The sequence below is a fragment of the Lycium barbarum genome, chromosome 3, assembly GCF_019175385.1.
Source record: "Lycium barbarum isolate Lr01 chromosome 3, ASM1917538v2, whole genome shotgun sequence".
In the NCBI taxonomy this organism is placed as follows: Eukaryota; Viridiplantae; Streptophyta; class Magnoliopsida; order Solanales; family Solanaceae; genus Lycium; species Lycium barbarum.
Window position 1 is genome coordinate 147,923,343 of NC_083339.1, and position 71,895 is coordinate 147,995,237.

At 34.0% G+C, this 71,895-nt stretch overlaps 6 protein-coding genes across 7 annotated transcripts in view; 3 read left to right on the top strand and 3 right to left on the bottom strand.

Moving 5' to 3' along the window:
- The first annotated feature begins 8,198 nt into the window (after positions 1-8,198).
- On the top strand, positions 8,199-14,838 carry LOC132633522 (uncharacterized). The gene is made up of 8 exons (XM_060350004.1): positions 8,199-8,600; positions 9,273-9,588; positions 10,501-10,698; positions 10,779-11,051; positions 11,479-11,581; positions 11,818-11,936; positions 12,917-13,093; positions 13,739-14,838. Exons 2-8 carry the CDS (start codon positions 9,286-9,288, stop codon positions 14,558-14,560), a joined length of 1,995 nt encoding a protein of 664 aa, XP_060205987.1. The 5' UTR covers positions 8,199-8,600; positions 9,273-9,285; the 3' UTR covers positions 14,561-14,838.
- A 7,870-nt stretch (positions 14,839-22,708) lies between these two features.
- On the top strand, positions 22,709-25,027 carry LOC132633523 (uncharacterized). The gene is made up of 3 exons (XM_060350005.1): positions 22,709-23,182; positions 23,651-23,837; positions 24,363-25,027. The coding sequence occupies exons 2-3, from the start codon at positions 23,665-23,667 to the stop codon at positions 24,724-24,726; spliced, it is 537 nt and encodes a 178-aa protein (XP_060205988.1). The 5' UTR covers positions 22,709-23,182; positions 23,651-23,664; the 3' UTR covers positions 24,727-25,027.
- A 6,022-nt stretch (positions 25,028-31,049) lies between these two features.
- LOC132633524 (aldehyde dehydrogenase family 7 member B4) lies at positions 31,050-38,163 on the bottom strand. Of its 2 annotated transcripts, none has more exons than XM_060350006.1 (15): positions 37,836-38,163; positions 37,064-37,150; positions 36,506-36,637; positions 35,624-35,696; positions 35,325-35,347; positions 35,171-35,234; positions 34,682-34,727; positions 33,873-34,053; positions 32,722-32,898; positions 32,457-32,621; positions 32,045-32,185; positions 31,836-31,933; positions 31,593-31,742; positions 31,321-31,383; positions 31,050-31,236 (listed from the first exon to the last, which is right to left on the bottom strand). In XM_060350006.1, the coding sequence occupies exons 1-14, from the start codon at positions 37,968-37,970 to the stop codon at positions 31,329-31,331; spliced, it is 1,527 nt and encodes a 508-aa protein (XP_060205989.1). In that variant the 5' UTR covers positions 37,971-38,163; the 3' UTR covers positions 31,050-31,236; positions 31,321-31,328. The 2 variants fall into 2 exon arrangements, with proteins under 2 accessions (XP_060205989.1, XP_060205991.1); XM_060350008.1 differs by lacking the exon at positions 37,836-38,163 and adding an exon at positions 37,472-37,528.
- A 5,796-nt stretch (positions 38,164-43,959) lies between these two features.
- LOC132633525 (subtilisin-like protease SBT1.4) lies at positions 43,960-46,912 on the top strand. Its single transcript, XM_060350009.1, has 2 exons — positions 43,960-44,446; positions 44,751-46,912. The coding sequence occupies exons 1-2, from the start codon at positions 44,020-44,022 to the stop codon at positions 46,643-46,645; spliced, it is 2,322 nt and encodes a 773-aa protein (XP_060205992.1). The 5' UTR covers positions 43,960-44,019; the 3' UTR covers positions 46,646-46,912.
- Positions 46,913-49,395: 2,483 nt separating this feature from the next.
- LOC132633526 (RING-box protein 1a-like) lies at positions 49,396-54,608 on the bottom strand. Its single transcript, XM_060350010.1, has 5 exons — positions 54,322-54,608; positions 53,099-53,149; positions 52,934-52,993; positions 49,838-49,909; positions 49,396-49,754 (listed from the first exon to the last, which is right to left on the bottom strand). The coding sequence occupies exons 1-5, from the start codon at positions 54,455-54,457 to the stop codon at positions 49,717-49,719; spliced, it is 357 nt and encodes a 118-aa protein (XP_060205993.1). The 5' UTR covers positions 54,458-54,608; the 3' UTR covers positions 49,396-49,716.
- A 12,329-nt stretch (positions 54,609-66,937) lies between these two features.
- LOC132633527 (uncharacterized) overlaps positions 66,938-71,895 on the bottom strand; it is a 16,498-nt gene continuing 11,540 nt past the window's right edge. The window contains exons 5-14 of the mRNA XM_060350011.1: positions 70,505-71,330; positions 69,929-70,375; positions 69,734-69,847; positions 69,486-69,611; positions 68,961-69,158; positions 68,381-68,869; positions 68,156-68,292; positions 67,768-68,062; positions 67,452-67,683; positions 66,938-67,289 (exon numbers count right to left, since the gene is read on the bottom strand). Coding sequence (XP_060205994.1) covers positions 68,612-68,869; positions 68,961-69,158; positions 69,486-69,611; positions 69,734-69,847; positions 69,929-70,159 — 927 coding nt within the window. The 5' untranslated portion in view covers positions 70,160-70,375; positions 70,505-71,330 and the 3' untranslated portion in view covers positions 66,938-67,289; positions 67,452-67,683; positions 67,768-68,062; positions 68,156-68,292; positions 68,381-68,611. The remainder of the gene's footprint in view (positions 67,290-67,451; positions 67,684-67,767; positions 68,063-68,155; positions 68,293-68,380; positions 68,870-68,960; positions 69,159-69,485; positions 69,612-69,733; positions 69,848-69,928; positions 70,376-70,504; positions 71,331-71,895) is intronic.

A 71,895-nucleotide genomic window follows, 5' to 3' on the forward strand; every position in this document is an offset into this window, starting at 1 on the left:
CCAAATGAACAAGTCATAGTTCATAACAAAATTAGTACACTACTAGAAGACCTTTCTAAAAAATATAGCTTCAATTAATCAAACTTTAGTTTAATAAAAATGAAAACTTAGCATAAATAGTAATGTAACTATTCTTTAATATAATTCTCTCATATAAATTAAAGGTTGGTAGACATAAATAAAGATTGATGGAAGTTAATGAGATTGGTAAATGATTGATGAGGGTAATTGTTAAAAATATCTATCAACTTATGGATTTTTTTTATAAATATAAACTTATAAGTTAAATCTTATATTTAAAAAAGTTAAAACTATGATTTCAAATTCTAAATTATGTCTTTTTGAATGGTTTGAAATTTAAAATCATGAATAAAAATACAAATTCAAATATTAATTTGGGGTCATAATTTTAAATCATGGTTTGAAAACGCACCGCAACGCCTGCTAAAAGTCATGTTGACGGAAAGCAAAAAATAAATGTGTGAAATGTGGAATAGGGAAAGTGGACCATGCAGAAAATTAAAATAAAATAAAAAGGGAGGTGACGTGGGGACCGCATGTGGTATCATTTAGGTGATTAAATAATTAATAGGAGTGGTAGTAGTTGAAATCATGTGGTCTCAGCGTGGCTAATGTGAATTGATAATCAACATTATTGAGGGACCGGCAGTATCTATTTGTCCCCATTATATTGAAGTTTAAACTAAGCATAACGTATGACGAGGGAGAACCACTAATCTCAAGAAGGTTATATTTGACCCAGCAAAAATGTTTGCCCTGTTCATGTGTTGATCAATCATATAAATCCTTGGATGAGTTTAAGGACCGTTTGGCCATAAGAATTATTCACTTTTTTTCAAAAAAAAATTTCATTTTTTTTGAAATCAGTCTTTGCTCATGAAAATTCCAAATACAACCTGAAGTTTTATTTGGAATTTGAAAAACAAGAAAAACTTATTTTTCAAGTTTTTTATTTTTTTTCACAAACAATACAAGTACACTTTAACAAAAAAATATAATTTCAAAAACTATGGTCAAACACAACTCCAACTCCAACTCCAAAATTCCAAAAAAAAAAATCATTTTTTTTTATTTCTATCTCCAAACGCCTACTAAATCTTAATCAAGCGTCCACACTACTCTCCACACTAACATTTAAATCAGTATCTAAAAGACTTATTTTGAAATATATTCGGGCCTTCCTCCTGAGCTGAACCGTATTAAATGGGCAATTTGCGAGATTTCCCTTCGCTGGGGGCAGTCTTTAATTTACCCTCTGCCTTTGCAAATTCTGCTATTCGCAATTCAGAATTCTATCCTTTCAAAGTCTGCTTTAAGGCCCAAATTCTGCAGAATTTGCAAAGACCAAAGACAAAAGTTAAAGACCACCAATTTAAGGGGCAAAACTTAAAGACCGCCAATTTAAAGGACAAAAAGTAAAGACCACCCCAAATGAAGGGCAATCCGCGCAAAAAAGGTATTAAATTATCATGAAACTCACGTTTGTGATGTGAAAATTACTACGTCTAACTGTGCCATCTAAACATGTCTTACGGTCCAATGCTCAAAGCTCATCCAAAAGTTCCTCCATAAATTGTCATAGGGCATTGTTTATGTGAATTTTATAGCATTACAGATGCAAATTTTTGCATTGGAATCTCTGTTTGTTTGTTTTTGGCTTTTCCTTTTTCTGGTGGAACCATGTGCAAACAAAAACAATGCATTTGAGTAACCCTGTCAATCGGGACGGTTGAACCGATTGTAACCGACGACCGAAACCAGTTAAATTGGTCTCGGATTCGGACCTAGATTCCCGGTTCTTGGTTGACGGGTACCTGTTTGAGACGGGTTGGTTACAGATTGACAAAATTGAAATCGGTTGACCAACCGGCCGAATAATAATTTTTTTTAATTCAGCCAAAACTAGCCATTATTGGGCCGTTGCCCAACGGACCAATTTGTAGAAATGGCCGTTGGAAAGAGCCAAAATCTGATTTTTTGGCCCCCCACCACCCTCAAACTTTTATTTTTAACACTTTAACCTCTCCCCACTCCTATATAAACCCCTCTCTATTTCTATTCACACCAATTCTCTCTACACTTTCTCTCAATTTATAGCTATTTTGCAATAACTAGCCACTTTAAAATTACAATTTCTCTCAATTTTACACTATAAAGTTTCCTTCAAGTTTCAATTTTATATTTTGCAATTATACAAACAAAGTATTGGTGGAGTTGGATATTTTGCAACAATCCGAAGTAACTTCAAGTTAATATTACTTATACCTAGAATATACTTATAATATACATCTACTTAAATTATAAAATAGAATGTTGTAACTATATATATTTATAAATATACAATCATGAATTTTATAATACTCATGAGTTATTAGTAAATATAAAATTTAAGTTATAATACATATAACTTAAACATATATACCTACAATATACTTATAATATACATATATTTAAGTTATAAAATAGAAAGTTATATACTTAGAACCCAACCGGCTAACCGATTTTTTGAAATCAAACCGAGCCGGTTACGAATTGTAAAAACTCAACCGGCTAACTGGCCCCGGTTAACTGGTAATCGTTGGCCATAGACCCTTTTTTCCACCCCAACCGGCTGGTTGGGCAAACCGGTGCCAATTCCGGGCTAGTTCAACCCGTTTGACAGATTTACATTTGAGCAATGAGGAAAGCTAACGCCGATAATGGAAAACCTCAAAATAAGACCTGTCTATCTCCTTCAATGGATCCCACGTTACTGCAAATTTCTAACTCAAAAAAAATAAATTAAAACCAAACATCCTTCATATATATATATATATATATATATATATATATATATATATATTGTGAAAAAGTTCCCAGTCACTTAAATTGATTTTGAGATAAGGTTTCAAGAAATTTATGTTTACACATTTTTTTTAGTTTAATTTATAATGAATATTTACTTTCTAGATTTAAAAATACTTTAATTTAAACTTTTAATGTTATTATTAAAGAGAAGCTTTTAGAACCACATAAACGTTACAGTATCTTTCAGACTACAAATTTCAAAAGTTTTATGACCACACAAATGATATGACATGTTTAAATCCGACTACAAATGATATGACATGTTTAAATTCGACAATAACTACAACAACAGACTCAATGTGATTCCACAAATATGGTTTGGGGCATAACATGTTTTAAACCAACATTTTTAAAGTCTTATTTTATTTTTTAAACTTCATCCCAATCAGATAAGTTCACGTAAATTAAAACAAATGAAATATCCTTTGCTTTGTTGTAAAAAAAAAAAAAATTAAATTAAAGTAGAATATCGTAGCATTCAATTGTCAACTAACGTTGTACCCAAAAAAAAATGGGAAAATTTCATAAATGACTACTATTTGGGGGGTTTTTTTTTCCGCATAGCTACAGTTTAGCTATTTACTTTTCGTGGCAAACATATAGCTAAGCGCTTGTTTCATGTTGTATTCGCTATTAAGTGTCACTGTATTCATGAATACAGTCATTAAAATTTGCTAAATTTTGTATTCAATTTAAATGTATTCAAATCAACCGTATTCATTATAGTTGCTTTTACAGTGTATTCACTTTATTATATTTAATCGATTGTATACAAAATACAGAATTTTGCACTAAAAAAGTTAACAAATACACTCAAAAAATTGAATACAAAGAAATAAAATTCACTCTGTTCATTTGTATACACTTCAAAAATTAATGTATTCATTTGTATACAAGAAATAAAATTAACGAATACACTAAAAAACAGAATACAAGAAAATAAAAATACACAAAACACTGAATTGTACGCCAAAAAATTAATGAATACACTGAATTGTATGCTAAAAATTTAATGAATACACTAAAAAAAATGATTTTCCAGATTCGGCACCGGAATCTGACCGGAAAAGTCATCGCCGGCCAGATTCCGACAAAGCAAAATCTGACCAGAACTAAGTAGATCCGGCCAGATTCGACCAAGATCTAACCATGAAAACTCAAAAGCCACCGCGTCAACAACCTTCATCCACTTCCACCTATCTTGTCGGGCAGATCTGAGCCACCACTTTTGTTCTTGTTTTTGATTAATCTCTTAATGGGTTCTCAAGAGCATTGCGTTGAGCAGGTATGCCTAAGCCTTCTTGGACAAGCAAAAGAGCACTGTGTTCAGGTGAGTAAAGGTTGAGTCTTGCATGAACAAGAAGGATCAGAGTGAAAAAAGACAAAATAGAACCAAACGTTAGAGAGAGGAGGAGAGAGTAAATCGGAAGAGATTGAGAGACAATGAGAGAGAAAATGAGTTGATCAGGGGAAAAATATGAATACAAGCCTTATGTTGCGGTTGGTTTTTAATTTTAACTGTGTTTAAATGTTTTAGTTATGTACAGTAATTGATATACACCTTTTAGTCATGAAATGTAATTAATTTAAAGTATAGCTACTAGATATAAATAAGCCTAATGTTATCTACACCATGTAGATTTCCCAAAAAAAATTATCAACTAATTATAACACAAAGGAAACCGTTGGGGCCTGAAACGAATATATCAAGGGCTTAAGTCCAGCTAGCTGGTTATCTTATGGTTAATTGCTGCATGTGTGACATTTGGGACACTGGACCACGAATGACTTGAAAGTCTCTCCAAATTAGCCCAACTGTAGATATTAGCCTGAAAAATATCACACCACCTGATGGAAAGAGCCACATGGCGCTAACAACAATTCTGAGTTTGTTTAGGAAAGTAGCCTTTTTCCAAGCTATGATCAAGGAAAAAAAGTTTGTGAAGAAAATGATAATAAAGCCTTCTATCTCTGAAATTCACACAAGTTAAGCATCAACGGAACTATTTCTCAATCAGAAGAGTTAAAATAATGTATTGGAGTTTCACTTGTAGGGGATTTTTATACCAAAACACAACGTGATGGAGTTTCACTAGTAAAATTTTCGAACCACAGCACATTTTGTTTTTTGATAAATATTTGTTTGTCCAAATATCTTTTTTTGCATTAAAAAGTGGATAAATGTTGGTTAGTTTTGAAATGGTGACGAAAATTTTACTAACCGTGCAGAAAGTGGCTATTTGACCATTTCTTCCTAGATGGTTGGTCTCTCCAACCCACTTAGGCCCAGTTGATGATCCACTTATGTTGGCCCCTATTCCGTCTTAGAAGAAGGGGCAATTCGCAAAAATGTCCTTATTTTGGAGTGATCTTTAATTTTTGTCGCTCAAATTTGAAATAACTTTTATCCTTGCTAAAAATCTCTTGGTTTTGGTTTCGAACCCCTGCTCAGTCAAAAATAAATAAAAAAATTTACAAGGTAGAGTTTGGATTTGCAAGGCAGAATTTTGAAGGCGAAATTCTGCCCTAAGGCAGAGTCATGCAAAACTCTGTCTTACGAAATTCTTTCTTTTTTTTACTGAGCTGGGGTTCGAACTCAGAACCTTGGGGTATTAGGCGAAGGACAAAAATTAAAAACCACCAATTTGAGGGCCAAAAATTAAAGACCAGTGCTTGCTTTTGAAAGGAAATCTTGTAAGAAAAAATAGAAGAGGTAGGTTCGGCCCACTTTAAGTGTAGACCAGACCCGTTGATCGGGGTTTGCTCGACATTTCAAACTTGAAAAAATGACACAAATAGCCATCTGGATGAAACTGTTGACACCGCGACCCAAGAATCTTAAAAGTCATTTTTTAGCCGAGCTGGGGTTCGAACCCAGAAGCTTGGGGTATTAAGCGAAGGAAAAAAACCAATTTGAGGGCCAAAAATTAAAGACCAGTGCTTTTGAAGGGAAATCTGTGTAAGAAAAAGTAGACGAAGTAGGTTCGACCCACTTTAAGTTTAGACCAAATAGCCATCCGGTTGAAACTGTTGACACCCGTGGCCCAAGAATCTAAAAAGTCATTTTTTAGCCTTTTCAAAATAATTCTATTTTCTAGCCATTTTTTCAACTAATTCCAGCATATGTATATAAATTGTATCATTGTTGTATATGTATAGAAAATGTATCATACGTATAAAACTGTCTCATTATTGTATAGAATGCATATCACTACTGTGTATGTACAGAAAAAAATGTATCATACGTATAGAACCTGTATCATTATCGTATAAGCATATATATATATATATATATATATATATATATATATATATATATATATATATATCCCTACCGTATAGAAAATAAATCATTGTTGTAAAATAAATGTATAATCAACGTATAATTAATGTAATAATGTATACACATATTATACACTATTTACACATATTTAAGCCGACAAGAATTATTGAAGAAAAAATGGAGACCGCCAGAAAAGTTTTTTCGGCCTAATCTGTATCCAACGACCGTAGATCGACATGAATCAGTAAAAACAAGGTTGTCGGTGGGAGAATAAGGACCATGGCGTTGCTTCTACAACAAAAAGGCTGGAGCAACACCGAAAAACATAAACACGGTCAGATCTGTGTGATTTGAATGGATACGACGTTGTCTTATTTGTCAATGGCATTAGCGAAAAACAGAGATGCTCCGGTGAGCACGGCGGAGTTGTCCGCCACCTCGGAACTTGTGAAGGAGGCTGCGTTACGTCGCAACTCCGTCATCAGTCAAAGAAACATAGAGGAGAAAGTGAGAGGCAGATGAAACAGGGGAGAAAGTTGGCTAGCGCCTGTCTTTATTTTGGACTTAGGGGTTATTTCGGGTCATTTACTTAAAATGGGGCCTTTTGTTTTTGTTGGTAGCCCTCTCAATGTCCTTTTCCTTTCAAACTTCCACTAATGTCCGTACTGGCTTATTTAGAGCCTATTTGTATGGGCTTATGACTTATAAGCCAAAAGTCATAAGTTAGGGATTCTAACTTATGGCTTTTACTTATTTTTGTTATTTTGGCTTAAAAATAAGTGCTTAAAAACACTTTTGTATTTTACCCAAACACTTCAGAAGTGCTTAAAGTTATTTCGGCTTAAAAACACTTAAAATAAGTAAACAGGCTCTTAGTATTGTTGTCTCATTTTTAGAATTTATGTGGTTGATTCTCGTATTAAAAAAAATTATGAATATTTCTGTTTACTAGTCTAGCGCAGTTACAGCTTAGTGAGGACATGACCTTAGATATGAGGGTTTGGAGGACCCGCATTAGGGTAGAAGGCTAGTAGATAGTCTCGTTATCCTTCATTATTAATAGGCACATTATCGCAGTAGAATTTCCTGTGCTCTGATTTCTGGTATTATCTGTTATTTCCTGTACTTTGATTATTCTATTCTATCTTATCTGTGTCGCTTTCGTTAGTTGCATTTCCATATCGCTTTGAATTTCTTAGCCTATCTGACCTCTTTTTATGATTTTCATTGAGCCGAGGGTCTTTCGGAAACAGCCGTCCTACCTTGGTAGGAGTAAAGTCTACGTACACTCTACTCTCCCCAAACCCCACGTTGTGGAATTTCACTGGGTGGTTGTTGTATGTTTACTAGTCTCATGTGCCTCACATGTAACCCCCATCTAATTTATTAAGATTTCAGTTTTAGAATTGTCTAAGTTAGAGGCTGTTTGGATTGACTTATTTTAGGTGCTTTTAAGCATTTTTATAGTGTTTGGATAAGATAAAAAAATGTTTTTAAACACTTATTTTTAAGCCAAAATAAGCCAAAAGTAATAAGTTAGAATTCCTAACTGCTTTTGACTTGCCATAAGCCCATCCAAACGTGCTCTTAGTTTATAAATTTTTTACTTGAAACAAATTATTCTTCGATGGTATAAGGCCAATTAAATCGACAACCCTAAGATTTCTCATTAAATTTCATTTAAACACTCGAACTATGACATGCCTATATCATAAAGTATTCATATTAGATACTTCCGACCCAAAAAATTGAAATTGCTTTTTGCACACGCTCTCAAGCGCCAATTACGTATATAAGTTAGCCACTTTCCTTAACAATAAGCTGAAATCGATATAAGCAATTATGTTTGTTGAGTGTTTTTTGTTCAATATAGCGGGTATATTTTTATCGATCAATATTTATACATAATTAAATTTATAAATGCATAATATTACGAGGACCGTCTGAACTTGACGTGTTGATCGTGTACATCTAAATCTTTTTAGTTCTAATTAAACCAAACTCTGGCCAAAAACAAATCCTAATCCAAACACAATGCTAAGTATTATCCAAACACAACTAATTTTTTCTATTTAGAAATATGATTTAATTATTCGATATGCATCCCAAATAATTACTTTCCGAATCCGTTCCTATTGTCAACTCCTTGGTTGAGTCGGTTTATTTAGCCTGTTTGGGCGTATTTTTAATTCCTCAAAAGCCACGTGTCCAGATTTAAACAAAACCATTGCGCAAAAAGTCCCAAGTTTTTAATAATCCGAAAAAATAAAACGGTTTCAGTTTATTAAATCAAAATCAAAATCAAAATCCATAATAGTTCCAGTTTGAAAGAGATAGTCCACTTCCCATTTAAGCGTTGAACTTTAATTTGCTACATGTTGTTGAGTTCCTTAGAATTTAAGTAATAATCCAAAGATTCAATTTTTTCTGCTACAATCGATCTCCTAAGGTTCGTTAATTTCATTTCACGTATTCTTTTTTACCGCTTTGAATCGATTCTCGAATAACCGTAATTGATTTATTATCTCTTAAATCTTTGGATTACACTTGTTTTTTCTCTCTTTTAGATGATGGACATGTTCAGGTTAATTTCCATCACTTATTATATGATTTTGAGGATTTTTATGGCTAAGGATAGGAAAAATGAAATCTTTATTGGAAAAAAAGTTAGATTATGCTGCAAATTTGCCTGTTTTCTTAATATCTAGGGTTTTTAAGTCTGCCCAACAAGGGGTTTTGCTCAATGCTGTTTTGTCATTTCAATATCAATATATTTTTACTAGTTATAGTAGGTAATTCACATTATTTTGAGGTACTAATTCCATTTTTTAATATACTGTTCTGTTACGTATGGTTATCTTTTAGGTGATCCGATGGTACCACAATTTACGTTACATTTCTCAGAAGTTAAACTCTATTATCGATATGTGTAACATTGTGGTTAGTTTATCTAGGTTATTAAGTAAACACCTGATTGGAGACATGCATTCTGGTATATATGTAATATTATATTTACAGCGTTGCCATTATGCCATTCGGCGAAGATGAGATTTTTAATGATTTGTGGAGAGATTGAATTGAATTGTAATGAACTCTATCTGTATTTGCTACTAAAACATAGGTTTCGGAAACTGATGGCGACAGCAACTATCGCCACTGCAGCAGGTGCTGCTGCTTTATTATATTATACGTTAAATAAGAAGTTGCAATCTGCTCCAACAATGGATGATGATGACGATGAATGTGGCAGCAGTGGTCAAGATCATGCTTTACTAGGAGTTAATAGGGTTTCCAATAGACTTATACAGGCCCCTGCTACATGGTTGGAGACGATCGCAACGTTGTCCGAGACTCTTAGGTTTACATACTCGGAGACCTTGGGCAAGTGGCCTATTGGGGACTTGGCTTTTGGCATCAGTTTTCTTTTGAAGCAGCAGGTACGAATCAATTGTTTACTTTTCCCAGTAAAGGTATTGGGTTGATGTGGGATGTTATGCAGTCATATTTTTGAGCAATATGCACATGATTGCACCATGTTGTCTCTCACGTTGGAAAAGGGAGCATATAACATGAAATGTAATATGCAAATAATTGCACCATGGAATAGACTATAGAGTAGAGGGAAGAAGATGTTTGAATAAGTAGCAGTCTTGAAAGGCGCATACGCCGCTTCACTGCGCTTGCTTTTTACAACACTGGAATAGAGTAGAGGGAAGAAGATGTTTGATCGAGTAGCAGTTTGTCAACTTGTCCAGTATAAATTTTTTTTTAAAAATGTCTCCTGTTTTTGGAGCGTGTGTATCAACAATATCTAGCCAGATGATTTTGGATCATGCTAGTTGCTTTTCTGAGACTGAATGCAGCGCTCTATCGTGTTTTATTATTTCATTTTCTTTTTAGTTATTATGTGTTAATGTTTTGTGGATTCTTTATTTATTTATTGCTTTTTATTCATAATGACTAGTTCCAGGTCTCTCCAATTCCGTTGTTGTTAAAAGTTAAAACGCACTTTTATCTTTAAGAAACAGTTGTCTAAGCTTGATGGATTGTGGCCATCATACAACTAAATTCTGTAGGTTGTCAAAGAAAAAAACGAGAAAAAAACGTTTCACGAAAGCTCCTTCCTTTACTTCTATGTTTTTTCCATAGATTTATATACCAAAACTAATAGTTATTATAGGAAGGTGTCATTTTAACTTAATAGCCCAACAGTGAATTGTCAAAACTTTATATGGTTCTGTATATGCCTATATGGTTTTCTTTTATGCCATGTTAGTAAGCACCTTGAATTTTGAGTTAAATTAACTTACCCAGGTTGGTCACTAAGTAGGTTCATGTAATGTTTGCAGGGAAATATACATGTTAGTAGCATATTCTGTGTCGAAGACAGTGCCCAGTTAAAAGGTTCAGATATTGCTGCAGAGCTTAAATGCCTGTTGCACTTGTTGACAGTTTGTTGGCATTTCTCCAAAAAGCCTTTCCCGTTATTCTTGGAGGAGACAGGCTATTCCGAAGAAAGTGTACTACTACAAGAACCCAAAGCTGGAGTAAGTTGCCCCCAAAATTCTCAGGCTCTGACTTATAATATGCATTCCTTTCTTCTAAATGCGCAAATTCTATTATGCAGATTCTGAAGCCAGCTTTTACAATACTCGCCGACCACCGATCAAAATCTTTCCTCCTTGTAATCCGGGGAACTCATAGTATTAAAGATACTTTGACAGCTGCTACTGGTGCAGTTGTGCCTTTCCATCACACCATGGTACATGAGGGAGGAGTTAGCAATTTGGTGTTAGGCTATGCGCATTGTGGAATGGTGGCAGCTGCTCGATGGATTGCAAAACTTGCAACGCCTTGTCTTCTTAAAGAACTTAGCATTTATCCCGAATACAAACTTAAGGTCCTTGATATTTGAGTCTGATATTTCCACAGTTTTATGACCGTTGCTCCCTTTTTCTCTTTTTTATCTTGGGGTTGGAGGCGTCTCTCTGTTTCTGTATTGAAAATATTAATCATATAGGCTGGATCTTTTCCATTGCAACCTGTTTAATATTTATTTGGTTACCAATTCTCTATGTTGTTGATTCCCCAGTAATTTGTTTTTATCTCTTTGGGCTTTGTTGCTCTTTATCCTTCTCTTTCTTTTGGCTTGCATCTGCCTCTCTATTCATTTTATTTGGGGCGTGAGTTGCACGGAGGGTAGGTCTGCTATTCCTTTCCAATTAGTGTGTGTGTGTGTACTATTGTATTAGGGGCTTTCTTGCAAATGCCTTCATGGTGTCTTTTGGCTAATTACCTTATAAAATTGATCTTCTTTTGGCGCACAGGTTGTGGGACACTCCTTGGGTGGAGGAACTGCAGCTCTTTTAACTTATGTACTTCGTGAGCAGAAGGAACTGTCAACCGCTACTTGTGTAGCATTTGCTCCAGGTTTCATATATAAATTTGTTAAATTCGTTGCTGAGATGCTTGTTTGTACTTTTTCTTTTTGTGGATAGGTGTATATTCTATGTACTTGCGTTTCTGGAATGTTTTAATTTGACTCTAGTAATCTGTCCACGATTGTATGCCTGTAATTAAATATATATCCACATTCTGCCATTTTGTTCACTTGTCATCAATCGTACATATTGCCAGTTTTTTCTCACTTGAAATATGTTTTGCAGCTGCCTGTATGACATGGGAATTAGCTGAATCGGGGTGTGAATTTATTACCTCAGTAATCAACGGAGCTGATTTGGTGCCTACATTTTCAGCTGCTTCGGTAGACGATTTGCGCACTGAGGTTAACTTCTGGCTCTACATCATAGAATTTCTGTGACTGCTTTTTGTGAAATTGGTGCATTATGTTGCCCCACCTGATGGGATTATACTGGGTAGGTTGTTGTTGTGCATTATGTTAGTCATTTTCTTCTTTGGTAGGTTGACTAGCTTGTTTTGTTTTGATGCTGGACAAGCAACTTGTTACTTCTATTGGTGGAATAGTACGTTTTGTCCTGATGTTGAATTTATCTCGCACTTCAAACTTTTAGTTTCTATGTTTTGGTGAATATGAGTTTTAGATACTAGACTTATCAACAAAATAAAAATACTAGTCATGGTCCTTCCCCGCCAACCCCCCCCCCCCCCCCCCCCCCCCTCCTTCCAGTTATTCTTCCTCCAATAGAATCAATTGATCTGAACTATGCTGCCGGAGAACCTTTTGCTGTGTGCCTTGACAAGCACTTTCTCCTTATGCATATACAGCATAGATAGACAAGAGTTAGCCAATATCCCTATACAACTACATCCTTAAGCCAAATGATGTTTTTTCATATCTTCTAATCCACCCTATTCTTGCTAGCTGACCTCAACTTAGTTCAGGGTTTGATGCATTGTTATTCATTGATTGTTTGATGTGTTCGTCTTATTTTTGCTTTTAGGTGTAAGATCCATTTAGATTAGTGTTGCTTTATAAACTTATCCAAGATTCAGCTTTTGGCCAAAAACTAGTCTATTCCACCTTCGAATAAATTGAATTAATAAAGCTTTGGTGTCTATTGGTATAGTTTGACATGGTGATCTTGAATCTTGATTATCGAGTTTACACATCCACCTGATGGTTCGGAGTAAAGGGTTCTGTTTATGGTACACTGTGTTGCTAACTTGCTACTATATGCATAGTTTTCTTAATAGTGTGTGGAAGCTTATTCTTTGTACCAACATTGCACTTCTTCTTCTATCACCTAATTAGTTTTAAGGTATGATCTTCTTTTCTTGTTGCAGGTGACAGCATCTGCTTGGTTGAACGACCTAAGAAATCAGATTGAGCACACTAGGATCCTTAGTACTGTTTATCGTTCTGCATCAGCCCTGGGGTCTCGTCTTCCTTCAATTGCCACCGCTAGAGCTAAGGTTGCCGGTGCTGGTGCAATACTCCGGCCTGTTTCCAGTGGAACTCAGGTGCACTCATAGTTTGCACTATTATTTCAGTTCTCCCTTACCTTGTGGAGTAATGAAACTATTACAGTTTACTTATGTGCGAAAAAATGTCTGACCATTTGACGGACCAGCTTGTTGGTCATTGGTGCATTCATATAACTTGCCTGCACTGTTGTCTTTAGGATGCTACTTTATAATCCCTAGTCCTTCCGTCCCAATTTATATGACGCTCTTTCCTTTTAGTCAGTCAGTCCCAAAAAGAATGACATCTTTCTATATTTAGTAACAATTCAACTTTCAATTTACCTTTTTACCCTTAATGAATTGATTTCTAGCCACACAAATTTCAATAGTTTGTTTTAGACCACAAATTTCAAGAGTCTTCCTTTATTTCTTGAACTCTGTGCCCAGTCAAACACCCTCATATATAAAATGGGACGGAGGGAGTAGGTTGTTTTTGTGCTATATGTTTAAGGTGTTGGCATTCTAGAGAACATTCTTTGTAGTTTGAACAATAATCAAGAGAATCTGTTAAATAGTTTAATTCACTTAAGGAGATGGCTGTAATATGCAGGATGCGACAATTGGGTGTGACATAGAGTTTCTGGCTCTGTTTATTTTGTATCTTGTACTTTGCTGGAGTGTTGACATTGGCGTCATCTGTAGGTTGTCATGAAGAGAGCGCAAAGTATGGCCCAGGCAGCATTGTCACGACCTGCCATGCAATTGTCATCATGGTCATGCATGGGTCCCAGACGTCGACCAACAAATGTTCAGGTTAATTCTGAAGAACGGCAAATCTCCTGTGAAACTTCTCCCGGCGAAAGTTCTGAAACATTCCTTGTGGAATCCGAGGAGACCAGAAGTACGACACTGATGGATCTTCCTGTTTCTTCAACCGAGGGGATCACATGGAACACGGAAATTGATCAGTCTCTTGCAGATGGGATTAATATCCATAATGGCCTGGATCCCGATCCTGATGATAGGGAACATGTGGCCCATGGACCCGAAGACCGAATGACGGAAGTTGAGATGTGGCAACAACTAGAGCATGAACTGTATGATCAGTCTGAAGGTGAAACTGATGTTGCGAAGGAGATTAGGGAAGAAGAAGAAGCAGCCATTGCAGAGTCAGGTCTTAGCTCAGGTGAAAGCTCTGTTCCAAATACAAAGGAGGTGCACAGATTCTTTCCTCCTGGAAAGATAATGCATATAGTCCCTCTCCTCTCTGAGGAGGTCGATCATGAAAGTGACAGCGACACGTTGAGTGAGGACCATAACCAACCTAAGGATACGAAGGTTGGAATTTTTCTCACTCCTAGATCATTGTACAGTAAAATAAGGCTGTCACAAACTATGATCAGCGATCATTTCATGCCAGTTTATAGAAGGCAGATAGAGAAACTAATTAGGGACCTTGAGAATGATGTTGCTTGTTCTTCTCAAAAGAATGATGATACTTGTGACAGATCAAAGGAATCATGACCATTGAGTTCGTAGTAGGGTGTTGGTTTATAGATGACACAAAAGAACTCGAGGTATAAGCCCTGTCACCTGTGGTGCAGCGAAAATTTTGATATTTCTTACGATTGTAGAGCTCGTGATCAGTGGATGCAGCCTCCTCCTCAGGTGATGTTTACCAAGGCGATTCTCTTAGCGAAATATACCTAAACCTTGACAGAGCCTGTGAAGGTGTTTAAGTTGATGTATATATCTTTGATGATTTCTTGTTCTTTAACATTTGTTAGCATAAGATTTGAATACATTGCGGGTGAACGTCTTCCGTAAGCTGTTATTTGAAACACACCGAACTTGGTATATATGCAAAATTTAGAGGCGGCCAGATGTTTAAATCAGTCAAAATCTTGTTACACTGGTTCTCGTCCTTGTTATATGCATTATCAACTTTTTCCCCCCTTTTTCTTTTAGGGACTATTCCCTCAATCTGCCATTTGCCGGCCGGAACAAAATATCAGCTCTATCAGTGATCTTTATTCTTTACTAATGAATGAAATGAAAGAAACCAAATCTGTCAAGTGTACTTTCAGCTAATAGGAAATATGCTTATTAAGTCTCCAGAGAAGCTGCAAGGTAAAGGGTGAAGCTTTATTTAATCTTCAGCAACCACCACTTGGCATTATTTATTAGTTTTACTTAAAATGGTGATAACTAATGATGACTTGAAAGCAACATACAATCGTCTTTAGCAATTATTGGCGTGAATCTTCCATTAAGCAACATTTATATTATAAACAGTTGAGCCCCAGTAGCTCATTAATTATGATTTACATCTCAAATCTCTTCATTGGGAATCTTTCTTTAGAGTAATAAATTGTTTTCCTTGTTAATGATATGGTGCCACGATTCTATGGATTGGTCAATATCCACCCCAACTTGCTTGTGAGGAATATATTTTTGGGTGATCTTAACTATCAGGATGGAGAACTCGCTTTAAAGTCTGTCCGCTTCAAGAGGTATCGGACATTTTCGATGAGATTCAGGAATAAAGAGTTTGCCGGAAAGGAGGGTTTCCTATGTCGTTCTCCCGTAAATGGATCCTCCAAAACCACAAGAATTCTTAGTTAGAATGACATTTTAATTTAGCATTTTGTCGTGATATTTTGAAAAGAGTTGCTCTTCAAGAAGTACAATATATTGAGAGTTATAACATGTGTTCGAGGTCTATTGTTGACCTCTGTGGTAGAATGGAAAAATTATTAAAGTTGATGGTCCATTTATTAGCTTATAGATTATAGTAATAATTATCCAATATAACGTTTGGGCTAATAATGAAATGGAACAGCATGATACTTGTTTTGTTTCTTCGAAATTAATTCGAGATTTGTTTAATTTATTGTTGTTGTAGTTTCCTCTATAAGAGTATGATATAAATGAAAATGATAGAGCGCTTTCCCTAAACATGTGGAAGGAGAACAATATAATTGACCAATGAAATGATGAACATAACAGGCCATCAAAAGAATGGACGTGTCTGTATTATTTGGGTCGTTAAATAATCATGCAATTTCGAACTATCTGGATGAAATGAAACTATAAGAAATGACATTGTCTTACTCATATCTACCCACGTGTCCCTTATCAGCTCCAATGCTCACATCAAAATAAAGTTTTTATTTATTTTTTATTTTTTATAATCATGTGGTATCTGATACAGAAGGCTTCAATAGTTATATCAACTGAGATTAAATTTGTTATGATTGGTGTATGTACTGATTAATTATTAAATAATAACAATTTATGTAAATACAGCTTAGAAGATATGTTTTCTCTTTGACGGCAACGTAAATTGTATCCCTCAAATGTATCGACATATCTCATCTGAATAAATCCGAAACACGCCATAACATGTAGAATTGCACTGTAAGCAGGTGTTTGCCCGTAGGATTTGAGAGCCTGATTTCATATTTTAATTTCAAATGAACGTTTGTTTATGAAATCTGCATAAAATTTTAATTTCAGCTTCAAATCATAATTTCAAATTCCAAATTCTCATAAAAAATTGTGATTTCAAATTTCTTTAAATGTAAAACTTGACCCACAAGTTTATGTTTTGTAAAAAAAAAATATCTTCGTGGCTTTAAGAAACATAAATCTATCCAACTTTTATTTAGGGCAACTTACAGGAATAACTACCTTTTAAGGTTGTTAATAATTAGTAGTTACCTTTTATCAATTTACAATTCGTAGCTAGTTTATGGAAAATTCAATGTATTTGAGTGTATTTAAATACATTGTTCAGTTGTATCAAACCTTATATGATGTCATGTGTATTTGAATGCATGCAACCTTAATTTCTCTAAATACATGTGTATTCAAAATGATTGTATTCCAGTGCATTTAAATACCGGACGAAGCTGTGTATTTTATTGTATTTATATATTGATATCCTTTTGTTTTGGTTGTATTTGAATGTATTCGAGCTCTGATCAGCAAGGCCACAACTGGCGTCGCAAAGTTGAATGTATTTGACTGTGTTTGAATGTATTTCAACAAAATTGCATATGCAAAATTTCAAATACATTGTATTTACTCGAAAAAATTGTATACAACATATATGTAGATAGATCATTCAAACAACACATACAGTCAAATACACTTAGTTTTTATCTAAGAACAACTATGTATATAAAGAAAAAAATAACGAATACACTCAAATCTAATATACAACATATGTATATAGAGAAAAAAAAATAACGAATACATTCAAATACACTCAGATCTAAGAAACAATAAGGAGAAGAAGTCATGGATTCCGGTATCCGTCTAGATCTGAGAAGCTTTCCTCTCCGAAGCTTCTTCTAGTTTCCTCAACCTTCCTTTAAGTTCCTCACTTTTTTCTCTGAGTTGTGGACTGAAGAACACGAAATTGAGAAGAGAGAGGGAACGGAGATTGTCGCAGTGGCGTCGGTAGTAGAGGGGTGTTGGTTAGAAGCAGATATGAGAAGAGAGAGAGAACGGAGAGAGAAGAGATAGAAAGGGAGGTGAGAGAGAACCTGGAGATTGTCGCCGGGAACGGTGGCTGTCGCAGTGGCGCCAGTAGTGGAGCGGTGGTGGCTACAAGAAGATCCGAGAAGAGAGAGGGAACGAAGAGAGAAGCGAGGGAGAAGAGATAGAGAGGTGAGTGAGAAGAGAGAGAGGTCAGGGAGAAATACAAGCCATAAATCTAATATATTTGGTATAGTTACGAATGGTAATTTACAAAATCACTGTAGCTATTAAATATAACTAAATTAAAATATAGTTATTAATTACCAATAATTACCTCTTAGAGGCAGCTATGCCAAGTAATTTTTCCTTTTTTTTTTTTTAAATGAACCAGACCCAACACACCAGAATAAGAATTACCACATGAATTTTAAAAAATCAGTCTACTAAAAAAATGGATACACTTTTTTTTTTAAAGCCATGTGACACTTTCTTAATTAAAATACAAGCTAAATGATTTTTTTTTAAGAAATTCATCAGCAAAAAGGGATATATTTGCACCATTTGTGTAATGGTAGGGATATATATGCACATATGTTTTAACAAGGAGTATATTTGCACTAATCGCAAAGTTAAGGGGTATATTTACACCTTTTCTCTTTAAGTTTTCCTAAAGCTAAAAATGCTCACACACGCACAATAACGAGCCAAAGCAAGAATATTTACAAGAATCTAACAAAGCTCTTCTTTAAAAGGTTTTCTTATAGGACAATGCCAACACTAATTTGACAGTAAGGAGATTTTTTTTTAATAAAAAGGAAATAAAATCGGGGTTGCATCATGCATGTAGTTGTTGGTATAGCGCATATACCATATGTTATGCGCGCCGCAAAATAGTTTCTTAATGATCGTATGAGGTCACTCATGACAACCATGAAAGCTTGCTCATCTCCTTAGCTTTTAAATTGTACAGTATATTTATTAGTAATCAAGACGTACTATAGTGTTCAATTAAATATAAGGAAATTGTACATGCACTTGACATCTTAAATACGCACTAAACATTCTCATTTATGCTTACCAAGAGTTTATAGTTGAGAGATTAAATTTCCAAACTTGGATTAAACTTTGAAAGGATTAGTACTAATAAATAATCAAAACTATAGTGCTCAACTTTCTTTTTGATTTAATCATTCGATGCATGCAATTCATTGACTTGATTAATTCGAATTCCCTTTATAGATATTTTAACGCTCCCTATCAATTATTCCTCAACTAGATGGAGCATAAAGAAAGTTACTGACTTGGTGCCGACGAATTCAGTCACTGATTCATCAAGCAAAGATGATTCATGCACAAGAAATATTGTCAGATGATATGAAATCACATCCCACGTTAGCTATCTTTGTCGTCATCTAATAATTGGAATAAGCTAAGAAGCCTAAGGATTTAGACAATTTTTGTTCTTTGATTTACTTCAGACTATATCTGAACAAATCATCTAAAATCTTCTAGATAGACCCAGAGCTAGATGTTTCATTGGTATAATTTGTAATATGATCAAATGTGAGTTCAGCCTTGAAACACAAGACATTTGACGTGAAATTTCATTAACTATGGAAACATGTAGTCCCTATGATTGGTTAATGGAACAATCTCAACTTGGGTCCGAAGACATTTTGTCTTTGGTGATTGATTTGATTTCTTATAAATTGATGCATAAGAAATTTGTGTCAAAGACATATAAGTATCAATCAAATAAAGCGTGAAGCATGAAAAAGTTAATATACATGTCGTAAAGTTAATATATATGTCGTAATCTAAACAATTAGCCATGTGAATTGATGATCACTATTGCTTCCACATTACAACCACCTCGTGTCTTAGAGTATTTCCTTTCATTACCTTTGGGTATTCCCTAAACCTAATTAAAAGATGAGAAGGTGCTTTCAAACTTCTTACGCTTTTTCTTAGTCTTCTTTTTCTATTTATTAATTATTTGGTGTTTGAAATTTACTGATCCAATTAATTAAAATTCCCAATATAGAAAACTCATTGTGGATCGGAACTTTTTGCACTCTTTATCAAATGGGACTTTATTTTATGATGCATGAATCCGAGATTTCTGATTAAAAGTAAAGAAAACTTTTACCTTTTCACGATATCTTTCTAGAAGAAAATTTCCTATACTTTGGATTTCATATATTTTTTGATGCTATATATGTGATCGCTCGATATCTATAAAGATTCACCCACCCTAATTATAATTTTTTTTTTTCTATTATGCCTAAAATCTCTATTTCATGTTAACTTTTACATGTTTCTATTTAAGACTATCATGGAGCAATATATATTGTAGCAAATCTTCTTTTTCTACAGCATCACTTTTGTGATCTTAGAAGAATTGGCTGTCATAGCTCGAATGAAATTAAAAATTCAGTCCATCATAGTTCAATTACACACGTAGGTTTGGCGGTATTTTTTTCCCGATCATTATTAAGTGGAGGTCGTTTTCAGAACCGTCCCCCCCCCCCCCCCCGACCCACCCATTAATTCCCTAAAAACAAATAGTAAAAAATAAGCAAAGATAAATCAGTTTTTGTAATTATTTTTTTTGGGTCATAAGGCCAGTTTCTTGTTCACTTGGTCCATGCAGTGCTAGTTAAAAAATATGAAAAAAACATATATGAAGGTGACTCATCTAGTCGTCCTATGGTCATTATCACTCAGGGTAGGTCACGTCCCAATTTCTTTTGGCTAATAAAAAAAACAATGGCTTAAGTAGTCAACTTTGGTAACGTAAATTTCACTCTTTTGTATCCAATAATTTACAACTCCAGTTGGACACGCACCATAAGTCCACGACCAAATTAAAGGGGCGAACCCCTTTTTTTTCGTGGGAACTGGAAAAGCCATTTTTATTATATATTCTTTTTTCATTTTCCAGGTCAGATCCAATACTGATATCGGCGACGAGTTGGCATTGGTGCATGATTTAGCGGCCGCCACCTAACAAAAATATACCAAATCAGCTTTCCGCTTCCAGCCTAGCACTAGCCACTTGTACTATAACATTATCACTAGTGCTTTGTTTTTTCTTTTTCTTTCAACACTTTTGTTGTTTTAGCACAGTGGAATTTTGCTAAAAAATTCAAAACCGAATCACATTAGACAGGAGTTCGTCTTTTTCCTATCAATTAGCGAGCTTTTATCGCTTAAAAATTAAAATTATTGATCAAGCTCTAATGTTTTTTTTTTTTCCTTTTTTCTGTTTGTTGTGGTAATGTAAGGCAAACAGATGGAAGTGAGTAACTATTTACATGCACTGATGCACCTGATATCAAAGTTAGATATAAATATATAAACTTTTGCATATAAACTTATATCTTTAACTATTGTCACATGATATATATTCTAACTTTAATTTATGACTCATAAACTTAAATTGTTTGGTTTGATCAGAATACCTAAAATCACCTTTAATAGAAACACTTTATTCGAAAGTGATATATCTCGCACATAAACTCAAATCAGTCGAATCTTAAAGAGGATATCAGACACTAAATTGAAAACAAATACTCCCTCTATTTCAATTTGTTTGAACCTATTTCCTTTTTAGTCCGTGCCAAAATGAATGACTTCGAAGTAAATTAGGAAAGAATTCTTTCCTAATTTGGAAATAAATTCACTTTATGAATAATTTATAGCCACACAAATTTTCAAGACTTATTTTGAGCCACAAGTTTCAAAAGTATTTCCTCTTTCTTAAATGTCATGCCCAGTCAAATGGGTTCGTATAAATTGAAACGGAGGGAGTATATGTCAAAAAAAAATATAATCAGAATACATATTGTACTAGGAGTAGTTGTTTTCTCAACCCCGACGCCTACCCAAGAAAATAACCAACTAATAAAATTCCTCCCATACTTTTACCTCTAATAAATCTAATAAAACTCCGCCTGTGTGAGCTCGCTTACATTGCCGGTCCCAAGCCCGGATAAAGGAGGAGGGTTGCCGAGGGTCAATTGGAAACAGCCTCCCTACCCGGGTAGGGGTAAGGCTGCGTACATCTTACCCTCCCCAGACCCCACTATTGTGGGATTACACTGGGTAGTGACCAAGACTAAGACCAAGACTTCTATTTGTTTGCATGTAGACATAAACTAGATTCTGATATGCAGTTTATCTATGCATGACACATGCTATGCAGCTGCAATCAATTACGTTTGTGGTGGAAGCATAATCCTTTTCCTAGAAAAAGCAAATGGAAGTGTATTCCTTGTTATCCTTTTTTCTCTTTTAAAATCGATATTTTGGTTCGTTAAAAGAAAAAATATGTCCATATCTTCTGAATTAGTTGTTACACCGCCCCCCCCCCCCCCCCCCCCCTTTATATATGTGTGACATGGCCACTTAATTTAAGATGCTCGTGTCACCTTTTTATTATATTCTTTAGTGAATAACCAAAATATGTTAATTGATAGAAAAGAAGTACAAATTGAAAATGAAATAAATGAATTTAGTTTATTTGAAATTTGCTAAAGTTTTATATCATGTATGGAATAATCATTATGTTTTTTAGATAAAGGCAAATTGGATTCGTATCAAGCAAGTTGCCACAAGTTGCATATGGAAATTGGCGTAAAATTGGAAAGAAATCATCCATTTTAAGAAAACGTATCCCATTATTTTTCCTTCCATGTCTCGTTTTATTTACTCCTCTCTCTCTTTCTTTTCCTTCTCTAGTAAGCAATTATAAGAAGTACTCTGATTTGATCTTTTTATTATAGCATTATTGTTTACATTTATGTGATAGGAGATGGTGTAATAACAGGAAGATGATTTACAAGTACCAGAACGTGTGAAAGAAGAAAAAAAGAAAAAAAAGATGTGGCCAGTTCGTGAAATGTGAACCCTATGATTAAGTCTACATAATAAACAGTGCCACGATATTTTCACATTAGGATCTTCTATTATTAATATTTTCCTATTTTACAAATTGGCGGTCCACATCGGTGGTCCAGACGTGGTGGATTCTTATTCGTTAAAGACTTTTTAATAAAAGGTAAGAAAATTTCCACAGATTTATAAAAATCAGAGTTATATAAAGAATAAGGTGGAGAATTATATTTCTTGCCATTCATTGGTAACGCCTAGCTGGAAATCTATTAATATACGGCCTAAATTTAATTGACAGCACAATCGCTGACGTGGATTCTCCAAACCCTCACTCAATCATTGAGAGTTTTTTATCCTTTCTTTTTATACTCCGCATCCTCTCTCATTTCTCACTTTTGCTCAGGAAAAAAAAAAGAAGAATTTTCTTAGAGGAGGAAAAAAAATTCCATACTTTTTGTCTGTTTCTATCACCTCTGCAATTTGTACCTATTGATTTTCTTTGTTCTCTCGAATCGGAATTTCAGAGACTGATTGAGAAGCTAGAGTACTTTTTTTGTGTTTTGTGATATGTCTTTCATGGTTACTTTTTTTGTTCCTGAGGAAACAAAGGAGGAAGAAAGCGAGTGGGAGAAAGAACGATAAAAAAACCGATTTCTACTTCTACAATAATCCTCTTCTCGGAGATAAACAGAAGTTGAGAAAATCACTATAAAAACTTTTATAGTTTTGTGTATAAATATATTCGTATCTCTACTTCTGCAGGTAATACTTTTTATTTTTGTAGAGTTAGTGGTGAAAAACACGGCTGAAATATGGTTTTTTCGCAAGTTTCATAGCCCATTATACTCTTTTCTTACTTGAACTATTGCCATCTAGGTATTAAAACACACGTAGAAGTTGGTTAGGCCAACTATCACCTATTTTCTTTTCTTACCTGAAGTATCACTATCTATATATTAAAACACGTCAAGAAGTTGATTAGACCAACTATCAGCTATTTTCTATTCGTAAAACTATCACCATCTACTCAATTAGGTATGTTATAATACAAATACAGTGATATTTTAGCTATAATAGAGTAGATGGTGATACTTCACGTGGGCAGAGCAAACAACTTATAGTTAGAGTGTGAAACTCGCGAACAAGTGATAGTCCGTGTGTTTTTTTATCATTATCATCCTTATAATTATCAGTTGAGAAGATATTGACGTTTTTTTTTTACGTTTTCAGTTTGACGATAAACGATGTCGACGACCGTAATCAGTGAGTCAGCGGTGGTGATGAACGCTACCGAGGCACAAACGGCCGTTACCGCAAAACTAACGGCGTCGGTGATCGAGGTTGATTTCGCGAAATGCGATTGTTGCGGATTGACGGAGGAGTGTACTCTGGCTTACATAGAGACGATCCGCCAGAGGTATTCTTAGAATTATGCTTTAGAACGTGCCTACAGTAACTTTATTTTACTGCATTAGTTTTTTGAACGAATCTTACTCTCTCCGTTTTAATTTATGTGAGAGTTTTCTTATTAAACTTCGAAGCTTAAAATGGATTAGACTAACTCAATAGTTCAAGATTAAAACTTGTATATTTGAAAACTACATAAAAAGTACTAGTATAAGTTAGCAACTTTTTCTCATAACAATTTGGTAACAAAACACTTCTTAAAATGTTGGTCAAAGTGCATGCAGTTTGAAAAAGTGAAAAGTATCACATAAATTAGGATACAGAGAGTAGTTAATAGGTTATTAGCTAGTTATCTCTATCTACTTTTGATTAGTTAGTTGAAGATATGATTTTGTAGAGATATTGTTACTTTTAAGTTCCTTATAAATGCATAGCTTACCAAAGCTAATAAAACAATTTCCTTTGACTGCATTGCAGTATTTTTCTTTCATCCTTTCACTGTTATTTCCCTAATTTCTTTGTTAAAAACCAACAGGTATCAAGGTAAATGGATATGCGGATTGTGTGCGGAAGCTGTGAAGGATGAGTTGATGCGTTGCGATAGGCTAATCAACGCGGAAGAAGCCTTGAATCGTCACCTCAATTTTTGTAAGAAGTTCAGTTCATCTACTCCTCCACAGGATCCAACTGTTCACTTAATCGCTGCGATGAGGCAACTACTAAGGAGGAGCTTGGATTCACCTAAATCGCTTAGGTCGATGCCATGTAGTCCGACGAGGAACAGCAAAGAGATGCAGCCTACCGTGTTGGTTCGAGCAGAGAGTTGTATTCCTACAATCTCTTTGGTGGATGCTGCTGCTGCGTATGATGCTATGGAAATGGATCAGGATTCTGAATGAAGGTGATAATTTTTAGGTTTAATGAAGGAAAAAAAAAAACAAATAAATTTAGAAGAAAAAAACTCTTAACGATGCTTAATTTGCTCCAAAGTGTAAAACACAATAGAACTAGAATCGTTTGGAGGTTGTGATGGAATGGATATCGTTTCCGCTCTAATTTTGCTGCTGGTCGCGTGATTGAAGTGTGAATTCTGATTAGCCCGCTCTTATTGTTCACCTGTAAATATTTGTTAGAAAGTCATGTTTTGATTGAAAAGCTTCTATAGTGGTTCTCTTCGTCAATATGTATTGCAATTCGCATCACTACTTTTTTGTACGATTTCCAACTTCTGGTTTCATAATTCTAACTTGTGTGCGTGATGAATTTTGGATATCATATGATCAGACTAAAAAATAAATGGAAAAATAATGTCTAGCTAAGCTAATGAATTGTGATATAGTCAGTTAAAAAAAAAAAAAAAAAAAAAAAAAAAGGAAAGAAGATCGTATTTGAAAGTTCACGGAGGACATAATTCTAATTTGCGTGCATGCTGAATTTCAAACATCAGATGGCTAAATGGAAAGATAAATTGAAAAACAATGTATAGGGGAAGGTAGTGAATTGTAATTTTCGTTAGTGAAATGAAAAAAGGAAGAAAAAAATACTCGTATTTTGAAAGTTCACGATGACAAGTAGGAACAGTTCAATCTTTCTTCATATTACCCTGTGGTTTCAAGTTAGCTGAATAGAGCGAAGCAGAATGTCTAGACAAATATAAATAACAGACTCAGAAGAGGAAAACTTCTGGCTTTTATTGGCTTATGAAGATAGCAGAGAAAGTATGAATTAGTAACCAAGAACCCAAAAATGAGATAAAGACAATGCCTTGTGTGAGTACATGCTTGTGACTTTCCCACGTACGAAATAATACCAAGTTTGAGATTAGAGGGATTGGGCGTACGTGCAACTAAGCCTACTAACCGGTTTGGACCGGACCGGTAACCGGTTATTAAACCGGCCGGTTTTCGGTCTAAAAATAGGAACCGGCCACCGGTTCCAAACATTAAAAAAATCCTAAAAAACCTTTTTTGTTTTTGTTTTTTATAGTATATATATATTATATTATTTATTAGTATATTGTAGTTATATTTATATATGTTATATAAGTTTATAAGTAAAGTTTATATATTTACTAACTAACAGCATATATATATATATATATATATATATATATATATATATATATATATTAAGTTATATGCTTAAGTTATACTACACATACCTAAAATTTACTAAGAATATACTTATAATATCAATATACTTAAATTATAAAATAGAAATTTACAAACTTAGAAAAAACTTAACTTATATGTATTATAACTTAAATAAATATATATGTTTAAGTTATATGTATACTATATATACTTATATATGTTTAAGTTATATGTATTATAACTTAAGTTTTTTCTAAGTTTATAAATTCCTATTTTATAACTTAAGTATATTTATATTATAAGTATATTCTTAGTATATTTTAGTTATTTTTCAAGTATATAACTTTCTAGTTTTTAATTTAAGTAGATGTATATTATAAGTATATTCTTAGTATATTTTAGGTATATTCCTAACTTAATATAAGTAAAAATATGAACACAAGTAAATAAAAGAAAGCTCAATAAGCCATATATTTTATTCATTCATGGATAACATTTATTTGCAAGTTGTAGTTTTTTTTTAACTTGCAAATAATACATGAATTGCAAAGAAATAGTAGAATAATAAAATAAAAAAGTGTCAATCATTTGGCTAACATCCGTCATATCATATTCGGTCATGGAGATATCTTCAAAGTCTTCCATTTGGTCCATTCCACTTGCTATCAAATCTTCAATCTCCTCCTCTTCGCCTTCCACCGCTTCTACGTTTTCGTTGCGTCGCTCCGATCTAATCCAATCGCGAATGCACACTAGTACTTGCAAGCTAAATCCTGATAATGAGTATCTATGGTCTCCAATTTGCTGTCTTCCTTGGCTAAATGCACTCTCCGAAGCCACCGTTGATATTTGAACTGTAAGGATATCTCGAGCCATTCTTGAAAGTACTGGATGACTCGCCTTGTATCTCTTCCACCATGCTAAGACGTCCAAATCATCTAGTTCCTTGATATCCACATTTGGTTGCATCAAATAAAGGTGATATTCATCAAAGTTTGCATTATTAGAAGGAGTTGGTTGAGAATGTAAAACTTTTAAATTCGACAAACCTTTTAAGCCTTTTTGCTACTTTGAGAAGTAGTAGGGCGTGGAGCAACGGGTGTAGCACTTTCTTCCAAATTAGAATAATGACTAAAAACTTTTCTAAACCCGGCATCAATCGCGAGCTCAACTTCATTTAAAGATGGTTCAACTTCCTCGTCAATTTCTAAATAGTTATAAATTTGACCAACCAATGCTCTAGTATAAGACATTTTAAAACAAGAATTTAAAAGAGAACTCAATATAAATAAAGTTGGGATGGGAAAAAAAAACTTCTTAAATTTTGTTGTCATAGTAAAAATAGCCGCTTGATAGATGGATTTATCTTTATACTCGTGTAAAACTCTAGCTATTTCCGCTAAGTAGGCTAAAATTCCGGTTACCGTGAGATAAAATTGTCTAGAAAAAACAAGAGTTGTGTTATAAAAATTTTGTAAAAGTTCAATACATTCCTTAACATCTTCCCAATCGGTAATATTTAACCAATCATCACTATCCGTATTAAAATGGTTGTGAACTTGTTGTATGGGAATCCTATAATCATATGCTTGTTGTAACATAATGTAAGTGTAGTTCCACCTAGTGTCAACTTCTACTTGAATTTTCCTAGGTCTAAAGCCATTTTCCACACAAGAATTCTTAAAATCTCTCATTTTATGCCTATTAGCATTACAAAAAAAAAAAGCAACCGCATTTCTGGCTTTTTGAATAGAATCTTCAAAATAGTTAAGACCATCTCTAACAATCAAGTTTAAAATGTGACAACTACATCTCACATGAAAAATATTTTTTAGCAAAGGGTTTAATTCCCTTTTTAAAAGACCAACCGCCTTTGTATTATTAGAAGCATTATCTAAAGCAATACAAAGTGTTTTTCTATAAATGTTAAAAAAAATCATAATAGTAGACATTGAATCCGCTAAAAAATTTCCATCATGACGACCTTTCCCTTCATCATATAAAAAAGCTATAATTCTTTTTTGCATCACCCAATTATCATCAACCCAATGACATGTAATAGCAAAAAAATCTAACTTGTTAAGACTAAGATCCAAATCGGCGTTGAGAGAAACACTACAATTTAAAGAAATAAATACATGGCGCAAATAAAATCTATATTTTTTATTCAAATCTATAATATACGCTCTACAAGTACTTCTAAGAATACCCTCAAATAACGGACTATAACAACGTTGAATATAAGTAACAAACCCCAAACCCGAAGGAAAGGAAAATGGTAAACAATCATAAGCTACCATTTTAGCTATTTCTACATGCTCTTTTTTCTTGTCATACTTAAAAATTTTACCGGTTCGTGGGTCTATTGTCATTTGAATACCCCCATATTTGAACCCGTTTGCTCTCCCCAAACATCCTTATGTTTACCTCTCATATGATCCGTTAGTGTACCCGTTCCACCATCCTTACTAGTTTGTTGCCTAAAGACAAATTCTTGTCTACATAAATAACATGTAGTTGTTTGTCTTTTCTTATCTTAGTCATAAATTTTCAAATTTTAGCGGTTGACTTACAAGTTCTTAGCGGTTTGTCTTGTGTATGTGATTGTGCAGGACCTATATCTCCCATGAGATTTTCGGGGGCTTGTGTTTCATCATCATCATCAATTTTATTAAAAGCGTCGGTATAATGTTGTTGCATTACCTCGTGATCTAAAAGTGAATTATTTCCACCAATATCAATACCTAAATTAGGTGTTTCGTTCACAAATATTTCCTCATTAAACCCACTCCTAACAATACCACTACTACCGGCACCATGTCTAAATCTCTTCGCCATTATTAAATAGAATTAATTTAAATCACACTCAAATAAATCACAAAAAAATAAATTGCTACAAATTATATTACTAGAATTAAATTGCGTAAATTAAATAGCGGAAAATAAAGATAGAGTTGGAATGAAGGTACCAAATTGCCGGACTAATTTCCAATAAAGTGAAGGCGGCTAGAATTGCAAATCCACCAAAGCTTTGGAGCTAATTCGGATTGTTACAAAATCACCAACTCCACCAATAATTTTTTTATAATTGCAAAATTCATAATTGAAACTAGAATAAAACTTTATAATATTTAATTGAGAGAAATTTAAAGTGGCTAATTATTGCAAAGTAGCTATAATTGAGAGAAAGAGAAGAGTGAATTAGTGTGGATTAAAATTGGAAATGGAGAGGGGTTTATATAGGGATAGGGGATGGGTTAAAGTATTAAAAAAAAAAAATTTTTTTTTTTGGGGGGGGGGGGGGGGGGGTGTTGGGGGGCCAAAAGGGGAGTTTGGAGCCGTTGGCCAACCGTCCAACCCAGTCAACAACGACTCTATTTAAAAAAAAAAAATTAACTGGTTAACCGGTTTTAACCGGCCGGTTCCGGTCTACCGGTTAACCAGTCCCAAAAAATGCAAACCAGACCGGTAAAAAATCTAAGGTTAACCGTGATCGGTAAACCGGTTCCGATTCCAATTCCAGTTTAACCGGTCCAGTTACCGGTTTGAACCGGTCAAACCGGACAGGTTGACAGGCTTACGTGAAACTAATGCATGTCTACCAATAAATAGAAAGTTCAATTTGTGGGCCTAAAGATATAATGTTTGTCACACGCTTACATGCTAGTATATGGGGAGAGGGATGGTCATTTGCGTGCTAGTACAGTGGTGAATATTTTGACGAAGACTTGTGATAAGGATGTATGGTAACACCTCCAAGGGTTTGTTAGGATGGACATGTTCCAGGCTATACACGGCCTGAATTATCCATATAGTCGAGACTCCAAGTAGATATCGCATATCGCGTGGGGAAAAAAAAAAAAAAGATATAGCATAATGATTAATAAAATGGGTGAAACTTATCGAAAATAAGGGATCATATTTTGCCCGCGTACAAAAATTGATATTTCTTTTATTTGCCTACGATTTGGTGGATAGAGTTATCTTATACTCTTTCTGTCGCAATTTATGTGGGTGTGATCCCTTTCGGATTTCGAGATTCAAACAAGTCTTGTTTTTACCGTAATTTTTTCATATTTCTTTTAAATTTTGAATTGTCAATTATTATGACTTATAGTACTTTTTACATAGTTTCTAAATATGTAAATTTTGTTCTAAAAAAACTTAAAAGATTCCATATCCGAATTTAGTGTCAAAATTAAATTGTTTGACTCTCGAAATTCGAACTGTGCCACATAGATTGGGACAGAGGAATTACTTATATTGATTGAAGAGAGCAAGTGTCCTGATAAAATAGTAAGGCATGCACAAACGAACTCAAACACCATTTTAAGGGGAAATGTTAAATATTAATTGAAGCTCTTGGCCTGGTCAGGATATCCTGCCCTTCTTTCCGGGAAACAAGTTTGGTCACTGATAATAGCAGTGTGCAGCCAGGTAATCTACACTTACATCACCTTAATCTGGTTATATGGTCCCTTCCTCTTTTGTTCCATTTGGACAAACTCCAGTCATCTGTTCTCTATTATGGTCTATCGTAATCTCTAGACAGTGGACTACTGGCATACAATTTAATATGTGCAATATGGATATATTGATTGATAGAGTTTATCTACCCTCATCATTATTACCACAATAATAATAATAATAATAACTACACTCCATGCAAGGCTAATGAGATCCAAACAGTTCAAACTGCAGGCCAACTTGCTTGATTTTTGGATTTATTAGGTTGATTCTTGTATGAATAGTATGATGAAACAATTGTATAATTGAAAGAGATGATGCTTTTGGACTTTGATCACAAAAAGTATTCTCTACTTTTAATGAACCTAAATTCGTAGGAGTATACAAAAAAAGGGTTGTCCATCATATTCCAACTTTTGCAACTGCTAGTTTGATTTTTCAAATATCAATCAAAATTGTCTATACGTGTCATGAAGTTTCCAGAGGAGGATCTCGAGGACCATGTGGACAATATAATCACTTCCATTATTGGAAATAACATATCAAAATGATTGACTAACATAAACCTACTAGTGGTTTACAGAAGATTAATTATGGAATTGACTGCTAACCACCAATAATGCGAGTTTAGCGTTTTAGTTATGAGATTAGGTTAACAACTCTTCAAAGAAAGCATGATAGCCAAGTAATCTCATTGATTGGGCAACCTGATAATAATCACTGATAACACTTGGTTTATAATACATCATTTTTATTGAGTTGCAAGGAAGGCACATTATATAAGTAATTCCGGGCCAATTACAAGCACCATATAGGTTGAATTCACGGGTGAACCGAGTTCATCTGCGCCTGAAACAACACTAGCATTCTTTAGAACACGAGAAATCTAAAATGCTACAAGATACTTTAGCATATAGTAATGCAATGACTGACCAATTTCACTAGCCAAAATTGATTCCTTGCGCCAATGGTAATTCACTCCCATAGTTGATTGTACTGCAATGACGGGGAACAACCCAAGTAGGTCAGCATATAATGTTACTGTCAGATTATAAGATACTGAAATCTATGATAATTACAACATAGTAACTAATTCAAGACGCTTAAAGTGTAACACAAAGCAATAAGTTAGAACGGTGAGCTTCCATAAATGCATGCATGCAAATGTATTAAATGAGAGCGTGATGAAATGCATGTGTAGTTACCAAGTTGAGCGTCTCATATATTGCTTCCAAGAATCACTTCCTGCCTCACGGCCACCACCAGTACCTTTTTCACCTCCAAAAGCACCACCAATTTCAGCTCCATTTGTTGGTATGTTTACATTGACGATGCCACAATCACTTCCTTGAGCTCTGCAGCACATATAAGCATGAGATAACCAGGGTTAAAAACGAGAAGGAAAACTCATCTAAACCACATGCTCAATAACATTATAGATTGCTTACCCAATCCACTTAAATATAAATTCTGGATTTTGGGTGAAGATGGAACTACTTAGACCTTGAGGGACAGAGTTGTTAATTTCAACTGCTTCTTCGAAAGTCTGCAAGCAGAAAGTTTGGAATGAGAAATTGAATCCCAGAGAAGTTTTACCAAATACGGGACAGAACGCTATTGGTCATCTCGAAAATTCAATGACTTCGAAAGGAAATACCTTAAACTTCATTACATAAAGAACTGGACCAAACAATTCTTCCTTCACAATTTCAGCTTTTGGAGAAATTTCAACGATTGTTGGATGCACAAAGTTACCCTCAGATTCTATGACTGAACCACCTGTAAGGATCTTTCCACCCTGCAAAACATTCATTTTAGAAAACAAAGTTCAACTCACACTTTTCCCTCTGTTGAGAAGGGAAAAAAATCCAATTCCAATATATGGATGTAGTCTTAAGTCCTAACTCCTAAGTCCAGCTGAGTAAACAAAATGTGGTCTTCATTTTCTTTTTAAAAATATTATGACCATTATGATCTGAAGGGGTCGGGCAACACCAGGGAGGAGAGGGAAAATAAATGCCAATGCAGAAATAATTAGAGGAATGAAAGTCTCAAGAAACTGGACATACCTGGGACTTGATATTTTGTATTCCCTTCTCGAAGTTTTCCCTAGAAGTACGAGTATGCACTGGCCCAAGTAAGGTACCGTTTTCTAAAGGATCCCCTATCTTAACTTGCTTGTACACCTCCACTAGTGGTTTAAGAACCTTCTCATATACTGTTTCATGAACAAGCTTCATGCAGAAAAATATTTATGAAGAAACAGTAAGAAGTTCTGAAAGTGAAATCTTTAAACCGAAAACTGAATGGAATTTTAAACAATTAATGCAATACCAGTCTCCGGCATGTTGTACAGCGCTGACCAGCCGTACCAACAGCAGCAAATAAAACAGAACGAACAGCAAGTTCAATGTCCGCATCATCCATTACTATGATGGCATTGTTTCCACTTAGTTCTAGTAGACATTTTCCAAATCTCTGACTTACTGTTTGCTGAACTGCAAGACCAACCTATTGGCACAAAAGAAATAAACCCACACATGGAAAATCATTAAAGCAAGTTGTATTTCGATATGCAACTTTTTGTTAACTAAATTAAAAGACAAGCTTTATCAAAGTTATGGAATAAGAAGGAATTTGATAAAATTCCAACATTCTTCTCTTCTTCCCTTTCTTTTGCTTTGCTTGTTTTATTTTAAGACTTTAGGTTGTATGAGTTGTTGTACATGGTTGCAGATCCTCTGCGTGTTTTTGTCACAAAAAAATTATTTACTTGTCCTAGAAAAGAAATGTTTGTAGTGTCACTTGCACACAGAAGAAATGAAAGCCAAAACCGCCAAACCAGACCTACATATCCATTTAGTTTCAGAATAAACTCTCTACCATCTTCTTTTCAAGTCCTGTTAATATTCTCTGATTCAACTAGCCAGACAATGTAAAGCCAAAGTAGAAAAGTAAACTAAACAAGAAGATGGATAAAATAGCAATGCAGTAGTTCTTTTCCTCCAGCTCTACAAACATGATTCAACATTTTTTAATAGCATAAGCACCTCTACCTGTTATTAGCCTCAGTTGAAAATTTTAACTTATCACTACTATCCATAAACTAGTATGTTCTTTCTGCAAAATAAACTTTTTCTCAAGAACCACTAGGAAAAGAAGAGAGATACAGACATTTATGTACCTATATCATGATTTCTGGAGACTCGATATCAAGTTAATAACAAATATAGGAAAATTAAGAACCTTCAATCTATTACTTTTTCATCTCATATCCAAGAGTGCAATAGAAGTTTCCTAGAGATGAACCTACGAAACCAGGCAGCCTACGTTTAGGTATGTGTAGTGTCGAGAAGCTGGAAAAATATTTGAAAAGGTAAATCCAAGTTAAAGTAAGAGGCAAATACTGACACATTATTAGCTGCATCGGAAACCACTTGATGAAAAGACAAACAGGCATGTTAGCATAAGGACAGAAAAGTCACCTTTGAGCTCCCAGTGAACGAGACTAGAGGAATTCGTGTGTCCTTTGCTATTGCTTCACCAATTTCAGCTCCACCGCATAAGGCAGTAAAAATTGAACCAGGTAAATTGTTTTTCTCCAATACACTAGCCACAATTTTTGTCATTGCTATGGTAACCAAAGGTGTTGTTGGAGCACCTTTCCTGCGAACATGGCATAAAATCCCAAGATTAGAACACCCGAATACCAAACTTGAGTTTAGATTTCAAGCATTAAGACATCAGACATCCTCGAAGAGCAAATTTTCTTTTGGAGATTGAAGAAAGAGTTGAAAAATTAGGCATTTGCATAAACCTAAAAAGCATCTGCTCCATCCCTCCCAACTCAATTGCACACACATAACCTATTACGGTTATTAAAACGGGAACTGAAGCTCTGCTTTTTTATTTTTTGAACTTATTTGGATGCGAAGAACTCTGTGTTAGAGCGAGTTAAAGCAATATAACTTAGCTAAAGATTCAGCTGCAGCACGAATGCAAAAAAATCAGGTTAACATGGTTCCATGGTTCCAGGGTAAGAGAGATTCAATACTCCTGCTTTGAAAGACCAAGGCAATGATTACTTTCAACATAAATGTGTCTATGATGATGTTCAAACTATAGTGTGGCAACAATTACCCAATCCATTTGAGCTCAGCATTAGGTATAAGTTCAAGTTATCAATCTGAAAATATGTTCAACCATCAGTAAACTATCATTGACAAAAGCCCTTCAATCATTTCTACAATGGACACCACCTCTTTAAACCTTGAAAATAAAGTGATGGACTTACCAGACAACACAATTGCCACAGACCAGCGCAATACATGCATTCCATCCTGAAAGAACATGACACATAAATTTAGAACAAAATAAGGTGGCTATCGATACTTCTCAAACGTTTACTTGGAAAGTAGGGGTTGGATGCCCCTACATATCGGCTTTTCCGCTCATAAAAACTGGGCAGGAAAAAGGAATTACATGTCTTTTATCCTTCAGACCATGCCAAAACAGCTAAAGGTAAATTGTAAGCATCCTAAATCAATTAATTTATATGTCTTTACCCTTCCTGAAGCTAATGGGGAGGGCAAGGTTTCATAGTGCTGCATAAATCCATAGTGGGTTCGATTCTATAGTACATTTTACAATAGCCCTGAAGAACAGGAAGCAAAGCGGAACCAAGTATGTAAACAGGAGAGCTTCGAGAACACTCAAAGAAACTCGCAAGGCAATAAAAGCAAAGAATCAGAAACGGAAGTAGTCCAAAATTTCAATGGCTTACCAAGTACAGCACATGGGAAGTTGAAAGCTGTGATTACACCAACTATCCCAAGAGGATTCCACATCTGTGCACAAAAATTACATTGGGAAGATCAAAAACTAACATAACAAAAATTTGAGAAATTCCTGAGTTTAGAGCACAAATGTCAGCACACCTCCAACATCATGTGGTTAGGGCCTGTCAACAAATAAATATCGTTAATAAAAGGAAGTTAGGCCAAAAATCAGAATATAAACACCATATTCAATAGCATAAGACCGTAAATCTTCTACTCCTAAAGAACATTTGCATCCCAATAGTTAGCAAAAGCTTATCATCCTTTCAACCAGGAACTACCCAGATCACCAAAAAGTATTTTAAACTACAAACGAGAAATTACAATCGCAAAAAGAACTGCTTAAAGATTGCAAATTTTGCCATTCAGAGAGAAACAAAGTAAGGAAGTGAGTTCACGTTCAGAAGGAATAACGGATCCATTCAGCTGTCGACTCAATCCCACAGCAAAATCACACATATCAATGACTTCCTGCAGAGTTAAGCCACAAAGTCAGGGCCTATGCAGAGATGGATAACCTAAGACATTTGAACACTTAACATGGACTATGTACACCTAGTAGCCCTGCCATTTACTATTCAGTTATAAAAAGAAAAGGATAAAGGAACGTCATTAAAAAAATAGTTAAAAGACAGTTATGAACATGAAAAAAGAGATTGAAAAAGCTAACATACTAAAGCTAGCGCATTAGTTTTTTTTTTTTTGGCAGTGTTTTAGGCAAAGCCTCTGCTTATGTAACCATGCTACACCAACACTTGCAGTCTCTGATAGTCAGATACAAAATTTACTGATTCTCTTACACAGCCAATTACGATGAGCACCAGCACACTCAAAACTTTAAAAAAAAAATAAAAAAAATTGAACCAATGGCTAAGTAAGAAGTATGCCAAATAGCTTCCAATGGTTGATCTGAAAAGGAGATGACTAATTTTCAGAGGTACCCTTTGAGTGAGAATAAAAGATATTCAACGTCTTAGTTCTATATGGCATCCTTGGGAAAGGATTTGTCACTTTGTCTTTTAACCCCATTATATGATAGCAGACTGATGTGGTACATGCACACGATTTAGGTTTGGTATGTAAGGAACCAAATACCAAATCACACAAGCTCAACGAACTACCAATAGATAAACAAGTTAGAAGCTACGATCCGAACTTTAATGTGTTCAAGAGCAATTAGTATATATGTCATTGTAACCACAAAAAGTTTCCAACTGTAAAGCTGTTGTTCAACAACGTTTTGGACACTTTATAACTCTATTGTTGAATTGTTTACATACTTGAACCTCCCCGATTCCTTCGGGGAGTATCTTTCCCATTTCCAGTGAAACAAGCCGACCAAATTCCTGAAGGTTCGCTCGGAGTGCATCACCTATCTGCCTAACAATTTCACCTCTTTTTGGTGCAGGAACCTGCAACATAATAAAAGCATCATCAAGCCAGTGCAAGTGGGAATAAACATAGAAAATAAGCATTGGTGAATGAAATTTAAACTAACCATTAGGTAATCATAATAGAAAAAACGTATCCCCTAAATAAGCTAATCATAGTACAGTCGAACATTTCTATAACAACACAATTTGTTCTGTTACTTTTCGGCTGTTATAGAGAACATATTATACTATAACATGAAAGATCAGTTCGACAAAAAACATGGCTGTTATAGTAAAACGTTGTTATAGAGGATGACTATTATAGAAAGGTCTGACTGTAGGATGTGAATATTAGTAATACTAGTAATTTTTAGTACTTATACGACCAATTATTTTCTAATATTAGTAACTTTTACACATAGCCGAAGAAAGATTTATGGTTTTATTAGTGAGTGATGAGCATACCTGCACCCAAACCTTAGCTGCTTCAGAGCAAGCTTGCATGCCTTCCTCATAATCCTGTGCAGAAGCTTCAACAACTTCGGCAATCGTCTGTATACATTAGACTAGCTTTTAAATCATACATACATTAATTTAATGAAACGAAACAGATTTTCCACTAACCAGTCAAAATCAAAAACCCTTGAAAATACTCAAACAGACTACTACAACTTTTAGATCAAAACTGGAAAATGAGTGAAATTAGGTCCACAAAGTAGCTTTAAGTTATACATACTATTATATTTATGAAACCAAACCGATTTTCCACTTACCAGTCGAGATAAAATACTACTGAAAATACTCACAATTTTAGATGAAAAAAAAAAAAGTTGGCAGAACTGGAAAAAAGGATGAGTGAAATTAAGAATAAACCTGGTTGTTAGCGGGATTAAAAGTAAAGATTACGGGGCCACTAGCTTTAGATTATACATATTATTCTAATGAAACGAAACAGATCAAAAACCCTTAAAATACTCAAACAGACTACTATACAATTTTTAAATGAAAAAAAAAAGTTGGCAAAACTGGAAAAAGAGTGAAATTAGGTTAACCTGGTTGTTGGCGGCATTAACAGTAAAGATTACGGGGCCACTGGCTTTAGATTATACATATGTAAGTTTAATGAAACGAAACCGATCACAAAACCATTAAAAATACTCAAACAGATACTACAATTTTTAGATGAAAAAAAAAAAGAGTTGGCAAAACTGGAAAATGAGTGAAATTAGGTTATAACCTGGTTGTTAGCGGGATTAACAGTAGAGATTACAGGGCCAGTAGCTTTCCAGGTTCCATTAACATAACAACCTTGATTTTTGGGGCCAATTCCAATCTTCTCGAGAAAGTCGTACTCTTTCTTAGCAAAACTCATGATGATTTCTTCAATTTCACACAGTAATTTTGAACGGACACGATTACTCCGATGAAATCAATGGGAGAGAAGTGGCAACACACTGGAAGAAATATAGGGAAGAGACGTATCAGAAGAGAAGTGAGGAGTAGGGACACGGGTTTTTTGTTGTATGTGCAGATGGATCAATATTATTATTATAGTGAAGACTGAAGATGAGAGACGTTATCTTTCAATATCATATTATGATAAGTACACAGAATAGAGTAACAATGTGGCAATTGCCTAATTTAACGTTTTTGGACTCATCCGCTCTGTCTAGGCAAATACGGTCTTATCCTCATTTGCTCTTTTGCCGAATGAAAGTAAGCTCTTTAATGAATATCCCTAAATATTTCTAGTCCCTTTTTACAACATTTGGGGACCTCTTATTACAGCTTCACTAAAATAAAATGTTAAAGTACGTAATATTTGAAAAGCTAGTTTTTTTTTTTTTGACAAGTTTTTGGATCAATTTGTATGCAGATCTCAATTTATTTCATCAAATACGTATACATAACCATTGTCAAGAAATACTCGCATTCATCAATTCCTCCTAAATTTCGTTGTTTGGCTCTCTAAGTCATGGTTGCACCAATGTACACGATTTCAACCAGGCAGCATAGAATTCATGCCTAAATTGCACGCATTTGAGTGAGCTAATAGTAATCAGCAGATATATTACAATTTAAATAATTCACAAGAGAATATCTGCAATCTTTTGAAGACGTATTCTGTTTCTATTTTGTTCTAAAAAAATTATCAGGAGTGTCAGCTCGATCTTATAAAGGAGTCTTCATTTTGCATTTAACATTCTTAAATAAATAAATTACAAAAGAATCTTCTTCTTTTTTCCTGTACATGAATTTTTAAAAAAATTACTTACCTTTTATGATGTATCCATATCTTCTGTCTGATCTTTTTATTGAAAGTAAAATTTACTTGGCATAGCTTACATTATTATTTATTTATGGAACATAACTAAACTTTACAATAATTATATTTAGTAGCTAAAATATAACATGTTTACTTCCTATAGCTATCACTTTTTTACCACTCATCTGATAACTTCCCACACCCCTAAATTTAAGTAAAAAAAAAAAGTATCTCTCTCCTATCCCCCTAAATACACGCCATTATGCCCAATATCGCTTAATTTCCTCCAATTTCAAATCAGTTTTACAATAGCTCAACTTCCTTGTTTATCTCTAATTAACTACTCATTAATTTCACTCATAATTCAAATCTAATTCCCAAAAAAGGTAAAATTCTATACTGATTTTTACGTTTCACCATGTATTTAACTTATATATATATTTTCGTTTGAATCAGCAATGCAACTCTAAATAATTAATTATCACTATTTGTTCTTGGTTGTTTTTTGTTAGATTCAAGTTAAATGGCTAAGAAAGCTTCTACTTCGATGAGGACTAGAGGTATAGAACCCGAATTTTCAATTCCTTATGTTTTGGATTGATATTTTAATAGTTATTTTTCATATATATTTTGATTATATTTTTAATTGTATTTTGATTATTATGTTCAATATTACTCATTCTGATTTTTGTTGACTATATTTCAGATTTATTTTTCATATATTTAGAAAAAAATCAAAAAAAATAAAAAAACTGCAGTGAAAACGTTGCTACCTCAATTATGACTATATTGTGGCTATATTTTAATTGTATTTTGATTATTATGTTCAATATTACTTATTCTGGTTTCTGTTGACTATATTTCAGATATATTTTTCATATATTTTGACTATATTTTTCAAAATTTCAGAATAATCAAAAAATAAAAAAGTTACAGTGACAACGTTGTTACCTCAATTATGAACTCAACTTGATTTCGATATTTCAACAGATGAATTCAAATATATATATTCGTCGTTTAAAACGAGCTTTGTTCACTAGTTTGATATTGTTATTTTTCAAAGTTTTTTGATGAACTAGTTTTTGAACCTTTTTTTTTTATTTAAAAATATGAATGTACTTTTTGAATTCAATTTTTTTTTAATTTGTTAGCTGTTTGAATGAGATATGAGATCAGATATGGAATAAGAGGATATTTGCGTGAATTAGGGAACATTAAAAACTGATTTTAATTTAAATTGGAATAGATTTTGTTTCCATAAATATATCACTTTCAGTTTTCTCAGCGTGTGTATTTCCGTTATATTTATCATATATTTAAGTCGACGCATCTACTAGCTAAATATAGGTCCTCCAACTACAAATTGTAAATATGAAATATATAATTATAGGTTGTTAGAAAGAGCTAAAAGATAGCTGCTGTTTGTGAAAATTTTACTTATTCAAATGGATCCAAATAAGCCTACGTGGATATGCAGGAATGGCAAAAAGGAGCCAACTGATACATCAAAACGTGGCCTAATAAGGCCTACCTTTGAACCCCAAACCCCACTAATTTCCATTGATCACGTAATCAAGAACAACACTCGCAAAAAGTAGGATTTTCTTGTCCTCAAAGGGGAAGATTCCTTGTACGAGTGAAACTAGTATTTCAACCCCCAAATGAAGCCAAAGGTTTGTGATTGATGGGTAAGTATCCTTTCTCCTTAATAAATAAAGATATTTCATACTCGAATTTCAAAATAAGTATTGAATAATAAGTGAGATAATATTTAAATGTTAAACATGGAGTATATTTATCAGATTTACTAAATATCTTTTACACAAGGCTTAATGCATATGTAGCTCCCTAAATTTATCTTTTTTTTCATTTTAGCACCTTAATTAAGTATTGTTCCTAGTGAACTCCTAAATTCGTCCTCAAGTGTGTCTATCAAACCCTCTAAATTTGTCCCTTTTTTCATTTAGAGGGTTTGATAGACACAATTGAGGACGAGTTCAGGAATTCAATAGAAATAACACTTAGTTGAGGTGTCAAAATGAAAAAAAGGACAAATTTAGAGGGCTGCATATGCATTAAGACACAATCAATACATAAGACTTAAAACTTAAGAAGAAGAAAAAAGGTATAGGCTAATTTATTAGTGAGTTTTGCTTTTGGGAAGACAAGTTAACTCCGCAAAGCAGAAAAATTCTTAGATATCACTCATTACCGAGGCAATGATAAGACACCTGAGAAGGAATGTTAAAAAAAAGGCTTCAATTTTATCTAGGTAGTAGTACTAGGGCCTTCGAGTTGAAATTTCCAACTATAATGTATAGTGAAATCACCTCCATTCTGATTTTTACTGTGACAAAGTGAAGTATCATAATAGAATCAAAATTAGATTCAGGAGTACAAGAAAGGGGGAGGAAGTAAGGTAAGAACTTACCGCACTCGATATTTATATTGGTCTAATAAACACATGAAGCGTGTCTTCATATACATTTTATCATTAAATTTAGAAGATTAATGTGTTTTCTTTTTTTTAATTTATCACCTAATCATTGGCCAAAGTCATAGATGAACCCCTGAACTTATCCTGATTTTCCATCTAGACCCCCTAACTGAAACGTTGACCATCTGAACCCCCGAATATAAGATAAAATGTGTCATTTGAACCCCTCGTGCCAGCTGGGCACACGCGTGAAGCTCACTTGCTGTGACATGGAAAAATAGACCAGTGACATGGAGTCATGTCATGTTACCTGTTTTTTTTTTTTTTTTTAAATAAGCCATGTCAACAAAAATAATTAATTTTAACAAAAACTCTATTTTAAAATCTATTTAAATAATTAAAAAAAATTGAAAAACACAACCCATCCTCTCCGATAGCCCACCTTGAACTAAAGTTTGATCAATTAATGTTGTATTTTTTAGAAAGGCTTTCTAGTAGCGTATTAATTTTATTATGAACTATGATTTACTCATTTGGTAAGATTGTATAAGAATTGGGAAAAATTTGATGGTTTTCACAACTTGTGAGGTTTTTATGTTTATAAAAAAGAAAACTGTAACTTAAGAAATTCAAATTGCATTTCCAGACATGATTTGAGATGAAATCGTGTCCGAACAACTCCTAAATCAAGGGAAACACCCAACAACAAGAGAAAAGAAACGAATCGTGCCAGCAAAAAGTGAGGATGCCATTTACACCGTCGATGTAGTAAGTTACCATTTTTGTCAGGTTACTATTTAATGTTTTTTCTTATAGATTTACCTATAATTACCTTATAAGTTATTTATGGTTACAAATGGAAAGAATAATACTCCCAAAAGACTACACAACCCGGTCTGCTTACAAAATTCTTGCTCTGTACTGATATATTTATATCTCATTTATTTAAGGCCAAAGTCATAGATGGACCCCTGAACTTATCCTGATTTTCCATCTAGACCCCCTAACTGAAACGTTGACCATCTGAACCCCCGAACATAAAATAAAATGTGTCATTTGAATCCCTCGTGCCAGCTGGGCACACGCGTGAAGCTCACTTACTGTGACATGGAAAAATAGACTAGTGACATGGATGTTACTTTTTTTAAAAAAAAAAAAATAAGCCATGTCAACAAAAACAATTAATTTTAACAAAAACTCTATTTTAAAATCTATTTAAATAGTTAAAAAAAAATTGAAAACCCAACCCATCCTCTCCGATAGCCCACCTTGCCACCGCCGCTGCCTCCTCCTCCGCCGCCGCTTTCTTTTTTTAAAATTTTTAATCATTAAAAATTAATTTTAACAAAAACTCTATTTTAAAATCTATTTAAATAATTAAAAAAACAATGAAAAACCCAACCCATCCTCTCCGATAGCCCACTTCACTGCCGCCACCGCCGCCGCTTCAAAATCTATTTAAATAGCGTTTTTGCTAAAATTAATTTTTAATGATTAAAAATTAAAAAAAAAAGAAAGCGGTGACGGCGGCAGAGGAGGCGGCGGTAGAGGAGACAGCGACGGCAGTGAAGTGGGCTATCGGAGAGGATGAGTTGGGTTTTTCAATTTTTTTTAATTATTTAAATAGATTTTAAAATAGAGTTTTTGTTAAAATTAATTTTTAATGATTAAAAATTAAAAAAAAAAAAGAAAAAAATTGGTCTCTCACGCTCTGTTTAAAGCAGTGAGCTTCACGCGTGTGCCAGCTGGCACGAGGGGGTTCAAATGGTACAGTTTATCTTATGTTCAGGGATTTAGATGGTCAACATTTCAATTAAAGGATCCAAATAAAAAATTAGGATAAATTCAGGGGTCAATGACTTTGGTCGGTAAGTTTTTTTAATCTCGAAGTAATCCGCACCATTGCAAGTCATTGGCGTGATTCACGACACTCCAATATTCTCCTTGCTGGCAGTAGTACGGGCAATACTGTGAGAAAAACGTGGGTTCATCCTCTCGTAGAAATCCTTTTTTAATCATTGCATAGTGGACACCATTATTCGAACCAGCTAAAAGAGTAAACTCCTAACAAATATCTAAATATTTCTCTGAACACTAATAACATGCAGTGATACAGAGTTAAAAATTTCACTAAGGGATTCAAAATATGAAGAAGTAAATACATAAAAAAAATTAAAAGGAATTTAACATCTATTATAAATATATAAAAACATAATTATAATCATGTATAACTGTATAATTTTTCACCGAATGAGATTTAGATGAAACCCCTAGACCCTTTTTGGCTCCACCTCTGATAACATGTAGCTTACCTACTATTAAAGGTTGTTATGCAATAATAAATACTCTTTTATCTTACACAAGGTCTCAACTTTGAACCTTGTGACTGGATCGCCTCTCGTAGAAAACGCTTTACCCTTTAAAATGAGACTTTCCAATGACAACTCAAATTAATCAGCTTCCAAAACATATGTCAAACACCTAGAGAAAACCAAAAGGCAAAATTGCGTCTTACCCACTATTCCATCTCATTAATCTAATCCTTCTTTATGTGGGTCCAAAATCAACGTGGATATGCGGGAATGGCCAAAAGGGCTGAAAATGAACCAACGGATATCTATAAACGTGGCCCAATAGGCCCATCAAATCAGCTACCCATCTCTCTATTTTATCACTATCACTACCAGAAACTAGTTTGCTCTTGCAGACTCTTCAGTGATGGCACCTTCTTTTTCTTCTTTCTTCCTCTTATTTTTCCTCTTCCTCAACTCTCAAGCATTTTCAGTCCAATCTGACGGTCCTGAGACTTTCATAGTCCACGTGTCCAAATCTCACAAGCCCCATATCTTCACTACTCACCATCATTGGTACTCTTCCATACTCCAATCAGTCTCTTCTTTCTCTCAACACTCTCCCAAAATCCTATATTCATACAATCATGCTGCCCGTGGATTCTCTGCCCGTCTCACCACCGGGCAGGCTGACCAGCTCCGCCGCACCCCCGGTGTAGTCTCAGTCATCCCTGACCGGATACGCCAACTTCATACAACTCACACACCTACCTTCTTAGGCCTAGCAGACTCATATGGAATTTGGCCTAATTCCAATTATGCTGATGATGTCATTGTTGGCGTCCTCGATACAGGTATCCAGTTCGCTGAAAAATTATACTGTTTAGCTATGTCAAAATTGTCGCACAGTGCCCTATGCTAAGGGATGTCAATTGACACCCTTTCCCATCAAAATATTTTCTATCGAGTTTTCTTTCTATATATATAGAATATTGACAGACTTTTCTTAGATATTCGCCGGAAAATTACACCATCTAGCTATGAATTTTTTTAGTATTATGTATAGATATTATATGTTGACTCCCCTTATTTCCTCTAATTGTCTACTTTTTTATACTTTGATACCCTTTAATACAATTCCTGGCTCCGCCACTACAGGTATCTGGCCTGAAAGGCCGAGCTTTTTGGGCGAGGGGCTTTCTGCCGTCCCTTCCGGTTGGAAAGGGAAATGCGAGACTGGACCGGACTTTCCTGCAACTTCGTGCAATGGTAAAATAATCGGTGCTCGATTGTTTTACAAAGGCTACGAAGCTGATCGTGGTAGTCCAATAGACGAATCTAAAGAATCCAAATCTCCAAGGGATACTGAAGGACATGGAACACACACTGCTTCAACTGCAGCTGGATCTGTTGTAGCTAATGCTAGCTTTTACCAATATGCGAAAGGTGAAGCTAGAGGTATGGCTATAAATGCCAGAATAGCAGCTTATAAGATCTGTTGGAAAAAAGGGTGTTTTGATTCTGATATACTAGCTGCAATGGATCAAGCCGTCGCGGATGGAGTACACGTCATTTCTCTTTCCGTTGGTGCTAACGGTTATGCACCTGAGTATGACACTGACTCCATTGCTATTGGTGCTTTTGGTGCTTCAGAACATGGGATTGTCGTGTCTTGCTCTGCTGGAAATTCTGGTCCTGCTGCATCCACAGCAGTCAACGTTGCTCCTTGGATTCTCACTGTTGCTGCTTCGACTATAGATCGGGAGTTTCCTGCAGACGTTATCTTAGGAGACGGTAGAATATTTGGTGGCGTATCACTGTATTCAGGAGATCCCCTGGATGATGCACAACTACCTCTTGTTTATTCCGGCGATTGTGGAAGTCAACTTTGTTATCCAGGAAAACTGGACCCTTCCAAAGTTGCTGGAAAAATTGTATTGTGTGATCGAGGAGGAAATGCTAGAGTAGAGAAAGGAAGTGCTGTTAAACAAGCTGGTGGTGTTGGTATGGTCCTAGCAAACTTAGCTGACTCTGGAGAGGAACTCGTTGCAGATTCACATCTTATCCCGGGGACGATGGTTGGTCAAAAAGCCGGTGACAAAATAAGGGATTACGTCAAATCTGATCCAAAACCAACGGCCACGATCACTTTCAGAGGAACTGTTATCGGAAAATCACCGTCTGCTCCACGTATTGCTGCATTTTCAGCCCGAGGACCCAATTATGTGACGCCGGAGATCCTTAAACCGGATGTTACTGCACCTGGAGTCAACATTTTAGCTGGATGGACCGGATCCGTTGGTCCAACAGATTTGGAAATCGACAACAGAAGAGTGGAATTTAACATTATATCTGGGACATCCATGTCTTGTCCTCATGTAAGTGGATTAGCTGCATTACTCAAAAAGGCCTACCCTAAATGGACCACAGCAGCCATTAAATCAGCCCTCATGACGACAGCTTACAATGTTGACAACTCAGGCAAAACCTTAACGGATCTTGCTACGGGCCAAGAATCGAGTCCGTTCGTTCATGGGTCGGGGCATGTGGATCCGAACAGAGCACTGGATCCGGGTCTTGTTTATGATATCAACATGAAAGATTATGTTGATTTTCTTTGCTCCATTGGTTATGATCCAATCAGAATTTCACCATTCGTGAAAGATACTTCTTTGGTGAATTGCAGTAAACATAGTTTGGCTAGTCCTGGGGATTTGAATTATCCATCATTCTCAGTTGTTTTCATGAGTGAGAGTGTTGTAAAATACAAGCGGGTGGTTAAAAATGTTGGGAATAATGCAAATGCGGTGTATGCGGTGAAGGTAAATGCACCAACATCGGTGGAAGTGAAGGTGACTCCCAGTAAGCTCAGTTTCAGTGAGGAAAAGAACAGTTTGTCGTATGAGATTAGTTTTAGCAGTAAGAGCAGTGTTGGATTGGAGAGAGTGAAGGGTCTTGAATCGGCATTCGGGTCGATTGAGTGGTCTGATGGAACTCACAGAGTGAGGAGTCCAATTGCAGTGAGTTGGCTACACTCCTCTGCTGCTTTTTAGTTTGTTAGACGATCATGACTATGGAGAAGATAATGATTAACTGCAGATCTCCAATGGCCAAGATGGGGCCGATGAAAAGTTCAAGATTGAAATATCGAAGAACCATCTGCCTGGTGAAATAAAGTTGAGAATTTCAGTGTAGTCCCTTTTTTTTTCCTTCTTGTTTTTGATTTAAGCATGAAGGTAAAGAACACGTGATTCTGTCTGTATTTGGGTCAATATTGTCAGTTGGATTAATTTGGAGTTCTATCTTGACGAGTGTTTTAACGGACGGGGTCTACAGTGGGGGGTGTTTTACATATGCCCGGCGAGGCGTAAGCCCGCATAGATATTTAATTTTTAATATTTCACAAAATAGTATAATTACAATAAATAATTTTAAATATGTAAAATTATATTAAAAATTTAAAAAAAACTATATATATATATGTGCGCGCGCGGGGGCTTGATCCTCACAAAAAACTAATAAAAGGAATCTATTATACGTCACTTACAACTTGTTATTATATATAACATAATTTTACAATTTTTTATTATAGGGAAAATAACCTAATAATACTACTTAAGACTCTATATTACAAAATATAAGAATATTTTTCCTTATTTACAGAACATAATAACTTAATTACAAAATATACCAAATCTGAAAAAATTAAAACCCACCCTTCCCTTCACCTTCTCATTGTTCTCTTCTTCCTCCAGAGCAGAGCCGTCCCACCCTCCCTTCCCCTTCTCCCCGATCTCTTTCCTCTAATAACATAGCCGCCCCACCATTCCCTTCCCCAATTTTCCTCTAATAACATAGCCGCCCCACCATTCCCTTCCCCAATTTGACCCATTTATCACTTCTCTTCCTCCTTCCATCACACTAATTGAGCATTGCAACACCCACTTGCAGGAGTCAGATCCGACTTTTGGAAGTGGGTTTAATGGGTGAATTCAGGAACGACGGGAGGGATAATGAATTCTATGGCCACCACCATCCATTAGATTTTCTGGCATGTGTGTTGTTAATAATTGATGCTAAGCTTTGGTTATGTCTCTTAGCATCAGAATACTGATTTGGAAAAAATAGTTTCTTGCTACTTTCGTACCTTCCCAGCTATGGGGAAGGCATCCATCTTTTTGTAAAATTATGGTAATTCGAGAATGTGCGTAGATCTGAAGACAGTAACGGTTGATTATGACGAATTCTGTTACCAAACATCGATTGACTCCACCTTGTTTGTTGCCGTATTATATGAAAGTTGTATAGAATGTTGTTTCAATTGTATTAATTTCATTCGAATTTCAAAGTGAGATTCTAATTTGTATGAAAGTTGTATATCATGTTGTTGTAGTTGTATTAAATTTCCAAAAACTTATCCTAAACTTTATACAAATTTTATATAGTTAAATACATATTTCATACTGTTTTTATACAGTTTTCATACACGTAAAATGTGAGAAACCTAAGCCTTGAGCGAGATAAACACATTTCATACAGTTTTCATACATAAAATTTTGAGCGAATTTTTTAAGCCTTGAGCGAGATACATATTTCATACACAAAATTTTGAGCGAAATTTTTAAGCCTTGAGAAACTTTTCGTATATATTTTGTAAGAAATCTATTGTTATGTTTTGTAAACTGTAAAGTATCGTCATATTTTGTAAATATACCCTATTCTTATGTATATATATGTCATACCCCCTTTATTATATATATAACATAAAATGAAATGCAACTCTAACATCTTAACTTTCAAACAGTAAAAAGATCACAATTTCTTAAAACAATATTACTATCATAACTATTCATTTTATTTCCCTAGAAGCAAAAAATCAATAAACTTTACAGTATTATGATTAATACGTAACTCCTTCATGAATTAAAATAAAATTACTTTCAAATAGCGAAATAATGAAATATGATAATTTTGATATATAGGACAAAAGACCAATGACAAGTGAAATTGTACAATTTGACTATGTATTTTTAAAACATATATTAAGTGATATTTACCCTCACGATGTTTTCAAACAGTAAATATACAATACTACGACTTATTATTTGAGTTACATCCAATCTTCTTATTTCTATAAATGAAAAACTATTAAGTATCATTCATTTATTAGTGAATTACGAGGGTCAACGATTTTAATTAATGAATTTAATATATAATTTATGTAAAAACTGTTAGGCGAGCTCCGAGCTTTGAGTGTTAGGCGTGTTTAGGACGTATAGTCGGGCGCTTAGGGCGTAAGCCTTACAGGAATTAAGCCCCGCACATGAGCCCCGAGCTGTTTTGATAGTGCCCCGCCCCGAGGCGAGCCCCATGACAAGTCCTGAAACTGCCTTTTAAAATACTGATCTTGACTATCATCTGTTACAACCTGATAAGCAAAACGAAAGCAGATCTAGATGCTGTCAACTTGCTTCTAAGATTTCTTGGACTTTGCAAAAAGATTCATACAGTCCTTCAGCAAAAATTCATAGTCCTTCAGCAATTGGACCTCTACATAGAAAGCTATGCGCATCAACCCAATCAAAGGCAATACATGCTTCTTTTTGGTTAAAGGGAAGGCAATGAAAATGTATGCCAAGTAAATTAACACATTGGTGCCATTGTTCATAGATATCACGAATCCACGGCACACTCTTATATTAGGCTACTAGAAGGTGCATTGGCCTTGATGTAAAAGTCGACGTAACTTTTGAAATACTAGGGCCTTCAATCTCAAGCATGCAAATACAGGCAGCATCAAACGAATGACAAAAGATTCTGTAAACAACTTTAGAGGAATAAGAAAATACAATATTAGCATCTATTGAAAGTAAAATAACATTGGCTGCCAGAATGCTAGTGGTTCTGGTTGATGGTTTTTCCAAACAGTATAATCAACATGGACAAATTTGACTTCAGTAATGTGAACACCAGAATCACAAAGCTCTCTAATAAAATCCTACCAGATGGTCGAAGCAGACTCGGAACAAAAGGCACTTTAAACAAGTATTACTAGAACAAACTAACAGTCAAAGACATTATACTGCAACGGCGTAATAGCCTCTCCTGCCACTTGTTGAATCCTCTAGTGACCATACTTCTGAAATTCCCACTCACTATTATCTGCAATGTAGGAAAGAAAATTCCAACAATTATAATACATTTAACAAGACCACTAAACAGCGCCAAAGAAAAAGTTTAACTACCTAATGGACACACTTGACGGGTTTTGAGCCAGCGACTGATGCAATGAAAGTGGAACGCATGGTTGCATACACCTGTGATAAAAAAAATCAAGATACTTATAAACCTCCAAAAGGATACTTCTAAACCTAGCAATATAATTAAGTGAAAAACAGAACTTAGTCAACAGGGTAAATGCTTAAAAAAAAAAAAAAAAAAAAAAAAAAAAAACTCCCACCTCTGTAGAGCAGGGGGAATATGCAAGAAGAAAAGACAAATGAAAAACACATGTGGAGTTGCGTGTTGGGAATTGGGACATGAAAGAGGGAGAAACAGAGGGGGAATGTATCACAGAACGTTTACATCTTATTTAAATAGATAATATAAGTAAACAAATAGTTAAAGCTAAAGCATATTAGGACTCACATATTTCCCAAAGCCAGCCTGACTATAGTTATTATGACATGAAATGAGCCAAAAAAAAAATGTTTAAATGAAGCTGATATGATAATAGACCGGGGGGTGGAACTAACAATGATTTTAAGTATTTTTAACAATTGGATTAAAATGAGCCATGAGAGCCTATTCCCTACCGATATCCATTGTTCTACTTTAGATAGAAGATTCAAATGGTTTCAATGAATTTGAATTTAGCAGAAAAGGGCTACTATTATATGTATATTATATTCCAAAAGAAAATGACAAAATAGAAGGAAGAGCGCTTCTAGACGAGGTCGCGACTAGGCGCTCCTTTCATAATAATAGACTGATTAACAGTTCTCTTTCTTTTTGGGGGACAACTCCCTCTAACCAATCCATAAATTATCCTCCACTAGATCACTCTTGACAGATCACCTCCTCCCATAGTATGTAATGTGCTTTTAAGTGAAACGCGGAAAACATCTCTTTGAAGCCAAGCAAGTGGGACCCTTAGTAGGCTCAGCCTAAAAGGTTTTAAAATACATGGGCATAAGCTAGGTCTTGAGTTCACCAAAGCTTAAATTGCACGGCTCAAGCTCGACTAGAATCGACAATAGAGAAGCTTTGCCCAAGGTTGACTAATTAGTTGCAACTAAGTACATTGTCTTTTTATATAAACCACTTAACTAGTCAAATAAAATCTTAAAGTTAAAAAAAAAAGAATAACATCCTGAAGTCATATGTATTACTGAGTACTGTGACCTCTCAAACTCATTCAAAAGTAACTTTTTTACCTACCTCCATGAAGAATCAACCCAAGGGAGCTCAGATATGATTTTGTAACCATTTTGCAAATATGTATAATTTCTTTTTTTTTATTAGCCACGGGTGTCTGAGTCTCTTTGAGCCCCGACTAATCCCGTGGGTGCACAGGCCCTCGGCAAGGAGTTTCCCGCAAGTGCACCACGGTTAATTCAGGGTTTCCCCAGTCCGATGGCCCTCAGAAATTGTTTGCACCCAGTGGGTTTCGAACTTGAGACCTTGAAAGGGAGCACCCCAAGGCTCAAGTCAATTGCCACCGGGCCAACCCCTGAGGGTTATATATGTATAATTTCAAGAATTACCATGTTTCTAAGAGTGAGGATTTTTCCACCAAATTTATCACAATCACTATGATCAAAATGTTTATTTTCTTTCACAAACAATGCTGACAAACTTAAAGAGAAATATAAGGAAATCCAAATTACAAGAATTAAAACTAGACTAGAAGAAACAGACCTTGAATTGCAGTTTGGAAGGAATCTAAATTGTATTGGCACTTCTAGTCAACAAATGAGAAAGAAATTCGGATGAACTTAGTAATTGAGTTTCTATCTCACTAATTTTTCATTCTTTTTTTGCTTGGTTTTACTCTTCCAGGCATGATCTTTTATAAGTTCAAGGGAAAAGAACTCTTGGATCAAAGCATTGATCTAGAGGGCACCATGTTCTCAATCTGCTTCAGCCAATGAAAAGAAGATCTTGGAAGAAATTTCTGACAAAATCACTGAAAAAGGAGCAAAATGGGTGGAAGGACAAAGGAAGGAGAGGATGGAAATGGAGGTATATAGATGTGGTCATTAGCAATAAGAAGAGTGCAACACAGTAAAATATGCTTGGATCAGCAGAGCCAACACTCCTAAATATCCAGCATGCTCCACACACAAGTTCTCACCTTGTCTCAATTCCAGGAAACCCTTCCCTCCCTTTCCTCACCCTATTCCCAAAAGAGGTCCACACCAATAATCCTAAAAAATTAACACCTATCCACTTTTCTGATAACCTATTATAAAATTCTTAGCAAGATTTTTTTTGTGTTAGAATTTGGAATTAGAACTTAGGTTTTTTCAATCCGTTTGACTTTTGGTTCTACCGATAAGTAGTTTGTGCAAATAAAATTGTAATGAAAGAATTGGTTGATTGGTTCTCCATTGTTAATTAAAGGTTCCCCTCTAGATATAGGGGTTTCGGAATGGGGACGAAAGTGGTAGAAATAAACACCACGCAGAAACTCTCAAGTCTCGAGCCTCGTCAGAATAACCAACCGTAATAGAAATTAGAAAGAAGAGATGGATAAAGGAGTGCCAAAGGGGAAAGACTATGTGCAGACTTAGCAGCAAAAGAAGGTGAATACATTACAAAAGTTTCAAATAGATGGAAGTCTAAAGGAGAAAAGGACAGCAATGGAGGGATATACATGTGGTCTCTGGCAATAAGAGGGGGGAGATAGGAAAAGGCAGATGAACATAAAAAGAAAGATGAGATGGATTTATTAACAGATATGCTTAGATTGTGCACACCACAAATAGATATGCTTAGCTCGAGGATGATAAAAGACAATGAATGACTTTGTTATTAAGTGAAAGAGTAGGCCAAAGCTTTGAGGATAAAGGATGTTTGGCTCTTTTAAAACAAATGGAAAGTAATTCTTTAGGCAATAAGAATCAAGTCTGATTATAACTTATTCACCATAAAATATACACTATGCTAATGTATATATAAAGGTGCATACAGCTGATATGTCCAGGCATTATCTCATTAGACAAGCAGAAAGCTCTTTCCAGATGACATACTCACAAGGCACAATTACAACGAGTTATGCCACCACCAACCAGTATCAAAGTATCCATTAATGGAATTTAGATAAACAAACAACGTACCCCAAGCAACAGTGCACTCCTCACTCGTAGCACTAGCTTGATTAGCTTGGCACTCAATACCTGTTGACAAAAAAAACTCCACATAAATCCTCAAAAAACAAATAGAAAGGTGTAAAATTTTTCTTTTTCTATTCTAAATCAAAACAAAGATTTGAAAGCACTCACATAGATCCATAATATGATTCCTGCAAATAGCACAGTTATCTACTACAATATCTGCATCCACAATTTCACCAAACCACATCAGCTTTGATCATGACCAATAAGCAAAAAATAACAAAAACATACCCAGTGTAATCCCACAAGTGGGGTCTGGGGAGGGTAGAGTGTATGCAGACCTTACCCCTACCTTGGGACGTAGAAAGGTTGTTTACGATAGACCCTTAACTCTAAGAAAAGCAATTCAAAGCAGTTTGGAAAAAGAAATAACGGAAGTGAAGAAGCCATGGAAAAATACTATAGAAAGCATGCCAAAGCAGTCTGTAAAAGTAACAGTAACTACCATATAATAATGCAATAATCGAATGTTCATATTATCAAAAAAAAAAAAAACATAGTCAAAGTACAAGAAACAACAGATAATAACAGAAATCGAAGGACAAGAAACTACAAAAGTATTACTACCAGAGGCGGATCAGGGATTAAATTCTACGCGTTCAATCTTAAGATTCTTAGCAATGAACCCTTCGGGCCATTGAAGGGGGGCTGGGTTTACTCTGTGCACACCCGAAGAGTTGTGGGTGCAGGATCCCTTGTCTCATATAAAAGAAAAAAAGATTCTTAAGCATTGAACCATTATTATTTTGAAGTTATGAGTTCATATCTACTATTTTTTACAATTTTAGTAATTTTTTACACATAAATTTATACTCAGCATCGAAAGTTATGGGTTCAGTTGATCCCCTACCTAGAATGCTAGATAGGCCTCTGAATACGACTACTAGTATGGAAGGATAAGCGAGACAACGCTCAACTACCTAGTAACTTTCTAACCTTCTAAATTAATACGTGTGATCATGACACAAACAATCAACAAAATTGCAAAAACTTGAGATTCAGGAAATCAAAGAACGGGGGAAAAACAAACCCCAAAGCCCAAAGAGCACAGCGTTCCACTTTTTGATCTGTGTGTGAATGGTCAAAAATAAACCTGAACTATCACTTTTTCGCGAGTTTCATACTCCAACTATGAATGGTTAACTTTTCGAACCTGAACTATCAACATCTATATATTAAAAAACGCCTCAGTTGTTCCCTTTAACTACCTGATCTGTGTGTTTTAATACGTCTATGGTGAAAAGGAAACAACTAATATAGTTGGGGTGTAAAACTCGCGAAAAGGTGATAATTCATAGTATGAATCAGGAAAAAGAAAAGGAAGAACGAACCCCAAGCCCAAAGAGCGACAGCGTTCCACTTCTTGATCTCAAAACGCTTAGGTTTCTTAGTGGAAGAAGATGGAGCAGATGCTGCTGCCACGTTGGATTCGTCACTTGCGGGAACCATCTCCACGTCTGTATCCATTATTATCAAGAAACCTAAAGTGCAAATTATAGGGTTATCGATCTCACAATATTTTTGTCTTTGCTAAGTGGAATTAGTATTCAAGTCTAGTATTCTCTTGAACCGCTTGTTATAGGATTTTTCTGCGCTGAACTTGGTACAGTTAAGGACAGGTTTGTCGATTGAACCGGTCCAACACTACTTATACCATATATTGGGCCGTTATAAAGCCCAGGCTTATATAAAGGCAAACAAATTCTAATTTTGGGCCTCCCTACAAGAATTGAATTAAAAACCAAGCTGGGCCGATTCCTAGTTGAGGGTCATTTGCAGTTTCTGTCTAGACTGTGTGATGGTCTTTAATTTTTGGCCCTCATAACAAACTACTTTTTCGAGTGCATAAGTTATATATTTTCAAATCGTAATATCCCATAAGTTATGCTCCTTGCCCTTAAATAACTTATACTTCACTAGGAATAAGTTTAATTTTGAAATATAAAAATTAAAGACCAGTCCATTTGAAGGACATAACTTAAAGACCCACCCTTTTGAAGGACAAACTGTGCAATTTCTTCATCAAGAAGCAGTCTGGCAAAAGAACCATTAAATAGAAAGTGCTTAGTTTCAAGAATTTACTGATCCGATTAATATGATTCAATAAGACACATTAAAAATATCAGAAATAAATAGAGTTTTCTTCCATCGCCGAGCAGTATTGGGTATTTATTGGTTTGATTAATCCGAATTTACATTATGTAGATTCTTTTTTTAGGGGGGGGGGGGGGGGGGGGGAGTTACATAAATACAAGTAAATAAGTAAAATATTTCATAATCTACAACTATTAACTAAAATTACATAATCTACCATATATACTCTATATTTAAGGTATATGCATGATTTTATACCGTTAATAAAAAAATGTTGCTATGAATAAAAGGCTAATAATAAAGAGTTTCCTCTATTAGTGATAACCAAATTAAATACATATTAAAACACATTAATTACTTTTCTAAACATCCCAAGATACTCAGCTAGCATTTTAATCCATAAAATAGTATACTACTGTTTATATGATATATATTATACAATTCCTTGAACAAGTATATATATTCTTGTACTTATATATTACGTATATTTCACTATTATATACTATATATAATATTATTTTTTATGTATATTAACTAGTATATATTATATATAAAATAATTTCTTGTGTGTGTGTGTCTATATATATATATATATATATATATATATCTTTGACCACATGCATTATTGTATATATTAGGCATACTAGATGGCGTATGCCTGTGCTGAGCACGGGCCCAACACTTTGGATTATAATTTATCTATGTGTATGTAGTTGTGTTTGGGTAGTGATAATAGATATATTTTATATTGCTAATAAACATACATAAGTTTGCACTATATATATATATATATATACACACACACACACACTATGTTCAAAACACGATTAATATAACGTTGTAGTTTGTGCTCCGTATCAAAAACTTTATTATATTAGTGTTTGCTACGAACACAAAGTTCGCAAAATTTATTAATACTTTTTAAAAGAGCAGACTTGTTTAAAAGGAAATTATTTTCCTCTCTTTGAGACAAAACAATAACAATATTTAAGCATCAATTGATATTTTGAATTTTAATTCGATTAATTTAAAGGTGTAAAATATTCTATTGTTAATGTATGTAGATTGGACCTAAACAATACTTATTATTTTTTATCAAATTTTAATTTGGATAATTCCAATTCAAATTATTAAATTAATTTTACATGTTTAAAACGAAATAAAGTAGAAATTTGATTTTCTATTTAAACGAAGAACTACTAGTTTTTAATTTTTGGTGAATATTCTTAATTTAGCTCATTTTACTTGTCGTGTTGTCTTTTACATGTTTTTTTAAGAAAACGTCAATTAGAATTATAATTTGACTAATTTACCTTATTTATTATTTGATCTACATTTAATATTATTTTTTTATTTTACGACATTAATCTCTTTTCACATTTATTAAAGTAAGAATAAAAATGAAAAAGTAATTAATGAATATTTTAAATATATTTATTTTAGTAAACATAACAAATAAATGACATAGCAGAATAGCAAATACAACAGTTAAATATCAAGATTAGATCTTAGTCTAATATAAGAAAAGAAAAGAAATTGTATGGTTTGACTACTTAACCTTCTGAAGAAAAACAATAATATGGATTCACGGTTTTTGTTGTACAATGATTTCATTTGCTCCCACTAGTGGGTTGATACGCATGTGGCAATGAATCCACCATTATTGACTTCATGGGAATACTTTGGGAATTACATGAATATTGTTTAATTTTTTAATATGGGGTCCATGTTTTTTCTATTTTTTATGTATTGCTTGTTTTTTTTAATATGGAGTCCACTTTTCTTTGGGAATTATATGAATATTGTTTGATTTTTTAATATGGGGTCCATATTTTTATTTTTTATGTATTGTTTGTTTTTTTAATATGGGGTCCACTTTTTTTTACATTAGTTTGGAGGTGGCGGGGTCTACTTTTTTTTTTTAATATAAGAAAAGAAAGGAAATTGTATGGTTTGACTACTTAACCTTTTGGAGAAAATCAATAATATGGGGTCCACGTTTTTTGCTGTATAATGATTTCATTTGCTCTCACTAATGGGTTGATACGCATGTGGCAATGAATCTATCATTATTGACTTAATGGGGATACTTTAGGAATTACATGAATATTGTTTGATTTTTAAATATGGGTTTTTTTTTTTACGTATTGCTTGTTTTTTTAATATGTGGTCCACTTTTTTTTTGAGGTGGTGGGGTCTACTTTTTTTTTTTTTGGTACATGAGTTGGAGGACGGACGACCATCCTCCTCCAAACTCATGTTTCTATAATAGTAAAAATATTTTAGGCATATATTGAATTGAGTTAATTTTCCTATTTCATGGAAGAGAGAGGAAAAAAATTAAATAATAAATATGTGATGGCAGAAAGGAAGCCAAGTTTTATGGGATGGGGTATCAAGTTTTAATTAAGATCCTATTTTAGGGGTAATCCATAAGTAATTATATTATTCTATCTATATATTGTATATTGTATACTTTATATGTATCAAGTATATTGTAATATTATATAAGGTATATAATATCAAGTATATTTTGTGCTATTGTATACATTATATACTATTAAGTATACCATATGCAACATATAACATTGGTATAATATTAATTATTGTGCTATTGTATACTTTTTAGAATATTAAGCATATTATATCCTACATTTAACGTTGGTATATCAACTATTTTAATGAAATAAAATACATCTATAAACACACGCACACATATGTACAATAAAAAACTTACAAATTGTTTTTGTGCTGAAGCGTGGATAATAATTACTGTATATTCATGTACTTTTATTAATATTACTATATTTAAATAATTTATTTTAGTCATAAAAAGTAATTGCATCAAGTGAAAAGTAAAAGGAAAAAAAAAGAATTGAAGGAGAGTCTTTTCAAAATGACAGATGTTGGATTTAAAGTTCTATTAAAAAATAGTATTCTTTTAATTTTGTTTTATTTTTAAAGCTACATTAATTCTCTCTCATGGCCTCTTCATATTTTAAAGAAAGAGAAAGTAAAAAGTAAATACATTAATGGTAGTAAATTGAAGTAAATTGTAGTTGCCTAATTTTTTGAAAGTAGTTGTAATGATTTTAAATTACTTTTCAAAAACTTGTATTTGTGTAATTTTCCCTTTTTTTTTTTGGTTTCCCATCCGGCTAATCCGCATTGGAGCTCCGACTAATCCAGATCTCCGTCATAAGACCCATTTAATGAGAAAGCGCTGTAGGAATTTTTCGCTACCCAAAACTCAAACTCGATACGTTTGAATTCTAATTAAGGATGAAGAGAACCTATGAAAAGAAAATCAGTAAAAACGACATGCTATTATATTAGTCTAAAGTATTTAGATTTGATGAGCTATCTTGCTAACTGCGTACTCCACAGTTACTCTAGATGTTATTTTACCACGTCTAATATAGCTCTTATATTTATTCAAGCACTTATCCTCCTCAAATAAAAATATTTTTACGTGTAATCGAGTCATATTGAATGGGCTTAGACTAATTATGATCCTGAAATTATAATTTTGGGACTAATTTATCCCATCTAGGAGATGGTATAAAATAATCCCAAGGTTAGTGGGATAAAGGGGATATCTCATTCTTATAAATTTATACCTTCTACCAAATATGATACAAAAAATTAGTGTTGGATATTCCAACTAATACCATGCGCCTAAAAGGAGGCTAAGAAGAGGGCTACTTTGTCTGTCCATTAATTGGTTGTAAAAAGTGTAAATATATTAAAGTCGACTTTAAATATATTCATTTTGTAATGACTACTTGAAGGAGCAGTGTATTTTTTGCTACGATTTCCTAAATACTCTCTGAAAAGTATTTTTAAATAATTGAGTTTTTATTTTAGATAATTGAGGTGTTTGACCAAACTTTCAGGGGAAAAATGTGTTTTTAAGTAATAGCAGATATTGTTCTTCAGAAGCTGAATTTTTTTCCCTCGTAAACACTTTTGGAACCTTGCTAAACACAAAATGTTATATCTCATATTCCAAAAAACTGTTCAAATTGATTAGTTAAGCACACTTCGTTACTCTCTAATTTTTTTTGTTTTGTTTTTGAAAACACTTCTTTCAAAATATACTTCAAAATAATTAAGTAGATTTTGAAAGTTTAGCCATCGCCAAACAGGGTATAAGTAAAAAAAAAAAAAATGTGATTCATAGTAAATTTGATGTAGTATATGAAAATATATTATTATTATAACCTTCATATTACAACCCCATATTTTTTCTTCTTCTTGGAATTGACGGAATACTTATTAAAGAATTTGGGAAGAGGCAATTGCCATAATAATGCAGCTCATGGTCAACTCTTGTTCTGTCTCAATCAATCTCCCTATATTATTAGTTCAAAAATACTCCTTTCCACTCCCTCACAACAAATAGAAGCGCAACAAGAATAAAACAGCATAACAATAATGTCTTCCGACCATACTAATATATAGCTTCAACAAAAGTGTAACCCGTCGCAAAATATCATTTCGGAAGAAGAAGTTACCAATAGTCCGTCTCGGCGGAGCTGTAGTGAAGAAGCAGCGGCGAAGATTCTCACTGGTGAAGATTTTCCGACGAGTCCGATTGAAGTGGCTAAAATTGCAATATTTACGTATGTTGAAGAAAGTAAAAGAATATTATGGGTCGTTAGTGAAAGATATAATGGAAGGGCACGAAGCAATTGATGCATTTCAACGACGGCTTTTATTTGAGACTTCTTTTGCTGTTCCGGTAATGGGCCTTTCTCTCAATACTTTTCCAAATCATCCTAGCCGTTGAAAGCTGAACTTCAACTTTTTCACTAAGTACATGCATGTTATTCCTTTTTATTTATGGTTTTGTTGAAATTAAGCAGGTGTTTGGACATAGATTTGGTTGGAATTTGAAGGAAAAAACTGAAGTTGAAGTTGAAAAATGGTTTGGAAGTTGAAGCTTATACATTAATTTCGCTCGAAAAAAAAAGGTCAAATTTTGTGAGTGAAAAAATACTTTTCACTTGAAAAACTAATCTTAAAAACTAACAAAATAAAAGTCCTAATATATAACCGAACGATAAGTTGAATAAAAAAAAACTTTTATCTCCAAGCAACTCCTAAATTGTGCAATTTAGCAAAAATGTGAATTTGATCCTTTTGCTTTTCTTAACAAGTTATAAATAATTTTTTAGAAAATATATATCTAACTTTATTTATATTTTTCTACTGCCACTTGATGAATTATTTGCAATGTTCATGAGATCATGCATGCATATACTAGAACATACTTTCTTTTATTTATTGGGGAATTATTCAACCCGAGCACTAACAACAAGGAGGGTCAAAGTGCCCCTTGTTTGCAATGTTCATTATGTCATGCATGCATATTTAGGAGTGCGGCGTGTTAAATTAGCGTGTTAAGTTGAATTTGAACAGATTAAAATGGATTGAATTACTAGTTAGCGGATCATTACTTAGAGTGAAACAAATAAACAATAAGTCATAACTCAACTCATCTAACTCATATCAAATTTAGTTTCTTTGTTTGTTTTCTTATAATTGTTTTTTTATGTAATAAAACTTTTTCCTTTTATTAAAAAAATTATATGACATGTCAAATAGGAAAAAAGTTTTTTTTTCTTAAATATTTTGACAAAATTTTCAACGGACATTTAATTTGGACAGCATATCGTTCCAATTTTTAGATGGATGATATTAAGTGTATCAAAATTAGCAAATTTGCGAGCTATATTTTTACGGGCTAATTTTATAACCTCTATTTAGAATTATTTTTCTTTTATCTTTGGGGGTATCAACTCAAGCACTACGTAACAAACAACATCTAGCCTCTTCTGCTAGTGGGCTCTCGGAGAAAGGCCACTAAAATTAAAATAGTACTTTGAAAACTCACACATATAATTAAAAAAGAATCTTATGTCAGCTACAAGTAAAGGTGGTAACCGGTTTGGCCTTACCGGTTTTAACCGGTAACCGGACCGGTTAAACTGGAATCGGAACCGGAACCGGTAGAACCGGTTAACCGGTTCCGGTTAACCGTTTAATGGTTTACCGGTCCGGTTCCAATATTTTGGAAACCGGAACCGGTAAAACCGGAACCGGACCGGTTAAACCGGTAAAAAAAAAAAAAAAAAAAAACTAAAGTATATAAGTAAGTATATATAGTATATAGTACATATATATAAGTATATATAGTATATATAGTATATATATTAAGTTATACACATATATAAGTATATATAGTATATAAGTATATATAGTATATATATTAAGTATATATAGTATATAGTACATATATATAAGTATATATAGTATATATACTAGTACATATATATAAGTATATATAGTATATAGTACATATATATACATATAAGTATATATAGTATATATAGTATATATATTAAGTTATACTTATACATATATTTAGTATATATATATATATATTAAGTTATACATATATATAAGTATATGTAAGTTATACATATATATGTATACGAAAAACATTATTCTGTATTGCTGACTTGCTGTTAGGCTGTTAGTCAGTAAATATTTAAACTTTAATTATAAAGTTGTATAACATATGAAAATATAGCTACAATATACAAATAAATACTATAATATATATATATATATATATATAATACAAAAAAATAATAGATTTTAACCACTCCAAACCGAACCGGTTCCGGTTTGAGGTTTAAAACCGGTAAACCGGAACCGGTTAACCGGTTCCTTAACCGGTTCCGGTTGGAACCGGTTGCCACCTTTAGCTACAAGTATTATTATAGAGCCATTATAATGGATGTTATCAGCGCTTTCGTCACAATCGATTGTGTTAAAATTGATGATATCGATTATTTATCTCTGGAACTAGAAGACAAAAATTAGTCGATGGGGAGTTTATATAAATCTTAGTATTAAGGTACGAAAGATTTTTAATATCTCAATATCTAATAATATATTAATAGTTTAATACTAACAAATAAGACAAGAACCAAATGGCATACTCATATTATAAATGTGATAGGCATCAAACAACTCAGGGACAACGCAGGAATTAATAATTAGTCTCTTTTTGTTTAGATTTATATGAACTAGGCTGCTGAACCCACAGTGACAGCACCAACAATCCATCATAATAATGTAAAGAGAAAAATTTAGTTGCCAAAAGAAGAATGTAAAGAGAAAATTTTAGTTGCCAAACAAAAAGAATGTAAAGAGAAAAATTTGACTAGAGGGCAAGGAAGTTTTGGTTATCAGTGGCTTTGGGCTTCCTATATCCCATTCTGCAAGTTGTGCCCCGGATTTTAATCTTGGGCTTAGTCACAAGCCCACAGCTAAAGGGAAATTAATAGGTAAAATTTCTCAAATGACTACCTTATTGTAGCTTCCTACCATTTGTAACTATCTTTTTTAATATTACCATTCATAGCTGATTTCTGACCGATCTGTGTATGTTTTCGCGTGTATTTGTTGCCAGCAGATACATGAGGATGCGGTAAAAAAAAAAAGAATAGGCTCCTTGATTTTAGCCTGTAACGGTGGTGATATTAAATTAGATATTAATATATTTTTTACCTTCTTTTCCACAAAACCAGCTGTAATATTCCCTTTCCTTACATGTTTCTCTTCTTCCATGCATTCTTCAACATTCAAACGTAAAAATTCAAATTTCAAATTAAATCTTCAACAACTCTGAAAATACATTAACAAAACAACACGATCAATCATCAGGTAATTCGTGCAAAAACACAGTTTTGATTTCGCAAAATTCGTCTATTCAAGTTGTATTTATGTGATTTCAATTTTTTTCTTGGATCATAATGTCAAAGTTGTTTTATTGCTTTGATTTTTTATTTATTTGTATCTTTATAACTTATATTCGCAAATAATGAAGTAAAATCACTGTAATCGTTTATTTGAATGAATAATGCTCTTTAAAATTACGGTCGAAAGTATTTTAATGTACATGAATGGTTCAGAATAAAAAAAAATTACAGTTCATAAATTAATGTTCTGAATATAAATGGTGTAGAATAATGAATTATCAGCTAACTATGTATTTCTGGAGCGTGATTCAACTTGTGTATGTTGTATTTGCATTTTAAGTTAACTGTAAATCTAATTTATATAAATTGTTCAAATTTGAACGTGAATGTTTGTTCGAATTGATTTTTCTTAATTTTTTAGTCATATATATTACAGGTTTTATGTTGAGACATTGATTCAAGGAATTTTTTTCTATAAAATGGCCAATATTTCATCGTTGATTAGACATTATGGTATTTGGAACGACGATAACAAATACGTCAATTACAAAATTGATGTTGTGACTTTCAAGGAGTATTCGACGTATGAGGAATTGTTACAAACAGTTGCAACCCAACTGAATATAAACAAGTAAAGGAAAAACGTAAACATAAAATACATGTTTGAAGGTGATGATATTCCAATGGAAATTCACAATGATATGGGTGTTAGGGTGTATGTGGAATTGAAGAAAGAGAACAAAGCATTACCAATGTACCCATTATGTATAGTTACAACTGATAGAAGCATGGAGATATGTATATCGGGTGAGAGTTGTGTTGAAGGTGATTATTTGCAAATCGAATACACGAATCAAACGAATGTAATGGAAACAGTTGGTTCCCGTGATTTGGCATCATCAAGTTATGGAAAGGCTGATTTGTTATTCGAAAACAACAAGGGTATGGTTATTGATGACAAGAGGCAAAAAGTAGTTGCCGTCGATCAAGTATACAAGGATAAAGATACATTAAAAGCTGTGATGGTGAATTATGCAATTACAAACAGGTTCAACTATCGTACGGAAAGGAGTAATGCAATAAGGTATTGTAATGTGCATTTGTTTATGTATTTGTAACTGTGTGTTGTCATGTATTTAAACCGTGACAGTGTATGTTTGTTAATTTGTACGAGTGGAAGTATTTCTCAGCATGTGTATGTTTATTATAAAGTAAAATCAAAACTGATTTGTATGTATTTGTAGTCATAAATAATGTATTTGGCCCGGGTTGCATTTGATTAACTTATGTACATATTTCATCTGTCCTTTGTATTAAAATACAAGAATAAATACATGAATGTATTTATGTGTACTGATGTATTTTACATTAATGTGTTTTTTATTGATTTTTTTTTATGTAGCTATACACTTGTGTGCGTATAAGGAGAGTGTGATTGGAAATTCAGGGCGTTAAGTGTAGGTAAGTCAGGAATGTTTAGAGTTAGGGAGTTTCAAGACAAACAGACATGCCCGTTAAAGGAAAAGGTTTATTCCCAATGCCAAGCTACAAGTCGGTTGATAAGTGGGATTGTCAAACCAAAAATATCAAACCATAAGAGGAAATATACGCCTAAAGACATTGCGGAGGACGTCAAAAATGATTTTGGAATGGATGTTTCATACATGGTTGCTTGGCGGGCCAAAGAAAAGGCGAAGAACTATTTAATGGGAGAACCAACTGAATCTTATAAAAGATTACCTGGATATCTATACATCTTGGATAAGACTTACCCGGGTTCACATATCAGAACGCGTAAAACCCGCGAAAATGAATTTATGTATGTTTTTATAGCACTGTATGCATTTATCAAAGGTTTTGATTATTGTCGGCCAATTATGGTAGTTGATGGAAGCCACTTAAAAACACCCTACAATGGAGCATTTGTCTCGGCAAGCACATTAGTCGGTGCAGGTATGTCAAAAAATACATATTAATTTATTACCTCAATATGTATTTTATCTGTTTTAGACAAATACAAAATGTATTTTATCATTTTTTTTATTTTTAACTGTATCTCCAGGCAACATACTTCCCTTAGCATATGGTGTGATTGATTATGAGAATGACAGATCATGGACGTGGTTTTTCGAGCGTTTCAGAGAAACATACAAGGTTGTTTGTAAAATTTATCCAGAAGTTGCACATTATGCATGTATATGACATCTGTGGGGTAATGTATGTAAAAAATACAAGAAGAGTCATGACGTGCTGAGTCCTGTTTTTTATTCCATGGCAAAGGCATACACGCAGGATGATTTTGATGAGTTGATGGGGAAGGTTCAAAAGGTAGATATGCGCGTGGCAAAGTATTTGGAATCGGCTGGTAGAGACAAGTGGGCTAGATTGTATGCATCTGTTAATCGAGGGTGGACGATGACTTCTAACATAGCAGAGTGAATTAACCGACATCTTCTAGCAGCTAGAGAACTGCCTATATATGACTTTCTCGAAGAAGTTGATGTTTGGGAGATGGAATTACAATAACCTGAGAAATGGAACATACACGTTCACTACATTCGGTAAAAAGTTTCAAGAGATGCTATCAATCAACGTGTATCTATGTCTACGAATGACGGTATGTTTCAGTTTAATGCTTGTTATAATGTATTTGACAAACTTGTACTTGTACTAATCTGTGGTGTTTCTACACATTATATGAATATGTATTCGGTGTCAATGAACAGTTAGTATTAATGTAAAGTTCATATATGCTTCTTTGCAAATCGATATGTATTTGATTAATGTTTTGTTCATTTATTTTAAAATTTTGATTGGTTCAATAACAAATACATGTAATATTTATTTTTCCAGGTAGAACCGTCAACCGAATTCGTGTTCACAGTACATGATGGAGGAAGGCGATTCATTCTTAATTTGAATAGCAAAACTTGCAGTTGTCGTATGTTTCAACTAGATGAAATCCCCTGCCCGCATGCATGGGCTGTCATTAAAAAGAAAAATCTGGTTGCTGATGATTATTGCTCTGATTTGTTCAAACCGTAGACCGTGTTAAAGACATATGATGTACCTGTGTATCCTCTACCCGACGAGCGTGAATGGAACATTCCCAAATTCATCTTGGAGGATGTGGTTTTGCCACCAAGATACAAGAGACCGCCTGGTAGGCCAAAGAAGAGGTGTGATAAGCCTTTAAGTGAATTATTGTTTGGAAAGAACAGACATGCTTGTAGTACTTGTGGACAACTTGGGCACAACAAACGTTCATGTAGTTTTGAGCCTCTAAGGAAGTGAATTTTTCTTGTGTTCTTATCCATTTAACTTTATTAGGGAAATACATTGGTTATTTAAGTATTTGAACACTTGTGTCAAAAACTTCTATATTACTGAAAATTTTGTTATGAAGTGAATGTCCTATTCAAACTGATCTTAATTGCATTTTTTTTCCGATACGTATGGTGTTTTTATCAACTTCAAAAATACTGCGTACTTGGTAAAATAACATACATATTATATTTGTAAAATGATAAAGTTATTTTTATTTTGGAATTTTTTTGGATTGGAGGCTAGTAGTTGTTCTGGTAATGTCAACTAAACAATATGTATTTGTTGGCCTTGGGAAAATTGTATAAACTGTAATAGATCATACATAGTTTTTGTGATCCTGGTGTCTGAAATTACACGATAATGTTCATGTATTTTAACACAAAAAAAAAGGCAACACATGTCCCGGTAAAAAAATGGTGTTATCTATCAACTTCATAACACTGCATATGTGGTTAAAAAACGTACGTATTATTTCCGAAACTGATGAAGTTGGTTTATTTTTGCAATTTTTTTTTATTGAAATCATATAGTTGTGTTGGTCATGTCAAATACACAATATGTGTTTATTAAACTTAAACAAAAATGAATAAACTTTAATAAAACATACATATTTTGTGAACCTGGTGAATTAAATTCCAAGGTAATGATCATGTATTTGTGGATTCATGATGTCACAGTTTACTGTATTTCTTCCAAATTTCAGATATATTTGACAAAATATGGAACTAAGTACATCAAACATATGGAACATAAACCCCCAGAGATTTTTCTGGTAAAATGATAATTATCCAACATCAGTCAAAATACATCTAAAAGAATTAGATTGTTTGCTCTAATGAAAAAAAAGGACAAAAAACATCAAATGTACGAATAGTATTTATCAAACATCAATTGCATCAACAGTGTCGTAATCGATTGCTGGCCTAATCGGTCTTGATGGAACTTCATTATCACTCTCGACTTTGTCAGCAACCTTGCGTTCATCGTAGTCCCATAAGAGTGCATCGTATCTCATACGCTGCATGTGTGCATCAATTACATCCAGAATCCTTTCACCCGATGTCAAATACTCAGCATACGCTGCCGTGAAGACACCACCGTCCCTAAAAAAAAATAGATAAGAATTTATATTAGAAACTACTGTTGTTCTAAATAAAGTATTTCAAGTTCAAACAACTCATGTATTTGAAAGAATATTAAATTGATAGGGTATATCATGTATTTGATACACTATGATATTTTAAAAATATATGTTTACTACTTACGTGCTACCAGCAGTTTGATGCGACAGATTTTCAACATAGACAACTTCAAGGATATCGATCTGTCCCTTATCTGCATATGCTGGGTCTTTCACCAAATCTATGCTTTTTTTTATTTACATAGAATCTAGCTAGATGTAGGAAATGTGGTAGAAGTGTAGCAAGATTTTTTATTTCATTCCTAACAACTGCGTTGTGGCCGGCTGCTTGATACGAGTTGTAAACATACAGACGCCTGTACATTTCAAAAAAAAAAATCAGCGGTAAAATGATGAATGAAACGCTAATGATAAAATATTTAATTCATCATCAAAAATACCTGTCCTTGAATGAAAGGACTACCAATAACCAATGATTTTCTTCTTTATATTCAGTGGTATTAGCACGTTGTCAACCGTATGCCACGGGACATTGGCAATGAGCCTGTGGCCCTTAACATACTCACACAATACTTGCTCTTCATTTGCCACGTTGGTCTGGGTTTCAACATTGTGATATGCGTGGTGGACCACCTCAATTCTCTGCTTGAATAGGTAATCAACAGTGGCGAAGCTGTAATTTTTCCTTTTGTACTTTCCTTTCTTCCGAAAGTAATAGAAAATGACGTCAATGTGCTGAAATTGTCAAAAATACATCAATTAGATCACATTCAAATACATAAAAACATTTTAGTAAAAAAGGTGAAATTCATTGCTGATAAAAATCACCTCGTCATTCCAAAGCTGACCATCCATCGATAACAAGTAAAACCAGTTCTTATAACTGACAGTTGTGATGCAAAAATTGAATTTGACTCCATGATAAAAAACTGCCATGTTTTTTGTAATGGTCTTCGTAATTCTTTCTGCGACAACAAAATAAACAAACACATCAAGTTATTCACAAAAACCATGCGGAATCACTCTATGTAATACACTGGGATAAAAACATACTTGCTATCGTGCCTCACAAGCAGACCGTTTCGAAGCCAAATACGGTATTCATCTACAATCTGTACATCAAGTGGACCGGTAATGGGATCTTGCTGGAATGGATATTTTTATCAAACACAGGAACATGATCCTTTCCCGAACTACTACATGTGTATTTGGTCTTTAAACATTAACAGTTGCGTATTAAAAAACAAACATGTAAATTAAAAATTTGATATATACCAAAATCTATCACAAACGGTGAAAACTTATATTTACTGGGCGTGTAGCTCGTGGGACTAATGGATGTAACATGATTTCTTTCCCTGGGGTTTGGCTCGGTAAATACTCATCAGGCAACAACCACTGAGACAATGGCTGCGCGTTGCAAACTGCTGCCTGGGGTTCCTCTAAGACAGTCGAGCTAGTGTTTTCCTCAGTTTTTTCCTCTTGAACTTGTCCATTAGCCATTTCTGATTCTGCTATATTTGCTAGCACCCGTGCGATCACCTTCTCAAAAAATACAAAAAGAAACGTTATTCAGGCACTTGTATGATACATTTAAAAGAAATGGCTAAATCAGAATACGGTTATTTCGAACCTCAAAATTATTTGAATCATCAGAACATTTTTTCTCTTCCACAGTATCTTTCCATGTTTGATTAGCCGGGTGTTCAACCGAAGTCTTCAGTTCTCCTGAAAGATCACCTCCTTCCGCAATCTCTTCGGTTGAAGCTTTCATCGTATCTCCGCTCTCATTGCCAATACCAACTTGAATATCCGGTGCAAGACCCTTTTCCTTAAAATTATTTAAAACACAGGGCAAAAGTATATAAAATACATGAATCTAATAGATAAAAAACTATATTAAATACATAAAGACATATGAAACCTATTGTTGAAGATGTCCAAAAGCAGTACACAAATACATAAGGAAAACAATGCACCGTCATGCTGTCAACAAACAGTACACAAAATACATGACACTACTGTTTTCATATCAATATCAAATACATAATATTTTAAAGTCCAGTAGACACCAAATTTTCATCATACCTGAATTATATTTTTTTTAAAATAACATATAAAATTAGTAAAAATGGTAAATACATTAAAAAAAATGTACCTCTGTTGAATGAACATCACCCGTATCAGTCTCCATGTGAATACCATCACCATGGTCCATGTAATCATCAGCTCCTTGATGTATGTTGCCATCAGGTAAAGGAACATGAGTTTCGCTGTCATCACCCTAAAAAAATGATGTATTTGTCAGACACCAGGTTAAAAAAAATGATGTATTTGTTAGATACATATGCTTCGTACTTCACAGTGAAGGCAATCGTTTCAATATGTATTTATTGATTTTTTTACCTTTTCTGAATTTTGTTTCCCTTTGACATGTTCCAAAACCTTTTCGAAGTTTTCATCAATAACTTTGAGAAGATCCTTGAGCTCAGTAAAAACATCCTTGAATTTAGCAAGCACCTAAATGGTAAAACAACAAATTCATTGTAAATCCTTATTTGTGGTAGTTAGATGTATATCAAAATAAATAGAAAAACTTACTTCCTGCTTAAATTGATTAAGTTCCTGCCTTAAACTTTTGAAGTTAACTGATTTGCTGGTAGATACGTCGTCAACAGGAACACGATGGGCACTTGGAGCAGCTTTTTCTTTTTCCTTTGATTGAACAGGCTTATCTGCCACCGAAGTAGACTTTTTAGATGGTTGTCCAACTGTAGTATTTTTTGGGATTGTGGTTGGTGATTTCTGAACAAGCAATGCTGCCATTGACATCTTCCTAGGCTTCTTGTGCGGTGGTGATTTTGAAGCATCCTTCTTTTGAGTTTTCTTGGCAGCAGCAACATGGGGTGGTGTTGTGGTAAAATCTGTTTATTCATCTTCCTCTTGGTGTATTTGAGGTGGTGCAGATCTGTTAACCAGGTATGGACGCAAACCAAGCTTCTCAACCTCTAACATGGTCGGAACAATGTTGTTGAAGTTAAGAATGTCCTGCAAATACATATATTGTGAACTGTAAGTTTAGAACCTCTCTGTATTTTACAAATACACAGCAACTAAAATACACAAATACGAATGTAATACTAGTTGATAGGCGTGTATTTAATGTAAGTATTTTACCTCACCGTCCTTAAACATGCCCATCATCAAGTAGTTAACTGATGACTTTTGGTTCACTGTTTTCCAGTTGAACATTCTTGGGATTCGGCTTCCGGTTTAAACCATTAAATTAGGGTCAACATTAGAGCAACACTCATATATCCACACTTGCATAGCAAAAGGAAAACCCCGTAGACAATAAAACTGCTTCAGCTTGTCCATCTTGTGGTGAATACTCTTAATCAAATCATCAAATGCTTCCTTACCCCATGTATATTCATTGTATTGTTCACTCTCCACCAAGTCAAAATGATGTCTTGGGACTGTGACGTTCCTTTTTTCACTTGAAAGTATGTAATTATGAATGAAATATAGGATCGCAATCTTTACAGTATCTTCATCTGCGTTATCGTCAACACCCCAATCCTTGTCTTCAAAGAACTTATTTAAAATCATCTTTAAAACACTATTACCAGAACCACTGAAATATTCATCCAACAATCTGTTGGGACCCTCGTCAAAAACAACTTCATCCCCGTAACACTTCAAACCAATAATTAAAGCAAACTCAAAAAGACTGAATGTCAATTCCGTCCCATTAATATCGATAACAAACGCATCACTATTACTACGCTTCAACTCCCTAACCATAAAACACCTAAATAACTGACCCTGAACCTCAGTGTCAACTTGCATCTGCATATATTCTCCAAAAATAATTTTTGAAAAATAGCTTGAATTGTCTATCGGTCAGTTTCTCCTTCAACTCATCTTTAATCTTATGGTTCATATATGAAGCATAACGTATCGGTTAAGTGGGGGGACGTTTAACCAGGAATTTGGAGGCCTGAAAGTTTGAATATAATGGCAACACATGAGAATCAAAAATATATAATCAAATACACATGTGTACTAAAATGCAGCAAACAAAATTCATAAAAAAACATCAACTCAGTTTTGCAACACATTTGAATCTAGCAAATACATATTTAGATGACATACACACATACCTATTTTTAAAAAAATACCTAAAACTATGATTTATTCAAAAATATAACTCCGTGTGAAGTTATAAATACATTATACATATTACATAATTTTATAACAAAAAACGGTTATTAAGATGTTTAGCTGACAAAAGTTGAACAAATACACCTTTTATCTGACACATACACATACTTACTTTTTTAAACATACATAAAACTGTTTTTAATTTAAAAAATACGCAAATGTGAGAAATTACAAATACATGATACATAGTTGATAATTTGATAACAAATACGGTTACTAAAATACATGACACAGTTGTATGTATGTTTCAAATACAAAACGAAACAAAACAAATACAAAAATACATACGAATGCTATCCCATTTATTAATGAATTGTTCAGATCAATAAATACATGCAAAT

What these genes read in the sequence shown, in the direction of transcription:
- LOC132633522 (XM_060350004.1), top strand. Translation starts at nt 9,286, where the DNA reads ATGGCGACAGCAACTATCGCCACTGCAGCAGGTGCTGCTGCTTTATTA. An exon ending in GTTTTCTTTTGAAGCAGCAG is followed by an intron (nt 9,589 to 10,500) that starts GTACGAATCAAT and finishes TAATGTTTGCAG; the next exon opens with GGAAATATACATGTTAGTAG. An exon ending in TACAAGAACCCAAAGCTGGA is followed by an intron (nt 10,699 to 10,778) that starts GTAAGTTGCCCC and finishes TCTATTATGCAG; the next exon opens with ATTCTGAAGCCAGCTTTTAC.
- LOC132633523 (XM_060350005.1), top strand. Translation starts at nt 23,665, where the DNA reads ATGTCGACGACCGTAATCAGTGAGTCAGCGGTGGTGATGAACGCTACC. An exon ending in ATAGAGACGATCCGCCAGAG is followed by an intron (nt 23,838 to 24,362) that starts GTATTCTTAGAA and finishes AAAAACCAACAG; the next exon opens with GTATCAAGGTAAATGGATAT.
- LOC132633524 (XM_060350006.1), bottom strand. Translation starts at nt 37,970, where the DNA reads ATGAGTTTTGCTAAGAAAGAGTACGACTTTCTCGAGAAGATTGGAATT. An exon ending in TTTATGTAATGAAGTTTAAG is followed by an intron (nt 31,934 to 32,044) that starts GTATTTCCTTTC and finishes TTCTGCTTGCAG; the next exon opens with ACTTTCGAAGAAGCAGTTGA. An exon ending in TTTATATTTAAGTGGATTGG is followed by an intron (nt 31,743 to 31,835) that starts GTAAGCAATCTA and finishes TATGTGCTGCAG; the next exon opens with AGCTCAAGGAAGTGATTGTG.
- LOC132633525 (XM_060350009.1), top strand. Translation starts at nt 44,020, where the DNA reads ATGGCACCTTCTTTTTCTTCTTTCTTCCTCTTATTTTTCCTCTTCCTC. An exon ending in TGTTGGCGTCCTCGATACAG is followed by an intron (nt 44,447 to 44,750) that starts GTATCCAGTTCG and finishes CCGCCACTACAG; the next exon opens with GTATCTGGCCTGAAAGGCCG.
- LOC132633526 (XM_060350010.1), bottom strand. Translation starts at nt 54,457, where the DNA reads ATGGATACAGACGTGGAGATGGTTCCCGCAAGTGACGAATCCAACGTG. An exon ending in GGAGTGCACTGTTGCTTGGG is followed by an intron (nt 49,910 to 52,933) that starts GTACGTTGTTTG and finishes TTTTTATCACAG; the next exon opens with GTGTATGCAACCATGCGTTC. An exon ending in CCGTCAAGTGTGTCCATTAG is followed by an intron (nt 49,755 to 49,837) that starts GTAGTTAAACTT and finishes CCTACATTGCAG; the next exon opens with ATAATAGTGAGTGGGAATTT.